At 44.5% G+C, this 69,401-nt stretch overlaps 7 protein-coding genes across 11 annotated transcripts in view; 3 read left to right on the top strand and 4 right to left on the bottom strand.

Moving 5' to 3' along the window:
• The window catches only part of LOC104597900 (COBRA-like protein 4), a 3,217-nt gene extending 2,302 nt beyond the window's left edge, over nt 1-915 (top strand). Inside the window, exon 6 of the mRNA XM_010259677.3 lies at nt 180-915. Within this exon, the coding sequence (XP_010257979.1) occupies nt 180-463 (284 nt within the window). The 3' untranslated portion in view covers nt 464-915. The remainder of the gene's footprint in view (nt 1-179) is intronic.
• A 773-nt stretch (nt 916-1,688) lies between these two features.
• Nucleotides 1,689-6,491, bottom strand: LOC104597901 (protein COBRA-like). Of its 2 annotated transcripts, none has more exons than XM_010259678.3 (6): nt 6,345-6,491; nt 5,031-5,110; nt 4,051-4,507; nt 3,509-3,668; nt 3,045-3,319; nt 1,689-2,355 (listed from the first exon to the last, which is right to left on the bottom strand). In XM_010259678.3, exons 1-6 carry the CDS (start codon nt 6,445-6,447, stop codon nt 2,063-2,065), a joined length of 1,368 nt encoding a protein of 455 aa, XP_010257980.1. In that variant the 5' UTR covers nt 6,448-6,491; the 3' UTR covers nt 1,689-2,062. The 2 variants fall into 2 exon arrangements, with proteins under 2 accessions (XP_010257980.1, XP_010257981.1); XM_010259679.3 differs by having other exon boundaries at nt 3,045-3,151.
• A 1,915-nt stretch (nt 6,492-8,406) lies between these two features.
• LOC104597902 (ESCRT-related protein CHMP1-like) lies at nt 8,407-9,295 on the bottom strand. The gene has a single exon (XM_010259680.3). It carries the CDS (start codon nt 9,157-9,159, stop codon nt 8,548-8,550), a length of 612 nt encoding a protein of 203 aa, XP_010257982.1. The 5' UTR covers nt 9,160-9,295; the 3' UTR covers nt 8,407-8,547.
• Nucleotides 9,296-23,452: 14,157 nt separating this feature from the next.
• LOC104598169 (folate synthesis bifunctional protein, mitochondrial) lies at nt 23,453-29,611 on the bottom strand. Its single transcript, XM_088903229.1, is given in 7 exon segments — nt 23,453-23,940; nt 23,943-24,246; nt 24,248-24,579; nt 24,582-25,086; nt 25,088-25,197; nt 25,833-25,921; nt 29,429-29,611. Coding segments are annotated over 7 exon segments (1,611 nt in total). The 5' UTR covers nt 29,482-29,611; the 3' UTR covers nt 23,453-23,722.
• Nucleotides 29,612-30,075: 464 nt separating this feature from the next.
• On the top strand, nt 30,076-45,741 carry FLN2 (fructokinase-like protein). The gene is made up of 5 exons (XM_010259681.3): nt 30,076-30,243; nt 30,991-31,628; nt 31,747-32,390; nt 44,258-44,729; nt 45,282-45,741. The coding sequence occupies exons 1-5, from the start codon at nt 30,152-30,154 to the stop codon at nt 45,563-45,565; spliced, it is 2,130 nt and encodes a 709-aa protein (XP_010257983.1). The 5' UTR covers nt 30,076-30,151; the 3' UTR covers nt 45,566-45,741.
• LOC148792070 (uncharacterized) lies at nt 34,398-35,837 on the top strand. Its single transcript, XM_088903230.1, has 3 exons — nt 34,398-34,674; nt 34,769-35,196; nt 35,274-35,837. Exons 1-3 carry the CDS (start codon nt 34,398-34,400, stop codon nt 35,835-35,837), a joined length of 1,269 nt encoding a protein of 422 aa, XP_088759356.1.
• Nucleotides 45,742-46,702: 961 nt separating the features above from the next.
• LOC104597905 (putative 6-phosphogluconolactonase 2) lies at nt 46,703-51,224 on the bottom strand. 4 transcript variants are annotated; one of them, XM_010259682.3, is made up of 4 exons: nt 51,057-51,224; nt 49,950-50,162; nt 49,724-49,859; nt 46,703-47,523 (listed from the first exon to the last, which is right to left on the bottom strand). In XM_010259682.3, the coding sequence occupies exons 2-4, from the start codon at nt 50,120-50,122 to the stop codon at nt 47,032-47,034; spliced, it is 801 nt and encodes a 266-aa protein (XP_010257984.1). In that variant the 5' UTR covers nt 50,123-50,162; nt 51,057-51,224; the 3' UTR covers nt 46,703-47,031. The 4 variants fall into 4 exon arrangements, with proteins under 4 accessions (XP_010257984.1, XP_010257985.1, XP_010257987.1 ...); XM_010259683.2 differs by having other exon boundaries at nt 50,930-51,063; XM_010259685.3 differs by lacking the exon at nt 51,057-51,224 and adding an exon at nt 50,853-50,872.
• Nucleotides 51,225-69,401: the final 18,177 nt, after the last annotated feature.

Raw genomic sequence — 69,401 nt, 5'->3', positions numbered from 1 at the left:
TGATTCCAATTCCAGACCCCTATTCCCGTCAACGAAACGGGGCCTCAGTCATTTGCATTCCCATGCTTTACATTTGTACTAGTGTCAAAACTATGATTTTCTGTTGTTTTTGTGTCAAACTACTGAGCAATTAATGCAAAATTACTAATCGTTTGCTGTTGTTAATTGTGTACACACAGATGATACTGGCATGTTTTACGGCATGAAATTCTACAACGACCTACTAATGGAGGCCGGTCCATTTGGCAATGTCCAGTCAGAGGTTCTGCTTCAGAAAAACAAGGAGACGTTCACCCTGAAGCAAGGATGGGCATTTCCTCGGAAAGTCTACTTTAATGGTGACGAGTGCATGCTACCCCCACCAGATACATACCCATTCCTACCAAATTCTGCCCATGCGAATCCACTTGCATTCTCGACATTAATTGTTTCTATGCTCTTCCTCTTAATGACTGTCTGGTGATGGGTTTCCTAGAGAAATGAGTCGGTTCTCAGGAGTTTTGAAGGCATAGAAGTAGTTTAGTCTTGAATGAGTGGCCATCTTTGACACAACTGGAGGGACAGGTATATATACAAACAAAACATCAAATTCTATTCTTTTTAAACTAAAATGGACGAGCTGGGTGTATCTCAGTTAAGTGAAACATTTTCTGTTAAGATATTCATGAAAAAAAAAAATTAAAACAAGCTCCTCTAAAAGAATGGTGCCCATACTGCATTGGTACGCAAGGGTTGTTTGTTTCAATGCACAAGGAGCAAAAAATTCTTCTACCAAAATAGTTTCAGTAGTTATTGTTGCCCATTTTATGGGGAAAACTGAAAACTTTTCCACCCCTCCTCGAAATTTATGTAGATGGAACCTAAACTGATCAATTTTTTTCAAGATACAATGAATAAAGGAGGGTATCTGGGTCTGTTTCTCTGTCTGGTAATGGTTGCTATCACTGTCCATTCGATCACCATGTTTCGCAACTCGATGTAATATTATTTGATTCTCCTGTAGATGGAACCTAAACTGATCAATTTTTTTTCAAGATACAATGAATAAAGGACGGTATCTAGATCTGTTTCTCTGTCTGGTAATGGTTGCTATCACTGTCCATTCGATCACCATGTTTCGCAACTCGATATAATATATATGATTCTCCTGTAGATGGAACCTAAACTGATCAATTTTTTCAAGATACAAAGAATAAAGGATCTGTCTGGTATGGTTGCTATCACTGTCCATTCGATCACCATGTTTCGCAACTCGATCTAATATTATGTGATTCTCCTGTTCCATGGTTTAGCTTTTAGATTGGAAGACTAATAAACCTCAGAGCAGTCTATTTTAATGCTGTGCCATGCCGATGCATTCAAGACAAGAGGTGATCACACAGCCAGTAGCTTACATCAATGAACTGATTACAGCATGTAAGAGTTGGGATCTGTTGCGCTTGTTTTGCGCTCAACTTGGGCAGACTGCATTCAAGGGCATGACAAGTAGAACAGATCCGGACTCTTAATGTAGTGGCCAAAATGTAGTCTTATATGCAACCCGACAGGGATTAGAGGTACCATATCTCGTGCAAAGAAGATTTTCTTTCTTCATCCTCCTGAAGATGTGCCACCTTAAATTACAGTTCATTCCTTGAGTGGGATTTTCAAATGAAAAAATAAAATAAAATTTCATGGGCAGATAAAAATTTGATTAACTCAAAGATCAAATCCATATATTATCTCTAATTTCACTGTGAGATGTCTTTATTACAATGGAGAAAATAACAATTTTAAGTGGAACCCTACAAACAAGATGGTTAATTATAAATTAACATAAAATACAACAGGTAAAATGTAAACAAAATGCCAGTAAATTGATTCAAACAGCCAATACATTACACAAAAAGATAAAATTTTTCACCAGGGATTGTTGTGCACCTGAATCCACTGACAATGCTGGAATCCAAGGCCCCAATGAAAGCAAGATCAAAAATTTCACCACAAGATTCTGGCAGTTTGATCCAGTTGTAAATATTATAAATGGCCCATAATTTGCAATGCTCCCCTGTATCGTTTTCACTTACGCCCAAGCAAACAAGAAGAGCAAAGATGCCAAGAAAGCCACAACTGGACCAAGGAAGGACACCATTGGTCTGGGACTAGCATTTGGCAACCATGGATATGCATCAGGTGGTGGCATGACACAGTTATCACCATTGAAATAGATCCGCCGAGGGAATGCCCATCCCTTTTCAAAAGTAAAAGTTGATTTATCCTTCCGGAAAAGTAACTCTGACTGGACATTCCCTAGGGGGCCAGCTTCCATGAGCAAATCATTGTAGAATTTAACCCCCCATAGCATTGCAGTATCATCTGCGAAACCAATTCCAGAATTTCAATAATGTTTCTGTTAATCTCAGTGCCTTAGCATGTTGAGAAAGGAGAGAAAAAAAAAAAAGAAAACCATGTAAACCTTCCATATGGAAATGATTGTGATCTACACACTGCAATGCTTACTTATTGTTTCTTCAAAAAAAAAATGCTTACTTATTGCAGTGAGAAAACTAAAAACAAGGGAAATACTAACTTATTACAACGATAACCATTTTCTATATATTTAATTGGATCATCCACCAATTAATGACAGCAGCAAGAGAAACGCTAGAAATATGGCCTGTTTCAGGCAGATTGCTTTTAAATCATGACTAAATCAAGCACCTCCTACCCATGTATTAAACAGATACTTGTCTGTATTTTTTATCAAGGGCTAGTTGCTTGTGACATGTTCTGTCACCAACCTGATAGGAGCCCCAAAAAAAAAGAAATTCACTTATCAATTTAGTTCAATTTGTTTGGACTTTTGTGGTGAAAAAAATTCTTTTTGAACAATTGTTTCAATTGTCCAGACCACCTTAATCCTTGCATTTGTTTTTTTTTTTTTGGGAATGCATTTACATATGTTAAATACCCAGTGTCATGATATGGAATCATTATCCACCCGTTTCTACAAGCCCAGTACAGTAAGACAGGAGCATTATTTAATAACCAAAGAGACAACTTACTTAGGCCAGCATAAGGAGTTAATGACTTGTAATTGAAGCTGAAAATCTGCGTGAGATTATCGAAGTTTGGGTGTTGAACGACCAGGTTCCACTGTGTGTAGTTCATCCTGTAATTGAAATTAGTTATTGTGACCTTTACCCTCCAATACTCTTTATAGTTGAGCTTAACATGCCAGTGGACCCGGATAGGGCACATATGGTTGGTACACTGAACTAAAGGCACGTAGCTATTTTTACCAGCTGAAAGAGCTGAAGCTAAATATGGGGAGTTTCCCCTGCATGCCAAACGAAGATAAGTGTAAGAAATACAAACACAATACACCATGTCCACACCAGAAAGAAATCATGTGGAGAAGGAATAATGAAGGTTTCTGAAAGAAAGAGAGAGAGAGAGAGAGAGAGAGAGAGAGAGAACAATACAGGTATTAAGTGTTGCAGGAAAAAAGATATATAACGAGACTTACTCCACACAACTCCCTGGCTGAGTTATGTTGTTTTGGCAGCCACAAGTGCATGTTGGACAGGGAACTATTGTATCATTATAGAATGAGGAGAGTGAAACACAGCAGGTCGGTGTCTTCTGAGACAGGAATTGAGAATATGTACAGGTAACATTCCATGTCACTGCAATAAGATAGCCATGTAAAGTGTAAGCTAATTTTCATCTCTCTTCTCTTCTCTTCTCTTTTGGTAAATAGTAACAACAAACAAGAGAACTTTAATTGGGCCATAGCATTAGTCCAGTTACAGGGAAAACAATGAACAGTATTTTGACCAATTTGTGACTAATAAAGTGGTATTCTTCAAGGTTTGTATGTTTCTCACTAGAGTTATTATATTTAACATTTAGATTTCTTGTATGATAGTTGTATTTTTGGCTAAAACCTAAAAGCACAAACATATGGTGCTACTTTTCTTTCCATACAAGACATGGAAGAGTCAAAAGACCATATTATGATCAGGCTACCAAAGAAAGAAACAAGTTCATCATTTAAAATTAACTTACTCATTGCTTGAGTCGTCCTCCTTTGATCTGCTGTGGTAAATTTAGTTGGTTTAACAATCTTTGCTGGTCCACATGTATATCCAGGTCCAGGTGCTTTCAGTGTGAAGTTCTTTGGAAGTTTAACAGTTTTGTTGGTGGTCCCTGCTGCACCAACACTAACCTGGAACGAGCTTGCTGCATTGGTTGGATCCTGAACCCACGAATTGATCACTCCTCCTTTGCAACAATTTGCAATCTGCTGGTTGTAGGGAGTTCCTGGCAATAAATCTACAACAGTTGGATCTTTCTTGCAGCAATGTGGGATATTCCCTTTGAATCTTGAACAATCCCCCTGCTCTGTGGTTTGGCTTCCCATCATGCTCCAAATCACCTCCTTCTTTGCCCACGTCCATCCCAGTGTCCATCCTGGTGCCTGAATGTGACGGTATTGCTGGAAGTTGTAGATTGTGACAACAGCCTGCCCAGTTCCAGACAGAAGATGGATGACAACTAGGATGATACAGGGGAAGTAAGCAGATAAACTTCCAAAACATGAAACAAGTTTTGACAGAAACAGTGAAGCACTAACTCTGCCTGGAAAGTGAAAGCAACTGAAAAAGAGTGTTTGTGCTGATAATAACATGAGCGAAAGTAACCTTATTAATAAAATAATACAGATTCTGTAAATATGGAACAGAAATGTAACAAGCCATATCAACTAGATCTATATTATAATTCATGCTAAACGGGTAGTTCAGATTATGCTAATGCCAAAATCACTTAACAAGCCATATCAATGTTGAACCGGAAAGCAACCAATGAACAGTAATATAATTTTCTGTAGTATGCAAGTATTGTAAAATATGACATGAGCTTTTTTTTTTTTTTTGAAATGTTTTATCATATCTCGGTTACTCATGCTGACACTCCAACTGCACAAACACACACACCCCAATAAGGGCCATATCTACTTTATGAAAATCCATGTGCTGCATACTTACAACATAGCCATCTGGAGTCCAGCTTATAACGTCCCATTTGATTGTGATATTCCCATTTGGATCAAGTGCATCATAGGCTTCTGAAACACAATCCAAAGTTTTAACTTAGACCCTTAATTGCCAAGAAAGCCAAAACACCAATATCTCATATATTTTTAATTTTTGAGAGCTCTTTTTTTTTTCTTTTGTAGATAATAGACTTCCAATATTTACTTCTATTAAAAAAAAAGAAGTCCAATAATACACCAATATCAGGGCATCATACCAATCATTTAAAATTTGTATATCCTTTACACAACATAATAAGGTGTGAATATTTTTGTTTTTCTTTTCCTTCATGACAAAACACTTGCAATGTAAAAATAAAATTAAGAACATTACAGAAGCGCCTAAAATGAAAATATGGATTTGTGTGAAGGAGCTTTTTTGATGATATGCCACAAGTTAAGTTTGGGTTTTTAAGTGGATTAGTTCCAGTCTGGTGATCCATAATTGGGCAAAACCTGCGCTGACCCTAGTCAAGAAACATCGTTCTCAGGAGAGATTTGCTAAATGTAAACCTTTGAACATAAAAATTCCCAGGTCAGACTGGCAACACAAGTAGATTAAGAAAACTGGTTTATTAGCATAATGGTAAAAAGTGATCACGATCCAAAATCAGAGACAAGAGCAATAGAGGGTAATATTAGAATACTAGTGAATATTTCCTCTCTTTCTTTTCCCATTCTCTATTAGATCCGTACTCGCTAAATCCATGAAGAAAGAGCTAAGCTTTGGTTTTCAGCGAAAGGGAAATGCAAAAATATAGAAGTTGTTATATTTCCTTCTATTAAGAAAAATCAAATGCTACACCGACCACCCAAACCGAACTCCTCTTGTATTTATGATCTTCAATTATAAAATGAACCAAATTTTAATCAACTGAAACAGAGATGCAACTATATTTCTCATAATCTTTCGTACTCTCACAATCCATCTTGGGAAAGAACTCTAAATCTAAAAAACGAAGAATAAATCTGTAGATTTCAACAAAAACTAAATAATGTCCACAAGAAGATAAAAAAAGCATACTTTTAGAAAAACAGAAAAGAGACCATCTCGTCAATTTTTCTATTTTCAGAAACCCAAGGGTCAAATGTCTCAGATTTCACACAATGTGCACTCATCAGTTAACCACAACCAAAATGCTAAATCCACGAAAAAAAAATAACATAACCAATCGAAACCCATGAACATAAGCGAAAAAGAAATCCAGAAAGGATAAATTTGACATTAAGCAAGGGAAGAGAAATGGAAGTGATTTTGAATGTGAACCTGTTGATGTGAAACTGAAGCAGGAAAGCAAAAACATGAACAAAATAGTGCAGCTGGTAAGCTTGGAGATAGATCTGCTCATGGATGAGCAGATAAGCTCCATTTCTGTTGCAGATTTCTCTTGTTTCTCTTCTGTGTAAGCTCAAGATCTGCAACAGTAACAGAGAAGTGGGAGGAGCTCAGACTAAGAGAGAGAGATGAGAGAACAGAGAAGAAGCACGTTGTCGCTGGCCTTTTCTTCACATGACAGGGTGAAGCGAAGAGCTTAAGATCTAAGTGGACTTTGAGTCACTGTAATTACTGCAAGCTTTTCCATTTAATTCCACTTAAGTTCCTAACAAATTTTTGTTAATCGGCATTCTGCCCATACCATTGAATATATTTACATGCGTGCCACTATTTCCTATTACGAAATTACACACATGCCCTCCCTTTTGGAGGAACTGATGTGATCTTCCCCGTTCATTGATTACTTGCATCTTGTCCTCTTCTAGATTCTTATCAAAGAGTTGTTGGAGTCGTGGGCCCCTTTCCAGCTTCACGGTACAGGTCACAGCACAGCCAGGCGCCAGCGTTAAGTTGATTGCTACCGCTACGCACGCGTGGCCACGACGCACACAGCCCATGCCACCTCGTGTACAATATCCAAGTTCAAGTCATACGTGGCTGGGCCGTACCAAAACATACGGCATGCAGTTTTAACCCAGCGCGTATGGCTGGCATCCGAGTTCCCTCCGTAAAACAGCACCGAGATGATCATTGAAATATGGAAGGTTGGAAACACGCAGTTGAACATGAACCAACCGAGATCCATATCACGTCGGGTTTAATAGTTTATTAAACCCACAAACCGAGTCCGGATCTGGTAGGCACATTCGGTTAGCATGCTGAATAAGCATACAATCACTATTTGGCACCTGTCTCATTTTAATCCATCTGTGTGATAAGTCAAACACATTTGCAGGACAGGTGTCATATGTTGATTGTGTAACACCACACCCGGATTCGCTGAAACGGGAATATAGGTGGGTCAGCAGAGCAGGTTACCGGATCAAGAACCGCTAACCCGCTAAACAGGTCTGTCGACTACTGTCGGCAGCTTGCTATTTACTATCGGACTATTCAATTGTCTGTGTCCCCAAAACAAGCTTCTTAATTCTTAAATTTGGAAAAGCACAAAAAGTAAAAAAGCCCATTTAAGTTTAAGTTTACCCATTCCACAAGTTTGCTGTTTGCAGGCGCTGGGCCGGTGGGTCCTTCAATCAAAGAAAGTTTTGGGTGTTGACTGTTTTTAGGGGTATATTTCGAGTTTCAGGAAATGAACAAGGGCAATTTAGTGATACTAATGTCAAATGATTCATTGATTGTTAAGATTCTGCATCCAATGAAATAATGTGGCGTTGGCGTGCCGACAGTAATTGGGCTCCTCCGTGGGCCTCCGTTTCTTATTCCATCCATGTGTCGGTGGGGAGAGACTGTTCTCATTTTTAACGTCTCTCCTTGTCGTTTGCTTGCAAATTTTGTTTCAAATTAAAAAAAAAAAGCAGGAGAAGAACTTTCTAAACTCCCCAACCCAACATGCATCCGGGCCCATTAGCACTTTGTAGGTCACAAGTCCACAACTAAGAACCACACATAACCATCATGGAGACGAACCATTCCTAAAACTGGAAGGGGCCCACAAAAATCGACGTCTCCCTCCAAAGCCCAAGCCCAAGGGACGTGGCCATGTGAACAGTTTAACCCAAAACCAAAGAGTCTATTTCTCCCCCAACTACTGTTTTTAAACATCATCGGTTTGTGAAAACGTCAACTCTGTTTTTTAAACGTTGTGATGAAAGAGGAAGGTCCAACTTTTTGCCTGTTCTTTATTTGGGACTTGTTTGCAATTGCAATTTTAATGCAGCTTCATTTGCACTGGTATGGAAGACAATACTGAAATCCACCACCCTCAACTGAGTCAATCCAATGATCACAACCTTCTCCAATTTTGCAGTTGTTGAGATTTTCCTGTTTTCTTAGCTAGTTCACCACCTAGTTCAATGTTGATCAAACGGGGCCATAACAGAATAAAATTGCTTTATAAAAAAGAATTTTTGATTGCTAATTTGCTAATCCATTCTAAAGATACTAACAAACTTAGAAACAACTCAAACATGGTCATACTCATATTTGATCATTTGATGATAGAGAAAAAGAGAGATTAGCCTTTGGCTTTCAAGTCTGCCAGTCTCCTATTCAGCTCCTCCTCGGAAACTACTGCTCCTTTCTCCTTCAGCACAACTGCTTTATTCCCGGCCTGTGGGAGTTTCAGAGATACCTCCAACCCGTAATCATCAGCTACTTGCTGCATCAAGGACCCCACCTCCTCTTCAGGAGTAGACAGAGTTGTGGTGCCCGCCATTGACTTCTCCATGAAGCTAGCCTGCACCTCCATGTTTACAAAACCCTTTTCAAATCGATCCATGGTCTGAGACATCTTCTCCATGTTCCCAACAGAAAGCGCCCCTTCAAGTGACTTCACTATTCCGCTCATCGACTTCCCAACTGTCTGCAAGTTGCTCTGGCTCCCGAGTCGTGCTACTACAGCGTCGAGGCGGGATGCGAGGCGCAGATAGTTGAGCTGTTCATTGCGCTTTCTGATCGCGTTTTGAGCATAGATCCTTGCGCCATCCATGTTGCCCTTCTCAATCGCTTTCTTTACTTTGGCCTTCTCTGTTTTCTCTTCCTGCTCACACTTCTTCGCTTGCCTAACCAACGATTTCGATGTGAGCTTCAACTGGAATATCTGCTCCATTAGCTTCTCCTTCCCCATTCTAGAAAACCCAGATCAGGAACTCTAATCCTAGTATCAGTATGCTGACAAAGAAGAGGAATTGGTTCTTCCGTTCTTATCGGTTTTGGTTTGATGAAATATTGAGGATTGTGGAGTGGTTTTAGAACCATAGTTTCAGAGAAGGGAACTTCAAAAACTAGCCGTTGGAAACTCTTAACGTCTCGTAAGGAATTTTAGGCATTTTTATGAACTTCCAAAAAAGCCATTCTATATTTTCTCGCAATTGCGGGTTTTTTTGGGTAAATACAAAGACCCCCCCGTACTAGGGGGTCTGTGATAAAGACCCCCCTGTACTTCCAATGAGATAACCATCCCAAGAAGCCCTGGGCTCGTCCCATGAGTATGTATCGGGGATCATCAAAAGACATCCGACCGACATCAAGGGAGAACCTCGGATCAGTATCGCAGGATCTCCGTCCACATTCGTAATCTGCGATTTCCAACTACGTCTCCCTGAACTGCCTACGCGACGGCTTTTCGGCCCGCATTGTGGTTGAGGCACCGTCGCCAGCGCCGCGTTTCTTCATCTTCTTCTTTCTCCTCCACTTCTGCAATTTCTTGCTAAAAACCAGGCGGCCAACCAGAAACTGCCTGCAATCTCCTTCAAATCCCTCCCCGGAGGCTTCTTAGATGGAAGAATGGGCGAAGATGATGGAGACGAACTGGGCTGGGGGTAGCGACTGATTCGGCGCAGAGGGGGGCAGCAACTGGTTCGGCGGTGACAGAGGGCGCGACAACTGTGGGAAGGAGCAGAAATAGAAAAAGAAAACGAATAATAACAGATGGAGAGAGAGGGAGAGAGGCTGGATTCGCCGCCGCTAAGTTCGAATCCGCCGCTGCAATCAGTTGCAGCGGTGGAAGTCGATGACGGGTTTGAAGGTGGAGGCGGCGGTGGAAGTGGAGGAGGGGTTGCTCTTCCGGCGGGTCGCTGGATCCAAACAAGCAAGGTGTTCGCATAAACATGAGGAGCAGAAGCCGGTGACAGGTTGGTCGGGATGACGATCGCAGGTGGAGAGACGATTGGGCTGGGGGGCCAGCAACTGGTTCGGCGGTGATAGAGGGCGCGACAACGAAGGAGCAGAAATAGAAAAAGAAAACGAATAATAAAAGATGGAGAGAGAGAGAGAGAGAGAGGGGGAGAGAGGCCAGTGGTGGATTCGCCGCCGCTGCAATCAGTTGCAGCGGTGGAAGTCGGTGACGGGTTTGAAGGTGGAGGCAGCGGTGGATGTGGTGGAGGAAGGGTTTCTCTTCCGGCGGGTCGCTGGATCCAAACAAGCAAGGCGTTTGCATAAACATGAGGGGCAGAAGCCGGTGGTCAGGATGACGATCGCAGGTGGAGAGACGGTTGGGTTGGGGGAGTTCGAGATTCATAACAGAAGGTGTACAATGCGCACCCAACAAGTTGTAGCTCTGTTCATGTTGCAACCAACCTCTGGTAAGCTGAGATATCATCACAGAAGAGCAGCCGATAAAACTTGGGTCTGCGTTTCTCCGTGAGCTTCGGTTACAAACTTACAACGAATTGAAGAAAGCTTAAGCTCAGCGCGCGAGAGAGAATCAGAGTCCAGAGACTCATAACAGAAGGTGTACAATGCGCACCCAACAAGTTGTAGCTCTGTTCATGTTACAACCAACCTCTGGTAAGCTGAGATATCATCACAGAAGAGCAGCCGATAAAACTTGGGTCTGCGTTTCTCCGTGAGCTTCGGTTACAAACTTACAACGAATTGAAGAAAGCTTAAGCTCAGCGCGCGAGAGAGAATCAGAGTCCAGAGACAATGTGTGCAAGAGACACAGAGTGTGTCAAAAAGCAAATACAAAACCCCTGAAAAACCCTCTTCAACTGATGCGACCCTTCTCTCCTGTGTTGGAATTTCTTTGTTCATTTTTCTCTTTCCTCTATCTATCCTGTCCTCTTCTCTCCCTTTTGTTTCTTTTTTTGGGTAAATTACAAAGGAATGCTGTTCGTGTATCGTGAGGTCGGTGAAGATGAACAGTTTTTCTCCGAATAGTTATTATAAGGGTAGTACGGGGATTAAAAATTATTATAACGGCGGATTTCAGTTAACGGAAGAGGGTCTTTGTTTCACGGTTATAGTACAAAGAGGGTCTTCGTTGCAAAATAAAATATAGGAATATAGGGGGTCTTTGTCACAGGCCCCATAATATAGGGGGTCTTTATAATTTACCCTTTTCTTTTGGTAATAAGATAACTGCGGTTTAGTACCCTTGCACTTTTGCTAATAGCACTATCCCCTGAACTTTCTGACATCGTTGCATCTACACCCCTTCATTATCTCGAACTGACGGAAGCAGTGAAATTACCGAACTACCCATTATTGACCATTTGAATGAATGGTAACTTGACTTCCCAAATCGCCCTCCCTACGATGGGCACCGTTGGGAATACGTTTGAAGTTCAACCTTCTGTTCTAGAGGGAAAACCACCAGTGTCTTGCAACTTCCTGAAACTTTTAACCTCCAACTAAAACCCATTGACTATATGTAACCTGCAGCTAAAAGCATAAATCTGCAACTTGCAGTTGGGCTTTCTGTTATCCATATACTGCTAAAAGCATAGATCTGAAACCTGTAGCCTGTATGTACCTAAAACCCATTGATCATAGATCCTATGTAACCTGAAACGTATTCTTTGTTTCTATACCTAAGATAGGAAGAAGAAGACAATTGCTTCAACATAATGCCGCTATACGTCTCTAACTCCTCTATTTGAAGAAGTCTCCACAGCCTATGTTTGAGGGGGTGTGTTCAGTTGAGCGTTCAAGCAGAGATACAAATGACGGTGTGAAATGAAGAGGGGGTTTGTTTGATTCAAGCAGGATATAAATAATTCTTTTCAGGGGTATCATGGTTAGTGTAAAATCTAATGTTATCCAAGAACAATCTTGACATTTAAAAATGTTTTGAGATGATGACATCACCAATTTCAGTTAACATTCTAACATCAAGAAATAGGAAGGGGTGTAAATGCAATGATGTCAGAAAGTTTGGGAGGACAGTGCTATTAGCATAAAGCAGGGCAATGAACCTCAACTGTCAGAAAGTACAAAGAAGGTTTCAACAATTTACTCAAAATCAAATAATGAATGGACAATGGGGATCAAATGGCAGAAAAACCATGGTCTAGGCTTCAAGCCATATGCTCTGAGGTTTTCTCTTCTTAGGAAGTTAATTTCATTAGTACCTGATGTGCAATTCGGTCGGTCCTATCTGTCGGTTATCTTGCCTCTGACGAAATTGGAGGTGCCTGAAACAAGGAAGGAAATGGAGACTTCCGGGGAAGAACCCGGTTGGAACACTCTGAAACTCAAGTTAGTGCTCTTGAGAAGGCAAGGGGAATGAGGGACTTCAATGCCAGAAAGCACAAGAATCACATACCTCCTTTAGGGGAAGGGGGCCTTTTATAATCACCCTGGTACACTCACTCCCATACCTCTACCAGATTAGGCATCATCACCTCCACCAGATCAGGTGTCATCATCTCTGCCAGACGCCAATTCGGGTGCCATAACCTCTGCCAGTTGCCAGTTCAGGTGTCATAACCTCTGCCAGTTGCCAGTTCGGGTGTCATAACCGCCACTGTCTTCCTTGTCAGGGCCGTCTCTGCCACGTCTGAGATGGCAGTGGCAGGTGGCCGTTGGAGGGCGGCTGTCATGTGTCGGACCACTAATCAGTCAGGCGCGCCGCCTCCGTATACGGGCTTCCTGGGCGTCAGGTACGGTTGTTCAGTCAGGCGACTTGGAGCCAAAGTGGTGTGCGAGGTGAAGTCTTGAATTCGGATAGAAGTGTGGCCCGAACTGCCCCGGGGTGGGTCAGCTCGGGTTTTTGCCCTTTGCGCTCCTTGTAAGGCGCAGGACCTCCAAGGGAGAGCTCGGATTCTTCCTTGGGGAGCTCGGGTCGTGGGTTCCTTTTTTGGGGGAGCTCGGGACTCCTTTTCTCAGAGCTCGGGTTGTGGGTCCGCTGCCGTGCCGATGTGACACTTCTGCCAGCTCACTCTCGGTTGCTTCCACGTGTTGCGTGGCCAAGGGGTCGGGCCAAATCTCCCTCCATCAATTGCCCCCCACTCCCCATGCCCAAGGTCCTGACCTGGCGTGGGGAGTTCATGGGATGACGGGTGAATTTGCCTCGTAACGCTTTGGCCTTGGTTTGGAGCTTCTCCGGTCTGACCTGCTTGTGTTTTTGGCTCAATCAGGGTCAGCTTGGTTCGACTAGGGGTCAATCCCGGGTTGCGTGCAGCTCAAGCGTGGATGCCAAATGATTTTAAATTTTTGAACGTCGAAAATGCGCACTAAAATGGCTTCTCCTCGGGGGCCGCACAGCCGGTTTTGCGGGGAGTCGTTGGATGGTTTTGATCTTGGTCGTTGACGCGCGAGTACAGTGGTTATAAATAGTGGGGGGGCCCTGGTCACTTTCCTTCGCCATTCTTTAGCATTCATTCCTTGAGCTCGCGTCCAAGGCTGTCAGCTTGCGTCATTCTTCGTAGTCCGGTAGCTTTTTCCCCGGTGAGTCCTCAGCCTTCTTTTTGATTCAATGTCTAGCTCGGGTAGTTTACATAGTCTTCTGGGGGGGTCAGATGCTGGTTCTACAAACCGAGCTACCGCCCCTGACAACCTTAGTGAGTCCGAGGCGGGGCCCGAAGTAGAGCTCGAGGAAGAGCTCGAGTTCGAGCCCGTAGGCTGAGTCACCTCGGGTAGCTTGGCATCCACCTCCCATCGAGGTCGGGTGCCAGATAAGTTCGGGCCTTCCACTATGACGTCCGAGAGACTTTGGTCCCTTATCGCTCAGTATAACCTGCCCGGGGAATATACTTACATTTTACCCTCGGGCGACTTCCCTTGGGAGCACGGTTCGGACGAGATCGTGATATTCTGGGAGCAGCTTGTTGTCGGGTTACGCCTTCCTTTCCACCCTCTTATCGTCGAGGTCATGAATCACTTCGGCGTTACTATCGATCAGCTCCACCCGAACTCCATTCGTAACCTTGTTCATCTCCCTTTGTTGCGAACACTGCCTTCCATTGGACTTGGAAATCTTTTCCGCCATTCTTATGCTCAAGTAGCAAGCGGGTCCCCTGCCCGGGCGTAGGCAGGCTTACTACTTGTCTCCTCGTCCGAGGTTCAAGCTTTTGCACGATCTTCCGAATAAGGTCCCGGCATGGAAGCAGGACTACTTCGTGGTTCGAAGTGCTATGGGGTGGCCGTTTCCTACCGAGTGGGGATTGACCGTTCCTGATCCCGGTGCCACGTTAGATGAAGAAACGGTGAAGGGCTTCCAGGACTGGGCCCGGCTTGGGCTCAAATGCGAAGTCTACCTGACGGAGGCCAAGCTTATTCAAGTCAGTCTGAGTTCGGGTAGGTTTCTTGCTCAGAGGCTTGCTTTTGCTTTGTTTTTATTCTCGTCTTTTGACGCCGAGCTCTTTTTGCAAGTGTTATGGAGGCAGAGAAGACTTGAACTGCGAGCTTGTTTGATGGTATGAGGAGGAGGAAGCGAGCTGCTAAGTGGGTTCGTGCCGATCCTTCCTGGGTTGCGGAGCTCGAGGCACCGAGAATGGAGCCTCCTGGGGAGCCCAAGGTGGCCCCTCCAGTTCAGGAAGCGGCAGGGGTCCCCTATGCCGATACTGCTTATACCCGGGCTGTGCCTTCAGGCTCGGGAAGTCAGGATGGGGCTGAGAGCGTGCTGACGCTGAGCTATGCTCTCCGAAAAAGTAAGAAGGCTATTTGCCCTGAGGAGGTCGCGGCGTGGGCCGATCTTCCTCCGCAACACATAGGCGCGCGTGCTGCTACTCACGCCATGGTGGTAAGTCAAAGTAGTTTTTTTTTTTTTTGCCGGGCTGATTTGTTCTCGTTTTGGCAGGTGAACTCTTCTATCCACGCTCTAACAATCGAGGCGGAGAGAGGCTTGAAGCAAGCGCAAGCTGCCGAAAAGGCTTCCTGCGCTGCGCGAGTTGAGCTAACGAGGTCTCGGAGGGACAACAAGGCCTTAGGATTGGTGGTGAAACACATGGCGAACCTGAAGCTAGACCTGGAGCATCAGGTCGGGTACCTTCAGGATGATAGCAGGGAGAAGACTAAGATCTTCTCTCAGGCCATCGAGGAGACGAAGGTGAAGGCCGTTAACGATTACATTGCTTCGCCGTGCTTTAATGACATGATGGTGGGCTCATACAGAAGGGGTTTCAAGTTGAGCCGATGGATGATAAGGAACACGTACCCCGAGCTCGACATTGGTGCCATAACCACTTCGCGCATTACTCCGGAAATGGCTGCTGCAACTTATGATGACGCGGATTCCAAAGATGAAGCGGGACCTTCGGGTATTGTCGAAGTCCCTTCTGAAGGCAAGGAAGATGTACCTCCGGGCCTGTGAGCTCGTTGCCGTTGTTTTTTTGTTTTTTTTTTTTGGAATGAAGTGTAAGCAAGATTATTTTGCAATGAATAGTCCCCCCTTTTTTGGTTAAGTGTTTGGGCAGTCATTTTCTCTTTTTGCTGAGCTGATTATGTTGCTAAACTGCTAGACTTAGGCCCCGAGGCGAGTTAACATAGTAAGGCTATACGCCTGATTTGTTCTCTGCCCGGGTTAGTTAACATAGGCTTAGAATTGGGCCCTGGGCTATGCACCTCAGGATCCATACTCGTGCAGCTTGCTTCGTTGATGAGGTGTCGAGGTCATCTTTAGCTCGGCATTCTGGCCCTTAGGCTCTGGTAGTGGCTCATGGCCTGCTTAGTTTGATAATTTATAGGTAATATCGTCTTAAGTTGACGATGTTCCATGCCTGGGGTATCTGTTTACCCTCTAGGGTCTCGAGCTCGTATGCTCCCCCGAGTGCTCTCCTTACTCGGTAGGGTCCTTTCCAATTCGGCCCGAGTTTGCCAATGCTGGGCTCGGGTACCATGACCTTGCGGAGAACCAGGTCGCCGACGCGGAAGTTTCGTCTCTTAACTCTGGCGTTGTAGTACCGAGCTACCCTTTGCTGGTACGCCGCAATCCTGATGTATGCGAGGTCCCTTACCTCGTCAAGTAGGTCGAGGTTGGTACATAGCTTGTCGTTATTAGTATTATCGATGTATGCTTCCAACCGAAGTGAGGGGATTTCGATTTCGGCTGGGATGACTGCCTCCGTACCATAGGCGAGGTTGAAGGGAGTTTCTCCGGTGGCGGTCTTCTCTGTAGTTCGGTATGCCCATAGGACGCTGGGCAGCTCGTCTGCCCATAACCCTTTAGCTCGGTCTAGCCTGACTTTTAGTCCGCGGAGGATAGCTATGTTCGTGACTTCTGCCTGACCGTTTGCTTGTGGGTGCGCAACCGACGTGAAGTTTTGTCGGATCCCCATGTCTTAGCACCACTCTTGGAATTTGATGTCCTCGAACTGCTTGCCATTGTCGGAGATCAGCACCCGAGATAGCCCGAAGCGACACACTATGTTCTTCCAGAAGAAGTTCTGGACGTTTCGAGCTGTGATAGTTACGAGAGTTTCAGCTTCAACTCACTTGGTGAAGTAGTCTACTGCCACTACTAGGAACTTCCTTCCTCCTGTTGCTAGCGGGAATGGCCCGAGTAGGTCGATACCCCATTATGCGAAGGGCCACGAGCTGGTGAGGTACTTGAGGTCGGCGGCGGGCTGGTGGTGATTATTGGCGTGCTTTTGGCACTTCTCGCACTTCCTGACTAGCCCAATGGCGTCTTCTTTCATTGTTGGCCAATAGTACCCCTGTCGTAGTGCTTTCTGGGCGACGGCCCTGCCCCCCAGGTGTCCGCCACATAGGCCTTCATGAATGTCGTGGAGTACGAGCTCGGCTTCAGGAGGTCGCAAACAGCGCAGGTAGGAAAGCGTGTAGGATCTTCGGTACAGTCGTCCGTCTATCATGACGTACTTGGCTGCCTAGCGCGCTACCCTTCTGGCGGCGTTGCGGTCTGCGGGGAGGGTTCCATGTAGCAGGAAGCTCGCGAGTGGATCAATCCAGCTCGGTTCTGCTTGGGCGACAGGAGCGACCTCCTCTGCCCCCCGGAGAATGCTAGGCCGAGGTAAGTCCTCTATGTACACAGTTCTCATGGTGTTGTCACTGATGCTGGCTAGCCGGGACAGGGCGTCGGCCTCAGCATTCTCTGACCTCGGGATTTGCTTGATGAAGTGTGACTAGAAGCTAAGCAGAGCCTCTTTTACCTTTGCCAAGTAGGCGACCATAGTTGGCTCGCGGGCTTCGTATTCCCTTGTAACTTGGTTGACCACAAGCTGGGAATCGCTGTAGATAACTATGTGTTTTGCCTTTACCTCTTGCGCCAGAGCTAGCTTGGCTATCAACGCCTCGTATTCTGCCTCACTATTGGATGCCGCGAACTCAAAGCGTAGCACGTACTCCAGTTTCGTGCCACTCGGACCGTGGAGAACTACACCAGCTCTGCTGCCCTGCTGATTTGAGGAGCCATCTACGTGAAGGATCCAGGGCTCTTCATCCCAGTTCGCGCTCGGCCTAACCAGAAGAAATACCGAACTGGGTGCGACCTCACAGGGCTCGGACTCAACCAGCCTGGGAGCACCGAGCTCACCCGAACTAGGGGTCTCGTGCTCAACCGGGCTGAGGACCTCGGAACTGAACGTGCATTCAGCAACAAAATCCGCCAAGGCTTGAACTTTGATAGCGGTTTGTGGCTTGTACTAGAGGTCGTACTCACTGAGTTCGATGGCCCACTTCGTCAATCGATCGGAGACCTCGAGCCTGAGTAATACTTGCCTCAAGGGTTTGTCGATGAGGACGATGATGGTATGGGCTTGGAAATACGGACGAGTTTGCGGGCCGCAATGACCGGCGCATAGGCTAGCTTTTCTATCTCCGGATATCTCATTTCTGCTCCCTGCAATATTTTGCTAACATAGTAGATGGGTCGTTGGACCCGATCTGCTTCCTTTACTAGTACCGAACTGACCACTTCGTCGTTTGCCGAGAGGTACAATTCTAAAACATCGCCCTCTTCGGGCCGGGTCAACACTGGGATACTGGCGAGGTATTTCTTGAGTCGTCAAATGCGAGCTGGCATTTCGGGTTCCACTCGAACCCTTTGCCTTTTATTGCCTTGAAGAAGGGTAGGCAACGGTCTACTGACTTAGACATGAAACGACTCAGAGTGGCTATTTTGCCATTTAGCCTCTGAATCTCTTTCACTTTTCGGGGTGGTCCCATATCTAGGATGGCTTTTATCTTGTCTGGGTTGGCCTCAATACCGCGTCGGTTGACGATATACCCTAGGAACTTACCCAAGGTGACACCGAAGACACACTTATTTGGGTTTAGTTTCATGTTAAATTGACGCAGAATTTGAAAGACAGAATGCAGATCTTGTATCAATTGATGCGAAAACTGTGTCTTGGCGACCATGTCGTCTACATAACATTCTATCTTTGTGCCAATTAAGGGTTGAAATAGCTTATTCACAAGCCTTTGAAAAGTTGCCCCAACGTTTTTCAATCCGAAGGGCATAACCTTGTAGCAGTACAGGCCGAACTCGGTTACGAAGGCGGTTTTTTCCTCACCGGTCGGGTCCATCCTGATTTGGTTGTAGCCCGAGTAGGCATCCAGGAAGCTTAGCAACTCGTGTCTCGAGGTCGTGTCCACTAGGCGGTCGATCCTGGGGAGGGGGAAGCAATCTTTTGGGCAAGCTCGGTTCAGGTTGGTGTAGTCAACGCACATGCGCCACTTGCCGTTTGTCTTTTTTACCAGAACAGGGTTGGCCACCCAGCTCGGGTAATGAACTTCCCTTATGAAGTTTGTTGCGAGGACCTTCTCAACCTCTTCATCGACCGCCCTCCAGCATTCTGGGGCTAAGTTGTGTTTCTTCTGTCTAATGGGTCTAACTACAGGATCAGTATTGAGCTTGTGAGTTATGAGCTTAGGGTCTATGCCGGGCATTTCTGCCGCGGACCAAGCAAAAGCATCTAAGTTATTGAGTAAGAAGCGTACCAGTTCGGACCGCAAGGGTTCATCCAGGGATGCTCCGACCTGAAGTAATCTGGCGGGGTCTTTTGCTGAGACAGAGATGGGAACAGTTTCTTCTGTTGGTGCAGCTCGCTCCTCGTTCTGTTCCACAGGTCGCTCCAGTTCGAGGTCGCCAGTTACCTTGGCTTTTCCCTTGAGGGCGGCGACGTAGCACTTACGGGACTCGAGCTGGTCGCCCCGCACTATCCCGATGCCGAAGTCCATTGGGAACTTCATGGCCAAATAGTAAGTAGACACCACGGCCTTTAAAGCATGGGTGATTGGCCGACCTACTATGGCATTGTAGGGGGAAGGGGTCGTGACCACCAAAAAATCATGACTGAGTCTTACCGTACTAGGCCACGTGCCGACTTCCACGGGTACTGTGACCTTTCCCAGGGGTCTGACCTCTTCTCCGCTGAAGCCGACCAGCGGGGTGTTCGCGAGCTTCAAATCAGTCTCTCAGAACTGGAGTTTGTCGAAGGCCGCTTTAAAAAGGATGTCTGTCGAACTACCGGAGTCAACGAGTAAACGCCAGACTTCGAAGTCGTTGATCTTCACCTTTATGACGAGTGCGTCGTCGTGGGGGTAGTGGACCCCGCGCACATCGTCTTCGGTGTTGCCGAGGTGCACCCGGGTGCATCCTGCTACGATCGATCCCGGGTTGATGCCCTATGGAGGATTTTGTTCTTCTATGGTGGCTTCCCGGGTTGATGCCCGAGCTGCTGCCGAGGTGCATCCTGCTACGATCGATCCTCCAACGATCACGTGGATCGTTCCCCGAACTGGTCTTTCCTCCCGGGGCTGCTTCTGCAGTTCGGCTGGCCAGTTGCTGGACTCGGGAGCATCTCTGTTGTGCTCTCCCTGCCAACCTGTCTTATTACTATTATTGTTATTATTATTATGCTAGACTCGTCGTGGAGATTATTACAATGTTCGGTGCTATGACCGTGGTCTCTATGGAAACCACAGTACAAGTTTTTATTCCTCTCGTTCGGGTTTCTCTTCAGACGAGGTGGCCATTTCACGTACGAGGCGTCTTTGATCGTCATTAAGATCTCGGCCCGCTTCGCGTTTAAGGGCGTGTAGTTCGTCTGACCTGCTAAGGGAGATTGGAACAGTAGGCTTGGCTTCGTCTCCCGAGCTGGGTCTTTCTTCCTCCTGTCATCTGGGTTGGAGGGTTTGCCTTCCCTCTTCCTTTTTTCGATCCCGCTTTCAGTCCTTTGGTTGATCTCCTCCTCTGTTCTTATGAATTTGTCTGCGAGCTTGAGGAATTCAGCTACGATCGCGGGCTGGTTGACTACCATGTGCCACCTGAACTCCTTGTGTGTCACACCCCTCTTGGCTGTCGCGAGCTGTACCATGGGGTCTAGGCGCGGTATCTACAAGCACCCGTCATTGAACCGTTTGACATAGCCCCAACTCTCCTTCCCTCTGGACTATTTCGAGGAGGCTCTCCTCGGTTCGGGGGCACCGCTTGCTAGTAACGAAGTGTGCGGTGAAGATTTGCACGAACTGGGTCCAGCTTCTTATCGACCCGGGGGCCAGGTTCCTGTACCAGGTGCGGGCCACTCCCCTGAAGGTGGTAGTGAAGGCCACACACATGCAGGACTCGTTGGCCCTCGCCAGGTGCATTTGGGACTGGAAAGCATCGACATGGTCATTGGGGTCAAAGGACCCATCATACTTGTCTAGAGGAGGGAGTTTGAAATCTTTGGGCATGGGAACTGCAAGGAGTTCTGAGGATAGGGGGGAAGGGACTGAAAGAATAGGGGCAACTTTTACCTCGTCCGAGCTTGTTCCTTCTTTACCTCGGAGCTCGAGTAGGATGCGGGTGGTAGTTCGGCGACTTCGCTGCTGATTAGAAGGCCTGGTATTGGCGCTACTTGCCTCGATGTTGCCGAGATTGATCGGCCCGGACTGTTGGTAGTCCGCAGCCAGGACGCCGAACTGGTTCTCTACGAGCGAGAGCTCGAACTTAGAGTGCCGATGTGCTGACTTGATCGGCAAGGAGGTTCCTGACCCGCCGGCGAGCTGCGAGACGGGGGTAATTGGTCTTTCCCTCCTGCCCGGAGATGATGCCTGGCTCCTGGAGGGGTTCTGAAATTGGAAGGCTTCCCCTCGGTGAAGGTGCCCGCCCTGAGGGGAGGGCTTGACCAGCTTCGGAGCAGGGTGCCGAGGTGGGAGCTGTGGTTGGTTCAGAGGTAGTTGGGAGAACTGCTATTGATAGTGACACTGAGAAATGTAGTGCAGTACTTGCTGCTGATGGAGCTGATGTTGCTGGAACTGCTGCATTTGGGCTTGCATTGCCTGCATGCACTATATCAAGTCATCAAGCTGGTTCTGGCTGGTCGCCAGAGGGACAGCGGTTGGTTCGGCGAAAGTTGTCTCAATAGGGGGGGGGGGGGGGGGAAGGGAGACATTCACAGGTGCCACCGCACTTGGTGCATTGAGGCTAGGGATTCCGTTCGTCGAGAGGGGGACGGTGAACTGTCCGATACATACAGTGGCGGGCTGAGGGTGTTCCCCTACCGCATTGAAGTTGGCGTTGTGCCTGTTGCTGCTGGAGGAAGCCATGGAAGCTAAGGTTTCTTTGAGAGAGAGAGAGAGAGAGTTAAAGGTTAGGGGAGGCTTTTTGAAGTCTTCCCACAGACGGCGCCAAATGATGATGCGCAATCCGGTCGGTCCTACCTGTCAGTTACCTTGCTTCTGACGAAATTGGAGGTGCCTGAAATAAGGAAGGAAATGGAGACTTTCCGAGAGGAACCCGGTTGGAACACTCCGAAGTTCAAGTTAGTGCTCTTGAGAAGGCAAGGGGAATGAGGGACTTCAAGACCAGAAAGCACAAGAATCACATACCTCCTTCTTTGGGGGAAGGGGGCCTTTTATAATCACCCTGCTACACTCACTCCCATACCTCTGCCAGATCGGGCATCATCACCTCCGCCAGATCGGGTGTCATCATCTCTGCCAGACGCCAGTTCAGGTGTCATAACCTCTGCCAGTTGCCAGTTCGGGTGTCATAACCTCTGCCAGTTGCCAGTTCGGGTGTCATAACCACCACTGTCTTCCTTGTCAGGGTCGTCTTTGCCACGTCTGAGATGGCGGTGGCGGGTGGCTGTTGGAGGGCGGCTGTCATGTGTCGGACCCCTAATCAGTCAGGCGCGCCACCTCCGTATACGGGCTTCCTGGGCGTCAGGTATGGTTGTTCAGTTAGGCGACTTGGAGCCGAAGTGGTGCGCGAGGTGAAGTCTTGAGTTCGGATAAAAGTGTGGCCCGAACTGCCCCGGGGTGGGTCAGCTCGGGTTTTTGCCCTTTGCACTCCTTGTAAGGCTCAGGACCTCCAAGGGAGAGCTCGGGTTCTTCCTTGGGGAGCTCGGGTCGTGGGTTCCTTTTTTGGGGGAGCTCGAGACTCCTTTTCTCGGAGCTCGGGTTGTGGGTCCGCTGCCGTGCCGAGCTGGCGCTTCTTCTAGGTCACTCTCGGTTGCTTCCACGTGTTGCGTGGCCAAAGGGTCGGGCCAAATCTCCCTCCATCAGTACCGAATAAAAAAGGCTTCACAGCTATCAAAGAACTCATATCGGTTAAAAATAAACAAAGGAATGTTTTCAGGAGAAATATAGAGCCACTGAAGATAAAATGAGATACCTTTGCCAAAATAGAAAATAAGATGCGATCCCTCTATTCTTATTACGGCTCAGTTTGGGAAGAGTACAACTACAAATAATACAGTACAAATACATACAAAATGCAAGGTTTCGCACTCTACTACATATTTGTATTTGTACTCTTTCCGAACTGAGCTATATGAAAAGGGTAAAGAGAAAAATTGATTCCTCCATGGATCTAAATTCTGATTGGGAATAATACTATCGTTGGAACACAAAAAGATAACAAAACTACTTGATGGCCCCATCAACTTGATAGTTGAAACAAACAGTAAGGTTTTGTTTACCCACTTTTTTCTCATGCTAAAAGAAGGAAGAGGTAGTAGAGGTTAACCCCCTGAAGCTTGAATCAACCATTCGTAGGTACTACAACTTAAATTTCAAAAATTCAAACATAGTCACTTAATCACAAGCAAAGATGCACTCAGTAGTCATACATAGAAATTGCTTTTACAGGTGTTATAAGTGCACAAAAAATCATAATCTTGAAGAAGCGAGTGTAATAGAGTACCAGGGAAAAAAAGACCAATATCATCAAGAGAAGCATGTGCTCAAGGAACAGAACCGGATACTGAAAAAGGTAAGCAGATTGGGTTCAACTGGTTTGGTACAAAAAATTGTAAGAGAAAGAAACCAAATTGCAATAATTTCCATTTCTTGTTTCAGGTTCAGTGAATTATCAAAAGTAATTTCAAATGCACTGTTGTCTGCAATAAATCAACATATTTTACATCTCCTGGCTTGGTTTCTACATGCCATCAAAACCAAGGCTGTCTCATTAACAAAGGATTGAATAACAATGGGTGGTAGATACATAATCATGGTAAAAAAAATGACAGTTATCTAGATGGAGATGATGGCAGCTCAGCTAGCTCAATAAACCAATATTATACAACATCTACATGCATGGCCCTTTTCTGCTTCAACAAGGCACCACAGAGCCTTGCAGCCTCCAAGTTATCCCTAACATTGTGTACTCTTATAAAGTTTGCACCACCCAAAATCCCAGCAGTGACAGCAGCAACAGTTGCAGGGTCTCTATCAGAGGCATCTGGACGATTGCAATTCTCACCTAAAAACCTCTTTCTGGAAGGTCCAATCAAGATGGAACATGAGAAATGGCCAAACTCCTCATTGCAATCTCTCCTCGAATGGTTTGTAGACCCATGAGAATTTCTAAATTGTGTTCATTTTTCCTTGAGAATCCAATTCCAGGGTCAATAATAATCCTCCAAGTTGGCACACCTAATTCTGCTTCTCTAGCCTGAAAAGATAACTCAGAATCAACTTGCTTACAAAGGTCTTCATATTATGGATGTTCACTATTCTCCATTGTACATGGATCCCCTCTCATACGCATTACAACATAAGGAACTCCTAGAATTGCAGCAACCTTAAGCGTGCTGGAGTCTTAACTGCCCAGCAGACACATCCTTGATAAGATGAGCACCTTTATTGACTGCTTCAGATGCAACTTTTGAGTAAAAAGTATCCACAGATAAGAACTTCCCTTCTAGCTCTGGTATTTCCAGAACAGCTTCTAGTACAGGTATTAATCTATCTAGTTCTTCTTCTGCTGAAATCCTAGAAGCAAATGGGCGTGTGTATTGTGCACCAATATCAATAATATCTGCCCCTTCTGAGAGCATCAGGCATACCTGAGAAACTGCAGTCTCTACAGACTGAAACTTTCCCCCATCACTGAAACTATCCGGAGTCAGGTTAAGAACATCCATGACATGATTTTCCCTGACCAGTTCCACAACTGATTTCCAATGGGTAAAACTCACCTTAATCCTTCCTTTCCAATAAGAAAGTCACCACCAAGTTTCTTCCATAATTCAAAAAGTCTTCCAGTTTGTTTTGAAAAAGAATGCCAGCTTGCAACTGTATCACTGTCTATGGCAGAACCAAGTAGATCTATTAGTGGGGCCACTACAAAGGGTCTTTCCCAAATTCTTTCATGTGGAACATTAAGAATCTCAGAATTGACATTGAACTTCCCATAAAACAATGTATCTAAGTCAATTGGCCTTGGGCCATACCTTATCCCGTCTGTTCTGCCCATATCCTTCTCAATTTGCTTAAGCACACCCAGTAGTTCATGGGGCCCAAGTTTTGTTACTCCTCTAACTGCAGAGTTGAGAAAGAGTGGCTGATCGGTCACATATGCAGGCTCTGTTTCATATAAACACCCATGTCTTATGATCTGAATCCCTGACTTCTTCATCAACCATATAGCTTCATTAAAATTTAAAATTATGAAGTTGATCACCCACATTGCTTCCCAAAGCAATTACTACTTCTGGAGCATGGACTTCCACTGCAGTATCTGAAGACAAATGGAGGAATGGAGATATTGCTGCAAAATGGAAGAAAATAAAAACCTAATGAGAATAGCTTGGAGAATCTCTGTTTTTGCTTTCTAAGATTGCTTTATTTCAATATTTTTACTAACTGTTAATGATCTTCTTCGTCTTATATTATCATGTAGTGTTTTCTATAAACAGAAAACTGGAGTGAAAATTCCACTGCATATGCCTCATCACTTCATTTGCCTTGTGTCAATAAATCAACAAGCACTTCTGATGGCTATATGCATATTATGTTATCATGCAGTAAAATCTATAGACAACATTGGAATCAAAATTTCATTTCACATACCTCACCATTTGATGGGTCCCTCCCATCTGCAGATCTCTTATAACAAAATCTACCACCTTCAGATAACTCATGACTATACCATCTAATGATATGGAACCCAACAACTGGTGTGTCCTGCACATCTGACTATTGCCTCAGAAATGATTTGCAATCAGTAAAATGGCACCTTGCAATCAAGTAGGCTTGCTGCTAAAAATTCCATATTGTATTGACTCAGTGTAATAAGATAATATAGATGCATTAGAGTCGCTTTCCAAGGTCTAGGTGTCTGATACCATCACATTTTAATTTACATTAATATACACCCAATCATTAAAATAGAATGGAGATTACCCCTGGAACACTTGATGATTCCTTTAAACCCATGTTTAATGGGATTTATTTGCTTGAAAATATTCATGCTGCTAGTGGTTCTCTGAGTCCTGAAACAAAAGTAATAGGAGTTTAAAATTCAAGTTTTTTGAGTAAGGGTGAAATATAATTTCATAAACAAAAAACAAAAACATGTACAACAAGCTGCTGTATATAGGGGTATACACAGCCAAATGCCCATACAATCCTATAAATTGTTTGAAATTCAAAGTTGGCTCAGTACTGCTATTTTCTCTTTGGAAATAATGCATTTAACTCAAACATTAACTAATTTTCTTCTGATACAATTAATAACATGTATTAAAGATCATGTAATACCCAACTTGAGGATGCAAAAACAAAGGAGTTAACCAAAGAAAAAAAAAGAACTTTATTCACAGACACAGATGGCTTGCTAACTGCACCACCTTCCAGAAAATCAGAGATAATTAAAACATATTTAAGCAGAACATGAAGACTTTAGGTGTTTTAGATTGTATTGGTAAGATGAGGAACGTGAAAATACTGATGATCTGTTCGGTTGGATGGAAACAAAGAAAAGAAATGATTTTCTGTAAATGGCTTTCTGGAAAATAGAAATCCATTTAATAGAAAAATTATCATTTGTTGTTCGGTTGATCCTATGGAAAAATGATTAGTAAAACATTTTCAGTTATATGTATTTGAGAGATACAAATTAAGTAACCTAATGTGTAAATAACCTAATTTTTTTTGTCAGACTCATGTAGTTGGGCTTTTAATTTTAAGTCCAGCCTATTCATTGGAGAGGCCTACATTTGGAGTGAAAAATCCTGCTCATTAAAAAGCTAAACTAAAATCATGATAAAAAGAGCATAAAATTAACAACTGCTTACTGCTTTAATTGGATGTAACCTGAAGAAGGCACCAAGAGGGTCGCCATAAGCATCAATCAATCATCTTTCATAAGTTTTCCATTTAACTTCCTGGGTATTTTTTCAGATCACAAGGATTGCAAGACCTCTTTAATAGCTGGAAACTTAAGAGTTTAAATAAGAGAGTAAAACTCTTTGATCTATGATTCCATTTGCTGCTTTTTTGGACATGTCAAGAAAGAGATTCACATATATGAAAACAAGGTTAGCCCTGAAAAAGGTGGTTCTCCAAAGAGTTGTAGGGAAGTTAAGATCTTGCTTGTCCATGCAAAGGAGTTTTGAGGAAGTCTCCCACTTGTCTTTTTTCAAGTTTTATCCTTTCTTATTGTAAGAAACTGATTATATATTATATATATATATATTTATTTATTTATATATTTCTTTTGTATAATCTGCTCTTCTATACAGAGCCTTTGTTTATATGGGTCCTGATGTATATAGTTACAGAAGTTTTTTCTATATATTAGTGAAATACTTTACCATTTAAAAAAGTCTACACAAAACCATCGAAAAAGATAAAGGAGCTAATAATCCAACATGGATATTCCTACATCTAGCACTCATAGGAGTCTAATAATAGTCACGGGTTAAAAAAAAAAAACCTATAACTCTTATCACCATGATCTGAAAACACTGACAATCAACACCTTCACATTTTATCATTTTGAAACTCGAGCTCATACGAGCGTCTCCTTTGCACTCAAAATATCAACTTCCTAATGAAGCAAGTTCAATCGAATAATTGCTCTCCATTACCTTGACATTGAATTTCTCAGTGAAATCAATTTTTCATAATTGTAGGGTTGTTCCTCCTGAGTTCAAGCTGTTCCTGCTGGGTTAAAGTCCAACTCTCTTGGATTATGGAGAAAATAAAGTACCGATGTACATCTTTCAGGATTACAAATAGCTATAAGCCTATAACCTGTCAATTTTACTCAAATACCTTTAACCCAAATCCAAATGTCATTGCAAGTACATTTTCTGGTAATGCTATGGTACCATGTAATGTCATTAGTGATTGTTCAGTTGGAAATCTTAAAAATTATGATGGCTGTGCTGAGTTTAAGATCTCAATAATGAAAAAAAAAAGATCAACTATAAGGTATCCACTGTTTCCCATAAATTGTTGGGGAGTTTAAGAAGAGAGTAACATTTTTCTCTTCTCTTTTCTAATTTAGACAGCATAAGAATACCAATCAAAAAAAAAAGAAAAACATAAGTTCTTTCACCAGAAAAGTTGCAATCTTTCCAATGATTACCTGCAACTGTGATACTTGAGTTCTAGCAATTCGTATCAGTAAATGAAGATTACCAACATCCCCAACACTAACTATGCATGGTCTGAAGTGATCAAAAATGATTTAAAGACTTAATGGAAAAGCATAGCTCTTGATAAAGCACAATGGTGCGACAGTATTCATCTAGCTGACCCCAAATGGTAGGCATTAAGGCTGAGCTTATCTAAGCTGAGTTGAGAATTTAATGCTAAAATGACATATAGTGTTGCAATTTATTATGGATTTCGTATGTCAATAAAAACAACATTCTATATGTCAATATTCTCCAAACCTAATACTGATTTCTGCTCTAATCATAAATTCAATTTAGCATCTGCAACAAAATTTGACATCCTCTAGCACCTTATAGCTAATGTTGTTTCATTGATATACATATTGATATCTTCACATGGAGATGATTGGTTTGGCAGTAGAACTACAAAATTTCTAACCTGAAATTGATGCAGTGCACAAAACCTTTGAAATTATCATCACTCAATAATGCCTTCTAAGCCAAATGTTAGATTATCTGTCCCTTCAGTTTGAGCCCCTGCAAACATAAACCTTCTAACTTCCCTTGTATTTATGTAACCTATAAGATGAAGAAGTCTCTAAAGAGAGCTCCAAGGTTCAACCAGTGATAACTTCCACTTATGTTCCCTCAACTAATAATGAATCCAAGCATTAGACAAGCCAGGCCGTTGAGGAATCACATTGCCACAGAAACAAGATATGGGGCTGCTTATTACCACTAAGTTCTCCTTTTCAGTTATTCAATTTATTTCTTCTCCTTTTTGTCTACTACATTCATCCACCTTCTAAGCTACAACAAAGAATTCAGCAACCTCAATAACAAATTAAAAGTCCATTAGAAATAACCGTTCCCCTATATTGTAGTTTAGTAAACTCTCACTGATCTCGAGCAGGTTTAAAAACCTTATAAAGTTATAGCAGCATAGAAAATTAGAAATATCCCCAATTTGGAAACCCGCCTCTCTATGAAACAAAAACAAGCCCAACCACACACACACACACAAAATTCTCTCAACATATTTAACTAAAATTTAGTATAATCCTACAGGACTATTTACTAATTACTATTCTGTGGAATCATATATTGAATGAGAGATCCTAACAGAAATGCATAATAACTATATTGTCAACAATTAGAAATAAAATTAGCAACGAAATTTAAATCTATAAACTTTACCCAATTTCCCAACATCAACTACAAGCTCTCAATTAAAAAAACAGCAATTCTGCAGCTGCTACATTGACCAATGCCAACAAATCCATCGATCTACAAATATGCACACAGAGAGGAACAATACCATACCAACCAACAAAAGAGAAAAACCTAAGTAAACCAAGAAGCTGTCATGTTTACCATAATAAAACAACAGTACGAATAACCCAGCTTAAGAAGACGATGTTCCTCATCAAAGAGAACAATGAATCAAATAACAATCTCAAAACAAAAAAGAAAAAAAAAAAAGAAAAAGAAAAGAGCCCTTAGACACCAAAGAATAAAAAATGGGGAAGAACAAGAGAAAAAGATGAGAAGAGAACCCCCTACCTACAGCTTCAGTGTGCGAAATCTCCATTGCTAAATCATCAGTCTAAACATGTTAGTTGCAAGAAATGCAATTACGGGTTTAGGCCTTTAGACCATTCCTTCACGTGAAGTCTTTTAGAATTGCCCCACGTTTTCCCGTTATTTGCAACAGATAAGGTTTTGAATATTTTTCATGTATTAATCAAATTTTTATGCAATTACCCATATCCCTCCATTTGGAAAAACAGATATTCAGTTTTTTGGTCAGATAAAAGTTATTTCTTAAATCTTAATGTGCGGTAGTAGTTAATTAGTTGAAGCTTAATTTGATTCAACTCTAAAAGAAGCTAATAACAAGATTTTTTTTTTTGATAAATTACTAATAACAAGTTATTAACTATCTCTGAAACGTAAAAGCTAATTATAATGATATTTAGTAATTTTATATAAAAAACAGTGGTATTTCAGGCATATGGAATTTGTTAAAACTTAGAAGAGTATTTTGAGTTCATAAAGCCTGCCATCTTCGCTTGCCCACTGCACACTGACCCGCTAATGGCTAAGATAAACTTCAATCTCTGTAGTTGCAGAGCGAGTTCTCCTTCAATGGCGTCCCTCTCTTTTACGCGCTCTCTTCCGTTGCCCAGGTCTTCTCTTCTCCAACTCATTTATCCTACAATTCTTTTCTAAGTTTTGGTATTTGATTTACTGTTGTTGCTGCATATCTTTTTGAAGCAGCAGAAAAATTCCACCTTTTCATGTTGAAGTCTTCTCGTTGAAGGAATAAATTGATGGGTTCCATGTGTTTATCTTTTTATTCTGAAAGCGGAGAAGCTTTCTCCATTGTCATGTTTCAATGACTTTTATTTGGGGTATAATACAATGACAGTTTTTTTTTTCTCCTTTTGTTGTTAATATTTGAACTACGAGTAATAAGAATATCAGGGGCATACCTTATAATCTTCCGGAATTATCCCGTAACAGAATTGAAGTTCAACCTCTAACCATCCCTAACCTTCTCCCCAAGAAAAAAAAAAGAAAGAATTTGGAATTTATATTCCCGTTTGTCTCTGTTGATTACAGTCCAGTTGTTAACTGAACATATATATGGATTTACGCTGGAATGTTCGAACGATGGAATTTTGGGCATGAGGTTTGTGTGGATACCCCCCGCTGGGGGAGGCTGGGGGGATCAGGAGGGTGAGGGGTTTAAACAAGAGGGTTAGTAGTTTTTATTTGTCTTTGCTTTCTTGCTCAATTGCGATTGAAAAGGGGTTTCAAGTTCCTATTTGGTTTAGAAGATAAAAGTCTGAAAATCCATGCAAAAAATGTTCAGTGTTCAAGGAATTTCATATACATTCATCTCATATGGTCTTATTTTTTATATTTTGCAGGTGGCTTCCAAATTTTCCTGTTCTCTCTCCACCAAACTCTGTTCAACTTCCAGGTTTTAGATTGCAGAAAAAAAGGTGGGATCTTAGAGCTCTATCCAAGAAAAAAGCTGCTGAATCTACAGTGCAAGAAGCATTAAGTGGAGTAGGTGATGCTGTTGAAAACCCATTAAAGACTTCTAAACGAGCTCCTAGACGAAGTAGAAAGAAAACAATATCAGAGGTTCCAGAAGAGAACTCTACGTCAGTGGCTAGTAATGTTACAGAAGAAGAAAGCACTGCCACTCCGTCTCCTAAACGAAGTAGAAAGAAAACAACATCAGAGGTTCCAGAAAAGAACTCTACGTCAATGGCTAGTAATGTTACAGAAGAGGAAAGCACTGCTACTCCATCTAGACGAAATAGAAAGAAAAAAACAACTAAGACTCCAATGGAAAACTCCTTATCAGCAGCTAGCGATGTTACAGAGAAGAAAAGCACCACAACACTATCTCCTCGACGAAGTAGAAAGAAAAAAACATCAGAGGTTCCAAAAGAGAACTCTTTATCGGTGGCTAGTGATGTTACCGAAGAAATCACCACTACTCCATCTACACCCATTGAAGATTCTAACAGGACCCCAAGAAGAACCCGAAAGAAAGGTAATCCCTTGTCTATCTTCAGTTTAGATCCTTCTAAACATTTGTTTTGTCTATTCCCTTACTGTAGTATTTCAACTGTAAAAGATACAACTGATTACCAATTGTATTTGGCATACAGCTGCTTATGTTGATACTAGCCCAGAGGGAGAAAACATTGATAAGAAAGTGAGTAGGCGAAGCAAGGCTAAGAAGAAGGTCAATGAAACAGAGGACCAAGACAGTGAATCAGAACCCGATGATCATGAGGGACCAACTTTCAATGAAATTCCCGTGAGTGAAAAGGAGGATGACATAGAATTTGGAAAAGAGGGGGAGGATGATATTAGCTTCACATATGACTGGCCCCCTCTTGTTTGCTGCTTTGGAGCTGCTCAACATGCATTCGTACCTTCTGGAAGGCCATCCAACAGATTAATAGACCATGAGATCCATGAAAGTATGAATGATGCATTGTGGGCCCCCAAAAAATTTGTAAGAGCACCTGGAGGGTCTTCAAGCAATGTTGCAGTGGCTCTTGCAAGCTTGGGTGGCCGGGTCACATTCATGGGTAAGCTTGGGGATGATGACTATGGGCAAACCATGTTATATTATTTGAACATGAACAATGTCCAAACCCGCTCAATTAGAGTAGATAGTAGACAATTTACGGCAGTATCACAAATGAAGATTAATAGGCAGGGTGGCTTGAGAACAACTTGTATCAAACCATGTGCTGAGGATTCTCTGATGAAGTCTGAAATCAACATTGATGTGCTGAAAGAAGTAAGGCATCTCATCTCCAAAGAAAAGATAGTTTTTTTCAGCAATTTATTCATTTTAGTCATTGTTTTCATGGTTAAACTACATGAAGGTTTGGTCTACTGCAACCTGTCAATTCATATTCAAAGCATCTCTGTTACTCTATGTATCTAATAGAGTCATATATTATTGATGCGGCGCGAATCCGGGCACTCCTAGCTGGCGGTTGACAGGCTCCTTGCTGGCAACGAGCGGCACCTGAGAAGACGAAAGGAAGGATTCCCGGGGGTTTGCCCGGTGGGAATACTCCGATGCTTAAGTTAGTACTGTGTATGGAAGTAAATAGGGCAAAATGAAAGCTAAGAGTGGAGGTTGCGCTTATCACTATATTCGAGAAGTTGGAGGTCTCGAGAGAGGTTTCTCCTCTGCCCTGGGGGCTTTTATAGGAGCGCTCTTGCGAGATCGGGCATAACCGCCACTGGGCTCCTGCTGCAGCCGTTACCTGCCAGGTTTGCGCAGGTGATTGTTACAGTGTACTATCCGCTTGGTCGAGTGACACGTCCCAAAGGGGCAGGCACGCCTCCATCTGTCGAGAGACGTGGGCACAGACTATCGAAAGAACAAGGACTGCGCCGCCAGTCGAGAGACGCAGCGTAGTCTGTTTGGTACGGTCTTGTCAGATGGAAGCTTCCTGAGAGTGTCGCATCACTCAGTCGCAAGTTACCTCGTAGCGAGCTATCCTTGGCGCAAGCTACTTTGCAGCAAGTTCTTTGGGGTACTTCGAGGTGACCCTCATCAAGGTTGGTCTTTGGGGCAGTCTTCTGCCCAGGTGCTAGAGCGAGCTGGTTTCCCTAGCTCGCGAGCTGAAATATTCTTGGAGTATTCCCTTATTGGTAGCTCGGGGAACCTGGAGCTCGCGTTGTAGCGAGCCTCTCCTTTACCTTGCCACCGCGTAGCGGGCTGCTTTATGAGCCTATCACTTAGCCGTACCGGAATACGATGTTGAGTTGTCGCTTACGCTGAATCAACGTCCACGTGTCGCCGTTTCATAGGTCGGGTCAAATCATCCTTCATTAATTGCCCCCCACTCCTCGGGCTAAGAGTGTCACCTTAGCGCGGGGAGTTTATGAAGCGCGATGGACTGATTTGACCGAAATTCAAACTTGATTGACCGTAATAAATGTATTGGCGGGAATCAAGAGATCTTCTGACTCCTCCGACTTCTCGGATTTCGAAAACGTGCTGAGGTGGCCTTTAATTCCGAATGTCATGCGGCTACGACTACCTTAATCGTGGAAGATGTGCCGCCAATCGCTTTCTGTTTTCAGAAGGCATGCGGTCAGGGCACTCGCAGGCCGCTGGATCTGTTTCGATCCGGGCCGTCGGTTTGAGAGGGCGAGGGCTATAAATGGTGAGCCCCCCTCGGCCCTACCTCCGTCCACGCCATCTTGCTTTGGATTCTGAGGTTGCATACTTCGCCTGGTTTACTCGAGTTTCTCAGTCCGCCCCGTTCCGTCTACAATGGTGAGTCCCGATCGCCGTCAGTCATGTCTGGGTACCCACGCCATACCTAGCACAGGGGCGATGGTCATGATGATGATGATGCTCCCTCGAGCTCGGGGGGAGCCTGGGAGCACATCTCGGAGGCTCGGGAGGCCTCTGGCGACATGGCGTCCACTTCTAGGGAGAGGGAGCCTGATACCTTTGGCCCTTCCTTGATGACAGCGAAGAGGCTCAGGTCTCTGATCCGCTACTTTCGCCTTCCCGGGGACCTGGTTTATAGCTTCCCCACTGGCAACTTCCCTTGGGAGCATGGTCCCAATGAGATAGTGATCTTTCAGGAACAGCTCAAGGCTGGCCTGCATCTTCCCCTGCACCCCTTGATAGTGGAGGTGCTGAGCCACTTCAACGTTACTATAGACCAGCTTCACCCCAACGCTGTTCGAAACATGGTTAGGACTATATCCTCATGTCACGAGTACTGCCTCCCTTTAGACCTTGACATTTTCGCCTCTATCCTTTGTATAAAGAATGCTGCTCCTGGGGTTCCTCCGGAGAGGTGCTTTTACTACCTCTCTCCCCGTCGCGGCTACAAGCTCTTGTACGAGCTGCCGAATAGGATCCCCGCCTGGAAGCGGGACTACTTTGTGGTCCGTAACCCTGAGGGGTGGCCCTTTCCCACCGCTTGGAGGGGCGCCATCCAGGACCCCTGAGACTCGGAAAACGATGTTGTCTTGGGTGTCGGTAGGCTTCCTTTGCTTTGACTACTTGGCCGAGGAGAAGCTCGTGCAGGCAGGCTTGAGCCCGGGTAGGTTGGCCTTTTAGGTCGCGTAACGTCTTGTGACTTGTGTACACATGCATTTTGCTTCCTGTTGGACTAATATCTTGTGGTCTTTTGGCAGCCATCTTGTCTAGTGCCGATTCGCGCCGCCTTCTCTCGGGCAACCAAAGACGCCAGGTGAAGAGGACGCGCCCCGACCGGACCCCTCCTTCGGGAAGCACTGAGTTCGGGTCTGTTGAGTCAGTCCTGCCCTCTCCTCCGCCCGAGGTTCCGATGCCCCCTCTGCCTGAGGTTCCAATACCCCCTCCTGAGGGGACTAGCGGGGTCAACCCTGGGGGAAGCGAGCCCTCTCTGCTGGGGGAGGCCCCCTTTAACCCCCTTCAGCCCCGTCCTTACCCCCGGTTCCCAGTGAAAAACTGGGAAGGGGTAAACGATTATCTGGTAGCTTGCCGGAGGAGTTGGAAGGCGATCAGTAATGACGAGATAGCTCAGTGGGGAAACATGGAGCCCGGGGATCTCTCTGCGTTCGCTTCTGCCCACTGCATGGTGGTGAGTGACCTTTTTCCCTCTTCCTCTCTTGTTTTGCCCTTTTCCGCTGTCTTCTGATCTTTCTTTTTCGCCGATAGGTAAATTCTGTCATCCATGCCATGGCTCTCCAGACGCGCATCCATCGCGTCGACGCCCTCGACCAGCGTGCTGCCAACCAAAAGCTCCAAGTCGAGCTCGACCGGATCCGGGGCGAGCTCCATCACACCCGCAAGGGGAGCGAGTCTCAGGAGCTGCTCGTCCACGACCAAGAGGCTCAAATTGCTCGGCTTACTGAAGAGAGCGCACGCTATAGGGAGGAATCGTCGAGGATGGCGGGGGAGAGGGAGCTCCTCAGGCAACAGATGTGGGACCTGGAGTGCACTCTTTTGAACCGGACCCGAAACTTTGACCAGATGGTGGAGGCTAAGCGAGAGAGAGCAGTCTGGGATTTTAAGGACTCCCAGGAATTTCATGACCTCCAGGCGAAGTATGGCTCGGGTTCGTACCGCTCTGAGTTCAAGCTTTTCCGGTGGCTGGTTCAGAAGAAGTTCTCCGGGCTTAACCTCGACGGCATTAATATGAAGGGCCTGTCCCCCGAGATAGCAGACCAAGCGAATGAAGAGGAGCCCGACTCTCCGGAGGACGAGGAGGCGGATCCTTGAGGTGGCATTTCTCTGGGCTTCTGTGGCTTTCGGGTGCCGTAAACCCAGTCTTTCACCAGTTTTTTCGGTTTGGCGGTTGTGCCCCATGATGATCAAACCTTTCCCGAGCTGTTTAGCTTGGTTGCTGCATTTGTTATTTTCCTTTACCGCATTTGTTTGTTTTTTTTTTTTTTGACAATGAAAGTCTCTCCCCTCTTCTGAGTATGATGAACTCCTTTTATTTTGCTAAAGCGATCTCATCATTTGGGTTATTGAGGTTACCTACCCAAAGTAGGGCTCTTCGGTAGGCGTTCTCCCTATTGGTCACGTTTAGGGCCTCCGCGGCATACCACGAAGTGATTACTACGTACACCCGAGCTAAGCATTGGTTGGTTATCCCTTAGGTCGACCGACGTATCAAGACGAGCTATGCTTCGTGGGGTTTAAACCTGAGCTGCTTACGCCTTTAATATTTCATACTTTGCCTTCGCTATTGAGGTAGCTGTCTTTCTTCACGCTGGGGTCTTTGTTAGCCCGGTGTTTTGGCCCTTAGGCTTAGGGAGGGACCCGTAGTCCGCTCTCGGATTCTCCCAAGCTGAAGTGGCGATTGGGGTCTTCTTGCGCCGAGGTCATGTTATCTCGGTATTCTGGCCCTTAGGCTTTGGGAGTAGCACATGGCCTACTTCGCTTCTTACAGATAATATTGCCTCAAATTGACAATATTCCATGCTCGAGGTACTTGTTTCCCTTCGAGGGTCTCGAGCTCGTATGTTCCTTCCCCGAGCACTCATTTCACTCAGTAAGGACCTTCCCAATTGGACCCGAGTTTGCCAGTGCCGGGTTCAGGTACCATAACTTTACGAAGGGCCAGGTCGCCAACGCGGAGGTTCTGCTTCTTGACCCTGGCGTTGTAGTACCAAGCTACTCTCTGCTGGTAGGCTGCGGTCCTAATGTACGCGAGATCCCTTACTTTGTCAAGTAGGTCGAGGTTGGTGCGTAGCTCATCTTCGTTTGTTTGATCACTGTATGCTTCTAGGCGCAACGTAGGTACTTCGATCTCTGCGGGGATCACTGCTTCGGTGCCGTAGGTGAGATTGAAGGGTGTTTCTCCCGTGGCGGTTTTCTCCGTGGTCCGGTAGGCCCATAGGACACTGGGTAGTTCATCTGCCCACAATCCTTTAGCTCGATCCAGCCGTGCCTTTAGTCCGCGGAGGATGGCTCTATTCGTGACTTCTGCCTGACCATTTGCCTGAGGGTGCGCGACTGAAGTAAAGTTCTGTTGGATCCCCATGTCTTGGCACCAGTCTTGAAATTCGATGTCCTCGAACTGTTTGCCATTGTCGGAGATCAATACTCGAGGTAATCCGAAGCAGCATATGATGTTCTTCCAAAAGAAGTTTTGGACATTTCGGGCTGTTATTGTTACGAGGGGTTCGGCTTCTACCCACTTGGTAAAATAGTCCACTGCTACCACTAAGAACTTCCTTTCACCCATTGCTGGTGGGAATGGTCCAAGTAGATCAATGCCCCACTGTGCAAAGGGCCACGGACTGGTGAGGCATTTGAGGTCGGCAGCGGGTTGGTGGTGAACATTGGCATGTCTCTGGCACTTATCACATTTTCTAACGAGTTCGATGGCATCTGCCTTCATCGTTGGCCAATAGTACCCTTGTCGAAGCGCTTTCTGGGCGAGGGCCCTGTCCCCCAAGTGTCCGCCACACAGACCCTCATGGGTGTCGCGGAGTACAAGTTCGGCTTCGGAAGGTCGCAAGCAACGAAGGTAAGGGAGTGTGTAGGATCTCCTGTATAGCCGCTCGTCTATCATGACGTATTTAGCTGCTTGACGTTGCACCCTTCTGGCTGCATTGCGCTCTGCAGGGAGGGTCCCATGTAACAAGAAGCTCATGAGTGGGTCAATCCAGCTCGGCTCTACTTGAATGACGGGAGCAACCTCTTCTGCCCCCCCGAGAATGCTAGGTCGAGACAGGTCCTCTATGTACACGGTTCTCATGGTGATGTCGCTAGTGCTGGCTAACTTGGACAGGGCATCGGCCTCGGCGTTCTCCGACCTAGGGATCTGTCTGATGAAGTGTGATTGGAAGTTGAGCATGGCCTCTTTGACTTTGGCTAAATAGGCGACCATGGTTGGCTCGCGAGCTTCATACTCGCCCGTGACCTGGTTGACCACGAGCTGGGAGTCGCTGCAGATAACGATGTGCTTGGCTTTTACTTCTCTGGCTAAGGCTAGTCCGGCTATCAACGCCTCGTATTCTGCTTCATTGTTAGACGCCTCGAACTCAAAGCGTAGCGCGTATTCCAGTTTCATCCCGCTCGAGCCGTGCAAAACTATTCCGGCACCGCTGCCCTGTTGGTTCGAGGAGCCATCTACGTGAAGGATCCAGGGCTCCTCATCCCAGCTCGCGACTGGCCGAGCTAGGAGAGGTGCCACACTGGCTACTACTTCACGGGGTTCTGACTCGACCGACCTGGGAGCTTCGGGCTCACCCAAGGTGGGAGCCTCACGCTCAACTTGCCTGGGAACTTCGGAGCTGAATGTGCATTCGGCTATGAAATCTGCCAGGGCTTGGGCCTTAATGGCAGTTCGTGGCTTGTACTGGAGGTCGTACTCGCTGAGCTCAATGGCCCACTTCATCAACCGACCGGAGACCTCGGGCTTAAGCAATACTTGCCTCAGAGGTTTGTCGGTAAGAACGATAACAGTATGAGCTTGGAAGTATGGGCGGAGCTTCCGAGCTGCAATTATCAATGCGTATGCCAGCTTTTCCATCTCTGGGTATCTCGTTTCTGCTCCCTGCAATACTTTACTAACATAATAGATGGGTCGTTGGACCCGATCTATTTCCTTTATTAGTATCGAACTGACAACCTCATCGCTTGCCGAGAGGTAGAGTTCTAAAACATCGCCCTCATCGGGCCGGGTTAGGGTCGGCACGCTAGTAAGGTATTCCTTGAGCTCGTCGAACGCGAGCTGGCAATCTTGGGTCCATTCGAACCCTTTGCTCTTTATTGCCTTAAAGAACGGCAAACAGCGGTCTACCGACTTAGACATGAAACGGCTTAGGGCGGCTATGCGGCCATTCAACCTGTGAACCTCCTTCGGCTTCCGGGGCGGTTTCATGTCTAAGATGGCCTTAACCTCATCCGGGTTGGCTTCAATGCCTCGTCGGTTAACGATGTATCCTAGGAACTTACCCGAGGTTACACCAAACACACACTTGTTTGGATTCAATTTCATATTGAACTTACGCAAAATTCCAAAAACAGAATGCAAGTCTTGTATTAATTCATGTAAGAATTGAGTTTTGACGACCATATCATCTACATAGCATTCTACTTTTCTGCCGATTAACGGTGCAAACAATTTATTTACAAGCCTTTGAAAGGTTGCCCCTGCGTTTTTCAACCCGAAGGGCATAACCTTGTAACAGTACAGACCGAATTCAGTGATGAAGGCAGTCTTTTCTTCGTCTGTCGGGTCCATCTTGATCTGGTTATAGCCTGAGTAGGCATCCAAGAAACTTAGCAACTCATGCCCTGAGGTCGCGTCCACCAAACGGTCGATTCTGGGGAGCGGGAAGCAGTCTTTTGGGCAAGCCTGGTTCAAGTCGGTGTAGTCGACGCACATGCGCCACTTGCCGTTGGCCTTCTTTACCAGGACAGGGTTGGCTACCCAGCTTGGGTAATGGACTTCTCTTATGAAGTCCGCTGCGAGGAGCTTCTCGACTTCCTCATCGACCGCTTTCCACTGTTCCGGGGCTAGGTTGCGTTTCTTCTGTCTAACAGGCCTAACAGTTCGGATTATAGGGGCTCCTGGACGGAGATGCCGATCTGGAGCGTCCGAGCTAGGTCTGCTGTTGAGGTCGGGACCGCAACTGTTTCTTCCGTGGGCGTGGCTCGTTCTTCTCCTTGCTCCGTGGGTCGTTCCAGTTCAAGGTAATCGGTCACCTTGGTTTTCCCCTTTAGGGCGGCAGCGTAGCACTTGCGGGACTCGAGCTGGTCGCCTCGCGCCACTCCCACACCGAAGTCTATTGGGAACTTCATAGCCAAGTGGTAAGTGGAGACCACCGCCCGTAAGACATGGGTGATCGGCCGACCTACTATGGCATTGTAGGGAGAGGGGGTCGCTACTACTAGAAAGTTGTGTTCGAATCTGACTACACAAGGCCATGTGCCGATCTCTATAGGTACTGTTATTTTCCCAAGGGGCCGGACTTCCTTTCCGCTGAAGCCTCCCAAAGGAGTGTCTGCGGGCTTCAGGTCGCTTTTCTGCAACTGGAGCTGGTCAAACGCGGCTTTGAAGAGTATGTCGGTTGAGCTGCCTGAGTCGACGAGTATGCGCCTAACCTCGAAGTCATTGATTCTCAGCTTTATTACGAGCGCGTCGTCGTGGGGGTAATGGACCCCTCGCGCATCGTCTTCTATGAAGAAAATTGGCTCTTCCGTTCTTGGCCGCTTTGGGGGGTTCTACTCCTCCCGGACGACCTCACGAATCGACGTCCGAGCTGCCGCTGAGGTGCACCCTGCAACGATCGAACCTCCCACTATCATGTGGATGGTTCCGCGAACTGGCCTCTCCTTTGGAGGCTGTCTCTGTGGTTATTCGGCCGGCCTGCTACTGGACTCGGGAGCGTCTTTACCGTGCTCCCCTTGCCGACCTGTTCTGTTACTATTATTATTGTTATTATTATTTTGTACAAAGTTTCTCAAATATCCGCGACGGATGAGCTCTTCTATCTCGTCGCGGAGGTTTTTACAACTCTCGGTGCTGTGCCCGTGGTCTTTATGAAAACTGCAATACAGACTCTTATTTCTTTCACTGTGATTCCCCCTCAGACGGGGAGGCCACTTCACGTACGGGGCGTCCTTGATTGCCATCAGAATTTCGGCCCGCTTTGCGTTCAGTGGGGTGTAGTCAGCTCGGTCTGGTGCGGGAGATCGGAACAACTGACCCGGCTTTGCTCCCCGAACTACCTCTGTTTTTCTTCGGATATCCTCTTGACTGGAAGGTTCCCCTTCTCTCTTTCTTTTTTTCGGGTGCGCCCTCACCCTTCTGGTTGATCTCCTCTTCAGTGGCTATGAACTTATCCGCGAGCTTTAGAAACTCGGTTATGGTCGCGGGTTGGTTGACGACCATGTGCCACTTGAACTCTTTGTGCTTTACGCCCTTCGTGGCCGCTGCTAGGCGTACGGCGGGGTCCAGACGCGGTATCTGCATACAAGCGTCGTTGAACCACTTGATATAACTTCGGATGGACTCTCCCTCTCTTTGGGCTACGTTGAAGATGCTTTCTTCAGTCCGCGGGCACCGCTTGCTGGTGACAAAGTGGGACGTGAAGGCTTGTGCGAACTGCGCCCAACTTCTTATCGACCCGGGTGCTAGGTTCCGGTACAACGTGCGGGCTGCTCCCCTGAAAGTAGTGGAGAAGGCCACACACATGCATGACTCACTGGCTTGCGCCAGGTGCATCTGTTACTGAAAGGCATCTACATGATCATTCGGGTCAAACGACCCAGCATACTTGTCAAGAGGGGGAAGCTTGAAATCCTTGGGCATCGGGACTGCCAAGAGTTCGGAAGACAGGGGGGACGGAACTGAGAGGAGGGGAGCCTTAGCTTCGGCCGAGCCTACCTCTTCTTTGCCCATGGGCTCAAGCAAATCGTGGGTGACAGATCGGCGAGCTCGGCGGCGGCGTCTCTGCTTCTTGGTGGGCTCGGCGTTCGTGCTGCTCACCTCCGCGCTGTCTAGAATGGTTTGGGCCGGGAGTAGCCCGGTCTGCTGGTGATGGCTGCGGACAGAAGGGACCTGCCTGGAGTTTGTTGCCAAGATCTCGAACCGGTTTTCAAGGATCGGGGTTTCGAACTTCGACTGTCAAGGCGACGTTGACCAGTCGGGCCGAGGCCCTCCCGACCTGTCCACCCGCGGTGAGATCGGGGTAGCCGGTTTCTCCCGTCTGCCATGGGGGGAGGCCTGGTTTTTCCGAAGATTTTGGGGGGCCTCTCCTCGGCCGGAGTGCTCGCTCTGGCGGCGAGATTTGGCTTGCTGCGAAGCCAGGTGCTAAGGCTGGAGCTGAGGCTGTTGAAGCTGGGGTTGGGGCAGCTGGGGGAACTGCTGCTGATACTGGTACTGGGAGACCTGGTGCAGCACGTGTTGTTGATAGAGCTGAAGTTGTTGGAACTGTTGCATTTGGGCCTGCATGGCCTTCATGCACTGCATCAGATCTTCCAGCTGGTTCGGGCTGGCCGCTGGGGGCACGACCGAGGGTTCGGTGAACATCGTTCCGACTGTAGTGGGGAGTGGGGCGATGACAGGTGCCATTGTGAGAGGCACGTTCAAGCTGGGGATTCCGTCCGCTGAGAGGGGGACGATGAACTGTCCGATACAGACAGTAGGAGACTGGGGCTGTTCCCTGGAGTTATCCATTTTCGTGCTTCGTCCGACGTTGCTAGAAGAAGCCATGAGCGTTGGACTGTTTCAAGGAAGAAGAAAGAACTGATAGAGTTTGGAGGGAAAGGCTTTTTGAAGCGTTTCCCACAGACGGCGCCAAATGATGCGGCGTGAATCCGGGCACTTCTAGCTGGCGGCTGATAGGCTCCTTGCTGGCAACGAGCGGCACCTGAGAAGACGAAAGGAAGGATTCCCGGGGATTTGCCCGGTGGGAATACTCCGATGCTTAAGTTAGTACTATGTATGGAAGTAAAGAGGGCAAAATGAAAGCTAAGAGTGGAGGTCGCGCTTATCACTATATTCGAGAGGTTGGAGGTCTCGAGAGAGGTTTCTCCTCTGCCCTGGGGGCTTTTATAGGAGCGCTCTTGCGAGATCGGGCATAACCGCCACTGGGCTCCTGCCGCAGCCATTACCTGCCAGGTCTGCGCAGGTGATTGTTACAGTGTACTATCTGCTTGGTCGAGTGACACGTCCCAAAGGGGCAGGCACGCCTCCATCTGTCGAGAGACGTGGGCACAGACTATCGAAAGAACAAGGACTACGCCGCCAGTCGAGAGACGCAGCGTAGTCTGTTTGGTACGGTCTTGTCAGATGGAAGCTTCCTGAGAGTGTCGCATCACTCAGTCGCAAGTTACCTCGTAGCGAGCTATCCTTGGCGCGAGCTACTTTGCAGCAAGCTCTTTGGGGTACTTCGAGGTGACCCTCATCAAGGTTGGTCTTTGGGGCAGTCTTCTGCCCAGGTGCTAGAGCGAGCTGGTTTCCCTAGCTCGCGAGCTGAAATATTCTTGGAGTATTCCCTTATTGGTAGCTCGGGGAACCTGGAGCTCGCGTTGTAGCGAGCCTCTCCTTTACCTTGCCACCGCATAGCGGGCTGCTTTATGAGCCTATCACTTAGTCGTACCGGAATACGATGTTGAGCTGTCACTTACGCTGAGTCAGCATCCATGTGTCGCCGTTTCATAGGTCGGGTCAAATCATCCTTCATCAATTATATACCAGCAAATTGTTATTTAGGAGTCTTAATTCTTGTAGAGATGTGAAAAAATGAAATAACTAAGAAATACTCCAATCTCTAGTTATTATTGAAGATGGTATTCAATCAAGTAGAAATTCCCCTTGTGCATTGGATTTGGATGTCCAGTAAGGACCACCTACCTACGCCACACCACTAGACCTGGTGCACTTTGTAGGTTGTGAACTTAGTTGCTTGATATCTGCTACTGAAGACATGCCAAAATCCACTTCTATGATTTTGATAAGTTGTTATATACACTTTATCTAAACCATTTCTAAGAAGAATGAAATATATCTACACAAGTCAGATACAAATACAAAATCTCAAGACATGCCTACCCTAGTAAATGCAAAATTCCAAGGTCCATATAATTTGATAGATTCTGTTGATTCCATATTTAAGATAACTTGGTTGATAGAAATGTGCAAAATAGGAAGAGTGTCTTCTAATAAGCTTATCACACATGCTAACCAATGATACCCAGCTATGCAAGGACACAGGTGGACAAGGTGTTGGATACAGAATTTAAACTCAAAACTGTCTCAAACCAAACAGAATTCGTGTACAAGTATCTGGGTATCATATCTGTTAACCATATAATTGGCATATAAAAGATAGATGGAAAGAAAAATGTAATAAACTGTTTTTTTTTCAAATAGAAGCATTGGCTTTATCTCTGAACCAATCGAATTTCAGAAAATAAAAGCATCCATCTTATAGAAATGCATTGCAACTTGCAACTATCCATTCTGATGTGTTGCATGTATCTCTTGCTATTTTTGAGTAGGCTAACCTTAAGCAATCTACCTTTACTTACAGAACATTTATTTATTTATTTATTTAATGGAAGTTCCTTGGGACAGGCACCATATTTAAATTTAGAGAAATTTAACAGTGTTCTTTTAATTTCAGGAAGTTATTTCATAGTATATGTTGCTTGATTTTGCATCTCTCTTGCAGGCCAAGATGTTTTACTTCAACTCATTCTCATTGCTAGACCCAAACATGAGGTCAACTACTCTGCAGGCCATTAAGATTTCAAAGAAACTAGGAGGGATCATCTTCTTTGATTTAAACCTTCCATTGCCTCTTTGGCAGTCTGGGGAAGAAACCAACATGTTTGTACAAGAAGCATGGACTCTTGCTGATGTTATTGAAGTAACAAAGCAAGAACTTGAGTTTCTCTGCGGGATCAAACCCTCCGAGAGTTTTGATACAAAAGATAATGACAAGTCCAAGTTTATTCATTACAAACCAGAAGTAATCAGACCACTTTGGCATCAAAATCTCAAAGTTTTATTTGTGACCAATGGAACCTCTAAGATACACTACTATACAGAGCAGCATAATGGATCAGTTCGTGGAATGGAGGATCCACCTATTACTCCCTTCACCTGTGACATGTCAGCATCAGGAGATGGAATTGTTGCAGGTACAGTTCTAGAAACAGTACTATGATCAACATTCTCTCTTTCTTCCTCACAAATTGCTAACCAGATTTCCCATTGTCAATGTCTGACAAAGCTTATATGAGCTCAACAACAGTATTCTCTATGGATACTAAGGCATAAAATCTAAGTCTCCAAGCACTATCTTCCATAGCCACATATTGATTGATGAGGTGCTGGGATTTTCCATTTGTTTCATATGTTGCCAGTTGCACATAGCCACATAAAGCCCCTTAGATTGACAGTTGCACACAATTTTTAAGTATGCAATATTATTTGCTTAGATTTTGAACTTCTCAGTAGATAGCTCTTGTACTGAAATTATATTAGTGCATCTTTCTATGCAGAAGAAGCAAGTTAGCATCAATGATTTATCTGACAAAATGCACATGACCTAGGGTGATTTTGTAGTCTGATAGTTACAACTATAGACTTTAATGATGAATCATTTTGTGATTATTTTAGCCTTTTCTATTCAATGAGCTAAAATTAGTATGTATCCCTCGTGGTAACTTATGTTGGCTCTGTGTTTTCAGCTCTCTTGAGAATGTTGACAGTGCAACCACATCTCATTACTGACAAAGGGTACTTGGAACACACAATCAAGTATGCTATAAATTGTGGGGTTATTGATCAATGGCTGGTTGGGCGGACACGAGGCTTCCCTCCTAAGGAAGGGATGGAAGAAGAGATTGTTCCTGATCCCAATGGTATAAAATCAATTACAGAAATGGAATACCGCACGTTGGGACCTTCTGATCTAAATGGTATACTGCCAATTAGAGAAATGGAATACCAAAAATTGGAGCCTGTAAGTTGAATGAGACGTTTACTCTGGTTTATGTTGTTTGTCATGTTGAACACATTTCAGAGGCTGGGATCAATCACTGTAAAGAGTTTTTTTTTTTTTTTCCTGCTCTTACAAATTGTTGAGGTTTAAGCTTGTAAAACTGTAGTTTAAATCACATGGTCCATCACATGAGACCAATTTTGAAATGCATGGATGTATATGTGCTCTCATCCTGAATCTGGCTGTCTCCATCCAATGTAATATTGGACTTTTAGTTCAATTTGAATACTCCAATGGGCTCCTGTAATATAAAAGCTTGAGCCTTTCCCTTTCAAAGTGAACCACAAAAAATGCTCATGAATGCAACATGCAGGCACACAGGTGCCACTGTAAATAGGATGGTACTGATAATTTTTAGAGCAATTGACAACGCCAATGAAGAGGGTAGGTGGATAAATCATCTATGCTTTATTTCACAAGCGATTGTCATTTGTCAATACTAAAATAAGGGAGAAAAGCAACTTTTGTGAGTCTACATCCGATAGGTACAACAGAGTGGGCAACCTCTGTTACAGATGTTTCACCTTTTACAGAATTAGGTAATGGGGAATGAATGGGTTATCAAGTATAAGAAGCTTTAAGATCCGAAGTTGATATCCACCTTGACCTAATGACAAAAGTAAAGCATACTTCCAGCATTGAATCATAGATCTACCCCATTGGCATTGATTGGACCAGCCGGTTTTGGCAACTGTTGAGGCTTGCCCACGTTGGAGTGAAACTTCCGAGGCAATCTCTGTATATTGATCATATTGGCCGGCTGGTCAAATTATGCTACAGTCCAGAGTCCACCCTTTGATCCATTGCTAACAAATAACATGTACGTAGGCTAAAAGTGCAAAGAGTCGACCATATGACGACACACACAGAGAGGTTGCAGTTGCAGATGGGAGCCGGAAGATCCAAAGGCCACATCTTAATGCGATGCTTCTTCAACTAATATAATACACAAGAATTCACAATGTGGGGGACGACTGTAATGAAGTGCACATGTTCTTTCTTTGTACCGTCCATCACATTTTTTTACCTCATCATGTGAAAAGGGAGTGATGAATGACCATGTCGTATGAGATTGCGATGGTTTATCCAGTAAATGTAATCGATGCATGAACAAAGAAAAATCCTAGTGTTAATTTGATGATAATATTTTCCAGTAAATATGAACAAATAGCTAAATTTCCCCTTCCCAAACCAACTGGGTTCCCCACAAAGACTGACTGCCCATCCTTACAACCTTTCTGAAGCAGACCCACACAGAGGCGGCCTTTGTTTTGAACCTGACTTATTTATCTATTCTTACAAAAAGACAACCATACTGCCCCACCCTTTAAAGAGGAAAAGCAAAAGTAAAGGAGAAGGGAAAAAAAAGACAAAGGACCAGCCACTGTCAAATTCCTCTACAACATACACACATAAACTAAGCAAAAAATAGAATTTTACTTTGCAAACTCGGGAGCCTCAAGTTTTGAGGCGGCTAGCCTGTCTAAAAACCAAACCAGCTTCCCATTGGTGGGGCATACCATCCTTGCTGGCAGCTGTGGACAATCAGGTCCCATGTCATCAATTGCCAAGTGTACAGCCTCTGCTTTGCTTCCTCCTGTCACCACCATTGCCACATTGGATGCCGAATTGATTACAGGCAAAGTGAAGGTAATCCTCTCAGGTGGGGGCTTGGGGGAATCAGTTATAAAAGTCACCCACTCATCTTTCTCATCAAGTGCAGAGTGGTTTGGAAAGAGTGAAGCAATGTGACCATCTGGGCCCATCCCAAGAAGGATCAGGTCAAACTTGGGGCAGTCACTGCACTCAGACACACCAACAATGCGGGTCTTCACCAGCTGCCGGAGGACAAACTCATACTCAGTGGCGGCTTCCTCTGCTGACATGGAATCATTGATAGAGTAAACATGACCAGGGACCACCGGTACCTGTCAATTTTAGATACGTTTAAGGATAACTATGAGAATGTACAGAAATTTCATGGCCCAAATATTGTTCAGAGTGTTATATGATGATAATGAATGCTGATGTTATTTGCTAAATGAACAAAAAGACTTTTTGTCGGATTCTAGATTCTTTGTAAAAGACCTTAGTAATAAACATAAAATTAAGTTTGTAAAAATTTGCATGTGCTGTTTGTATCATTCTATTATGCAACTCGAGATTCCTTCATATCAGTGGATAAGATGGACCTTGAACATGTGATTTTTAGGTTGCATTTGTCAACCAACGGAATTGAAAGTTGAATATTTTATATTTGATAAGGAAAATTTTCAGTGTTAAAATTTTGCCGATCAAGTTCCTGTGATAAACATGTAACATAGAATAGATACATAATTACTGAAGTTCTTATTCATATAAAAACATTTGTAGGCAAATGACCCTTGCTCTATCCACAAAAGAAAAATAAGAGAAAAGAAAAGAGTATCCTGTATTATATGTTGTTGTTGCTGTTGTGAAAGTTGTTATTACATTTCATATAAATTTTTAACTACAGAAATATACCCCCATAAAAAAATAAAAAATATGTAATATTAAAATCAATGCCTCAAGAGGAAGACATTCTAAATAATCATATTTACGTAGAGAGTCTACCTAGAGCTGATGCAAAAGCACTACAAAGAACAGAACAGGTCTACTACTAGTGTGCTTTAACTACTATCCTCTTCAGTAAAAGACACAAAACAGGTTTACTACCCACTACCCTGATGGATGAAATATAGGAAGAAAACTTTCAGTTATAATTCTCTTGATTTTCCAACCAAAATTTGCAAATGTTTTCTAAATACAATGCTATTAACCCATGGACATGTCTGAAGTTTGCAATGCAGACAGACCTAGATAGACAAACAAAATTGTGGCATGGTATGTACATCACCTCAAATATTATCTTATTGTATCTTTACTAGTTGACAAATCTAGCAGAGTATGTGGAACAGGAAGTATGAGCTCTTTAACCTAGGTGAGGGAGAAGCAAATAAAATAAAAACTGAAGGACTTAATGGTGGTGAAGTAGGCAGGGACTGAAATTTATCTACAAAAATCAGGCAATGAAGCAAGTGTAGAGTACTCACTCAACACAAATATCTGCAACTTATTTTTGCAGAAGATTGAATAAAACATTGGATAAAATTAAATGAATAATGCAGAACTCTACCAATAGATGATTCAAATAAATGTGGAAGCTTTCAATAAGAAAATCTGAAGCTTCTTAATTACCTGTACTTGCCAAGACACCCAGATTTGTATAAGGACGGAAACTAAAACTCCCAATATCCAGGATATGGATAAGCTTTTATCAGTGGGTACTGGTCAGTTTTCTTTAACTATATCATTCTTTAGCATTTTGACCACTGTTAATTTAGAAAACTACTAGTGTTCAATGAGTTATTAAGGTAAGATCAATTTGAGACATTTCCATTTTATATTGCCTTAGAGTTTAAAAATGTCCAATTTTGTTAATGTTACTTTCTGAAAATCTAGAAGATATTTTAATTTAAAACCTAAACACAGTAGACATTTGCAAGGCTTTGCTGTTTCCATCAGTTAAGTCCAGGAAAGCTGATTATTTTCTAAGGGGGCCACCAGCCCACTTTAATGTACCACACTACATGCACCTCCTATGGTGTGGGAAGTTTTGAATTAATAGAATACTCCCCACAGATGGGTAGTACCGTAGTATCACATCCAGGACCAATTTAAAATAGAAAGCAATTTTATAAGATTTGAGCAGTTCAAGCTACAAACTTTAGCTCTTCTGTTAATGCAAGAACTACAGAGTAATATTACATGGAGAGTGAATGTTACAAGGGGCTAGAGATCTAGTATTAAGTAAAGAAAAATTTTATAATGGAGTTAGAAGTTTGGATAGAGACAAGCATACAAAATATACTCTCGAGGATCAAATAGACATTCTGGGTTCAAGTTCCTTTTACCTACCTTTATCCAGACATGTTTTCCTCATCAAGCTGGCAGCATATATAACAACCAAGAATTCAACATGCTACCTTAATGGAAGACCCGAACTATGTAGACAACAAGAAGAAGATGGCCAAAACAGGGAGCAAAAGCTTCTTATGTATTTGACAGGGAGAAAAAGAAGATAACAGATGAGTTTAGACTTCATACCTTGGACAAAAGCCCATCTTTTGCTAGCTTATAGTTACTATCTACATGGTTCTTTGCTACAACACGCTCATCAGCCCAAAGTATATACCATTTGGCCCAATCGATAGTTTTGTTATAGGGAGCTTCACATAACTTTCTGTTCCCAACCAGAAATTTCAGACACCCAAAACCAGAATTACTAAACTAAACAAGAAACTAAGAAATATGAAAAAAGAGAAACTCATACCCCATCAAGCTAATGAGAGAACCACCAGATATGGCAATGGCAAAGAATCCCCTTTCCTTCACTGACACCTCTGACAATTCAGCAATGTAATCTGCCAAATCAGTGGCAAGCTCATCCACAGTGTCGTAAATTCTTAGTTCACCTCCATCTTTAAGACCCCCAGAAAGCGACATTTTTTCTCACGGGGCTACAATTCAAAAAGTGACACTGCAGCTGCAGAAAAGAAGAAAACCAAAATGCCATTAAGATAGTCATACAAACGATTCACAATATTAGGAAAAAAGTAAAACTCGAATAGAAATCCAAAAACTAAAGCAAAACCAATCTTGAAGCAGATAGAATTGGTTTCGAACATCAATATTTGTTAAAAAAGCCTGGGAAACGAAGATCCCAAAACTATTGGCTTTGTATTACATAAAAGAAAACTATCTGAACATCTAACAATCATAGAATTAGCAGAAGAAGAAGAAAAAAAAAAAAAGAAAAACTCTGCCAATTGAGAATAGACATATCGTCTACACCAACAGCTTGAAAACCCAGATCATAAAAGCATCCGGATATTCAACACCACGGAATAACAGAAAATGAAACAAAAAACAACTCCCTGCAATTTCGGATTCACGTAGCAGAACTAGAAAGAAAATCCCAGAAGTAAGTGCAAAATAAGTATCTCACTCCAACGTTGTAAGAAATAAAGTAATGATCCTAAAACAAGGCCTACCAATTTCACTGAAGAGGAAAGAATAAATATAATGATAAAAAAAAAGTCACAAATCAACTCCGTATTTGTCAAAAACATGGATTTTACTACCCAAGGAGAGAAACTCAATCGGGCAGTAACAGAACAATCTCAAAACGACCCATTACAGACAAGGAAAATAAGAACACAAAAACCCGAAAAACCTTCTAAATCTCTTGAAAGCTAGGATTCCATCAACCCAAAAATTAAAAAACAAAAAGAAAAGAAAATAAAGGCTTACAAGAACTGAGACTGGTGGCAGGGGAAGCCGAAACTGACGAAAATGGAAGGTGGGCATCAACAAATATAATATACTCTAATCCATTTAATGATTAAAATAAGCTTACAAGAAGAAGAGAAGAATTTACCTTCCACGTGCATCCCACGATGGTGACGAAACAAAACGCAGAGAAGAAAACAACCCCCCACCCCTCTCACCTCACTCACTTCACTTTTCTCTCTCCTCAAGGTACACTGATAAAAAACCTACTAAATACCCATTTGGCCATTTCACTACTTGCTCTTTTTTTCTGAAAAAGAATTCCATCCCTCCTAGACTCTTCTTTAAATAATTAAATTCTCTTCAATCAGATGTAGAGCGAGAAAGAGAGGGAGAGAGAAAATAAATGAAAAAATAATAAAATAAAACAAAGCAAAACAGGGAGAAAGGAAAAAAGAAAAAAACAAACCAAATGCAGCAAAGCCCAATTTTTCTAAACAACTGTCTTTCAATAATAGCCCAACACCTGTACAAATCATTTGCAGACAAATGTGAGAATGTGCTTCCGTCTTTCATACTTATAACCAGACAGACTATTAGATTCCCAGGTGGCCTTGTGGAGGATTAGTTCTTACACTTGTACAAATTGCAAAATTATCGACAATCTGCAGTTAAAATCTTCTTTCCTCATTCAGTTTCTCTTCAAAACCAAGGACGCTACATTACATCTATACACACGAAAATCTATGGTTGCCGGCCGTTGGACACGTGTAAAGCTCTCTAATATATGAGCTGGCGTAGACGATAAATTTTGCCAGGTGGCATGTGAGAGTCCACATTCCGAAGCCGAGTCGTCTCTAGTTAGATGGACTATTTGCATGAAAACCCACATCGTAACAAAATATTACAGCTCACAGCTGTGTCTGAACTCCGGAGGTCTGAAGTCTGAACACGTCAACTTTCTTGTATTACAGTACAAGGCAAACGATACTCACACGCCTTCTTTTTACATTGCAAATGTAAGATTCTGTTTTGATGGACCTAGAAGTCTGTTGAATGGCATTTAATCAAAAGGACACCTTTGAATTGGTAATGTTTTTTTGTCCCAGTACAATGCATGTAGATAATTCCCCAAGTGTAATCTGATTTGTCTTTTTATGTTAGAATGTTTGGACAAAAGGAAGAGAGAGAGAGTAAGAGTTAGTTATCAAAAAAGAAAATGAAAGTAATAAAAAAATAATTTTATTACCCATTATCTAATGATGGATATTACACTGAAAATGGAATGGTGAAACAGGATTTATGTAAATGACCCCACATCATTGGGACAACAAAATTTAGAGGATTATTGGTTTGTATTTCAGAGGCAGATTTTTCAGTTGAAATATCCAATATAGATGGTGTGGCAAGGAGGGATCCCGAGGGACTAATGAGTCCTTAACAAGGGTTAGATGCCCTAAACCCTTCACGTGTATAGCCTACACAGGAACGACCATTGAATGAATCCAACTACTTTCCTTAGATGTACCCCATGTAGATTTATGTACATGAAAGGAAGATATATATGTGAAATGAACCAAAGCCATATAATGCATGAGATGAGAGACATGGAAGCTTCTCAGTGCACACATGATCGACAAACTCTGTGCAATAATTTGGCTGGCCCATCTTTCATTCCGTGGACACACACAGCCCCAAATATCTGAGGCATCCTAATTTATGATGGGCAAAAGGCATATAGAAGATAACAAGTTCTGAAAAAAGAAAATGAAAGGAAAGAGAAATTGAAGAAAAGACCGAGACCCCAAAAACTGTAATTCTCCTGTTCTATGTTCCAAATACTTTTGAGTTTAGATTAATGAACCCAAACTTTCTTTTTCAATCTTCTTTATCACTCCATGATAATGTTTATGTCATTTTCCTTTGTCTCCCCTAAACCAACTAAGTCCAACTTTTACATTTTTTTTATATAATTTTCTAATTCCCATCTACTTGATACCTCTATGTTATCCTCCACTCATCAGAGGAGTTGTTATGTGTAATGTCCCCACTTTAAAACTAAATCTATGAATCCTTGGATGCCCCACGATCAAATCACTTGCTTATGGGCCCACCATATGTCCAAATCATACTATATATATTGTAGCTTTCAACTTTTCCCATCTCATACATTGCTATGAAATACTACCTACCAAATGTCTTAACAGAAAATTAAAATCTCTAGAATACTAGATGATAATTGTAATCCCTTAATCATGAAGGTGATATCTTTTGTGATACTCTTATATATCTTGATCAAGTTAATAATGTGTTTATGGGTTTTTTTTTCTGCTTGAAGCATATTATCATAATCTTCCTTTGATTATGACTATCCAACTACATAATGACAAATATAATATATTTAAGTACCTTCTATATGTGGTTCATTTTATTCTTGATGATTAATTGCTTGTTTAATTATGCCAGTTCAATATCTGCCTAAGAATTGCAGCCTCCATGAACCAACTTTATACCTTTTTTAATTTTTTAATTTATTGTTTTTTTTTTGTCAAGTTGTCTTGTCACCCATCATTTTCTAAAATTTGGCCAACCTCCACCACTGGATGAAATGGTGATCACATCACGGGAACTATGGAATCTCAGGATCAGTCAACAGTGTAAAGGAGGGGTAAAGTGAAATATAGACCAATGAATCAGTGCCCCACATCACTAGAAATCAAACTCTTGCTACCCCATTTTCAGGAATCTAGCTTAGCATTGTCAAATTTCTGACAGAGGTGTTGGGGGCTCAAATGATGTTATCCCTTTTAGGAGGGACATGAACTAGGAATGCTTTCCAAACTGAAACCTCCTCCCTTGATACTAACTTTGACAAAAAAGATCATTTGACTCTAATATCAAATCTCACTCCCAAATTCAACAACTTGATGAGAACACTTTCTCTTAATTTTAGTGCACCAATTTCATTATTATATTAGGACCACTTGCACATATATAATATATATAAAAAAACACTTTGCACCAAAGGATTTAACTAATGTAAGCACTCCCTACATGATTCCCTGCAGCCAACCACCAGAGGGCATCAGAGAAATGGGCTCAACTCAAATAAAGCTTTCTTTACCTTAAATGGTAGTTTATGGTTGCTCATAAGACTCTCTCTCTCTCTCTGTGGAATCAGATCTAGAATTTGGTAAAGGATACAAGCCATGAGAATGCCTATTCAAGCACATGTGTGGACCCAGACAAGCCTGAGACATCTATATCCTATAATAGAAGGCTTGGTGGGAAGATTTTCTGATTAAAAAATGTCATATTCTGATTTGGGAAGCTTTGGTCTTTATAATAAGCATGAGAATAGCACTTAGGCTCTGTTTGTTCGCAATGCACATAAAATTTACATTGATGTAAATGAATAGTGTGTAAATCGGATTGAATGTAAGTTCTTCACTTTTTCTTCGGGCTTGCCTTTGTTTTGTTTGTTTGTGAGTAAAATAATAAATAAAATTGTTGCAGTCCCTTCCTTATATGAAAGAAAGAGAATAAAAGTAGGAGAAAGGGTGTTAGGAGATTCTTTTTTTTTTTTTTTTGGTGGGGGAAGGTAAAATGATGTGATTTTCACTTTATATATGCATGAAAAGAAGTTAAGGTGAAAATCCTAGCTAAAAATGAAGTCCAGATTTAGCATCAGTCTTTGGAATACAAAATTTGAATTGTTAATAGATGCAAACGAGACAAAAAAAAAATACAAATTTTGCATCAGGTAAGAATGCAAATAATAGTTGAAAACAACTATGCACAAATTGAACCAGCAGGCAGGTGCAAAAAAATTTTTTCTGGTCATTGTCATGTTTCTTGGGCATGTATTGTGCCTATAAAAACAATAATAGGACAAGGAATATATAATAATAGAAGCAATAACGTTGATGGTGATGACGGTGATGAAGGCTATGACGATGATAATCCCTAAGCTATTAACTAGTTTTGTATTTAACCAAAAATTGGAAGGTTATAATCCTATTTGAGTATAGAAGCTTTTAATTGATTGTTTTTAGTGATCTGAATTGTTTGGATCTTGTTTTTATCAATGGGAGAGTGTCCAAAATTTTGAACATTCATATGTCAAATAACCACTTATCTAATTTACATTATTAATTGGCATATTTCTACTCAATTTTCCTAATAAATTGGTTTGTTTCAAATGTTTTATGAAGTGGGAAGAAGCTTCATAATGTAGACAGAGTAATACATGGGAAGTGCAGCAAGACATCAAAAGAAAATCTGAGCAAGAAGGTTTTCCAAAGCTAAACCGCCAACAAAGAGGATTGGCCTTGGTAGCTGGATGAATCAGGTTCTTTCATTCATTAATGGTCTTAAGTTAGCCAGTTAGGGTTCTCCATTCAGGTTCAACTCTCACTTGGTAGGCTCACTCTCATTGGTTATCTCATCACAGGTTTTCCCACCTAGTACCTACCCTCTCTCTCTCTCTCTCTCGATCTCTGTCTCTCTCTGTCTTAGGCAACTAATGCTGCAATGTAATTGATAGTTCAATGGAGTGATGAAGGCTTTAAAATTGTGTGTCAGGGCTCAGGTGTGATGAAGCATTGACTGTAGGTCTGTAGCAAGCAAATGGATAACCCTCCATGTATTAATGGGCTGAGTGCAATCCTTAATAGGGCCCTGCCTCCCTTACTGCCTTGCAGGTACAGAGGTGGGCCTGGCCAATTAGTAATTACATGGGCGTATCAGTTTTGCTATCAGTCTATAAAGTAGATCAGAACGCTACTACCCGCCCGATGCTTATTGCTGGGTTGTTTCCTAGGTTAGGCTGACACATGTGCATCTGCTTGAAGAACTGGCCTCTCTCTATGGGTCAACATCATTTGCAGAAATGCAACCAAAGCAGCTAACCCAGTTCATATGAGAGTTGCAGTAGCTCAGAGCCTCAGACTGAGTTGAATTCTGGGTTATGACTTATGAGTCATCATAGGCAATGCAAACACTGAAGGATGTGAAATTGGAGAAGGAACCCATATCTTCATTAATATATGTCCTTTTAACTCAGTTTGGAAAGAGTAAAATACAAATACGTATAGTATAAATACATACAAAATTATATAAAATGTCATGATTTTTAAAACTGGACCAGAAAAATTGGGAACCAGTCAGGTGATTGGTTCCCTTTTTCCCAAAACCGAAATTTTGCCAAAAAACGTGGATTTGGTCAGCAAATCATTGACCCAAGTGGTTGAATCGTTAGAATTGTTTAATGGTTTTGATCGTTTTTAAATTTTTAATATTTTTTATTTTTTGTTAGAATAAATCATCCGTTCGATTTGAACTGTCGAACTGTTTGACCCAGAAACCAGATCTCTGACCGGTTCATTGTCCAATTTAATTTTAAAAACCTTGTAAAATACAACATTTTATACTCTATAAATTTATATTTATACTCCTTCGAAGCTGAGCCTTTCTTAAACAAATCTAGACGATTATTATTTATTAATCATTCATGCCCTTCACCAGCCGACAGAGATAATAGCATAGTGGAATGGTCGAATAGGGCCATTAATGAAAAAATAAAATATCAACTTCCTTGTGTGGATGATTAGGAAGAATAGGAAACGAGATTATATGTTCCATGCAACAAAAATACTTGAGAAAGCATTGGAGATGCTCAAAGAATATAAAATTATGAATACAGTGGACAAATGAGTGACTCAGAAACTCTTAAAAAAGCTAACTCTGGATTCAGTGGAAACCTTCCACGTCAGAATGAATTGAAGATCAATTTTGATGCATCAAGAAGCAATGAAGGAAATACAGTGGCAAGGAGATTGAAGCAGTGGGGTCCCCGATGGAAGACAAGATTTGGAGCAAGACATAATCCACAAAATTTTGGGTACAGAAGCAGAGTCTAGATCCAACAGGTGTTTTAGCAGTGTTTTGTTTTCCAGTCATTCTTCATTTTCTTTTTCTTTCAATTTTTCCGTCGTTGTCATTTTAGAACTTGACGACCATCACATGAATCTGAATTGGTGTACTTAACAAACTAAAAGTACATGCGCATCTATGGACAAACACTTGCTCGTGTAGTGGCCGTTGATGAATCCAGTCCAGTCCGGATCTTAGTAATTAATAAATAATAAATGCGTTTTGAGCATTATATATACAATATGAAAAATGTTGATATATGATTCCAAACCAAAAACACAAAGAACATAGAAAAAAATTGGTCTCAACTATAATGCACAATAGATAAAAAATTAATATATATAGACCTTACATAGTCTATTTAATTTGAATTGGTAATTCACACTTCACAAAATATACCCACAAATCACATTAAAGACATCAACAATATTGAAGATGTCACTTGTGGGCATAGTTGTGTCAAGGCAACGCTTAGGCAACAAAGCGCTTTTTGAGGCTCGCCTCGCCTCATCGACAAATAGTTTTTTACTTCTTATTATAAAATATTTGTTTTGTTTTTTTTATATTATAATTATAAAATAGATATTATTAAATTAGAATAGTCATTTTTCTGTTTATATACTAATTTTTTTTTATTGTTTTCTTATTTATTAAGGTTTAATCAATACAAACATTATTAAATGTTGTATTGAACCCTCAAGGACTTCAAGAAACCTAAACCAATAAGTAAGGAAGAACTTAAAATTTTATCTAGTCAGCCCATTTTATTCTTCCATATATTCTTCTTCTTCTTCTACCATTACTTTTTCTTTTCTTCTTTTCCTATAATAAAAATAAGGGTTCATCCACTATATTTTTTTAATTTTATTTTCCTTTTTTTTCTTCTCATGAATATGTTGATTTTCTATACTTTAATATGAACTTTATAATTTTCTTATAAAACTTATGAATAATTATTAAGGAAATATGGTTATAGTACCTAGGGAACTACCCTATGACCTATGTTTTCAACATATAAAATCCATTGCCAAGGCGCCTCGCCTTGGCACCTTGAAAAATATGCTTGTGGGGTCACGTTCTATCACTGAATTACTTTTTCTTTTTACGGTAAATCTTTTGCCAAGTAAATTTCACAATATAATATGATAAAAATTGATCAAATACCTACATGCAAAGTTCAAGTATCGAAAACGCAAAGTGTTACAAGTTTTATATGATTGTAAATAAGTCATTTAAATGTAAAAAAACATAATTTAATGTTTATATAAAATGGGACATATCAAGATATAATTAATAACCATTGAAAAATGATGGAATAATTAAAATGGGAAAAAAGCAAAAAAACTAAAATGTGAATGTACATACATCAATTTTCAAATAACCAATATAATTTATCTTAATATTTATTAGTATATAAATTTTAATAATTAATTTCAGCATATTGATAAGCACCACTAAGAAAAAATGAAATTTACTTAAAGCTAAAAATGTATATAATTGTAACAAACAAATTGGAGTGGGTTAGTGGCGAAGTTATGGGCATTAAAATTTAGTAATCAAGGTTCAAGTCTTGCTATTGTTAACACTTGTAGTTTTTATAAAACCAAAACGAAATTAATGAGAAAGAGGATCATTAATTAATCGAATTAATGAGAGAATTGGAATTAGGCGCTAAAATTCAAATTTGAATTTAAATTTGGTTTAAATATAGGACTAATTAATGAAGAAGTAAGAAATTACATTAATGAGAGATTGGGTATTAAATATAAATTAACCAAATTAATGGAATAAGGGGAACCGAAACGATTCGATTTGTATTGGCTTGTTTTGGCTCGTATTGTCCGGTACATATCTGAAACAGCCCGATACGGGTCTATATCGGCCCATACATACGAAAAGAAACAGAACAAATGATTTATACGCATTCCGTGTATCGTGTTCTTATCAAACGGTACATACAGTCGATACGGCCTAATATATTACGATATTTTAAACCTTACCTACATGTAATACATTTTCATCTAAGAATATTGAGTGGAATCCAGCATATACTTTTGTATCAAAAAACGTGTATAATAACCAAGGGTAGCTCAATTGGTATGCTTAGGAATGGCAACGGGCCTGGGCATCCCTTCCCTGTTCCCATCTACCAAAATCCCTTGCCCCGTCCCTAGTGACGAGGTGGATTTGGGGCGGGGTGCCCCTTCCTCGTTCCCACCCCGTAGCCAAATCCCTTGCCCCGTCCTTAGTGGTGGGGCGGGTTTAGGGCAAAGAACCTCTTCTTTATCGGGGACGAAGAATCCTTGAATTTTCCCTGCCTCGAGTCAATACGTAAAAATACATCATATTTGGGGTATTTTGGAAATTATGTTATAGGAACTTAGGGGTATTTTAAACATTAAATTATTAGATCTTAAAGGTTATAGGAATTTGGAGAAATTTGAAAGATATTTTAGAAATTAATGTTAAACATAGGCATATCTTAATAATTTATCACCGGGTTCAAGGAATTATATGCAAAACCCATTCCTGCCCTGTCCCCGATTAGTGGCAAAATTATTTTTCCCCATCCCATCCCTGTTTAAGATCAGGAAAACCCGCCCAATTCAGGGTTTTACAAGAAAAGTTGCTATCTCTAGGTGTAATGCTCGGAATGGCCGAGGACAACAAGGGAATTTTGCTCCCGAGCTTCGGTGGGGATGGCCGAGGGCTTCGAAGGTCCGAAGGAGGGGAGGTCGAGGCTGAGGACTATTGTCCGAGGTGGAAGGTCTTCTTCGGGTGTTGTAGGAGCCGAAGGCTGGCACCGAATGCTACGTGTGAGAGGTCCAAAGGAGGTCCTGCAAGGACAGAGGTGTCAGAGGCCTCGGGTGGGTACCCAAGGTGAGGACTCTGACGATCAAGTTAGTACGAGCGTAAGGAGAGTCCGAAGTCTGGAGCCGAAGGGTCCAAACGAGGACTGAAATAACACTTAAGTTCTCCAAAGGGCAGTAGCATTTGGAGGTTACTCAAGCTCTAGAGGGAGTTCAGAGAGTGTAGCCCCTTACCTTGTGGGGGTGCTTCATATTTATAGTCGGAGTCGCCTGGGAGTAGTTGGGCCTAGATGGTCCAGATACAAGCCATATGAGGGCCTGGCGAGATCGTCTACCAGAGCCACGCGACGCCCTTGGGTTGGGTCCGTCCGGTCTGCGCCTGAGTCCCGAGTGTCCTTATTGTACGCTCAGGCTGGCGCCCTCTAGTTGGACACACGTCAGCCCCTTACTGGCCAGCCAAATGCGCCTACATCACTTGCCCCCCACTCTCGAGGTCGAGGTGGGGGTAAGGCTTCAGCTTCGGCCGAAGGGAGTGTCAATATCAGTAGGTGCCCTTGGCCCTTGCTCAGTGGAGTGTACCCTGTAGTGGCATTGCCTTCATCTCGCTTCTGCACCCTCTCGCCTGTTAATTCATGGAGAAGGGAAGCTGTGGATGCCTCGGCTTCGCCAAGTAGCCTAAGGCAAAGGGGGCTTGGCGGAACCAACCCCGTACTTTCTACTTGTGCAATGACAATCTAGGGCCATGTGCAGCACAGGATCGTGTTTGATACGAGCTTGGTGTGAGGAGAGTATTCCGTATGGGGGACAGTCGCCATCAAGTAAACCGGTTCGTGCACCCGCCTGGCCCGTTCACATGGACCGGTGGGTCACGACGAGCAAACCTACTAGGTCGCCCAGCGTCGTTTCATCTCCTTGAGGTTGGGCATCAGTTGTCAGACGTCACTTCGTCTTCCCAAGGCTAAGCATCAGTCAAGTGTCATTTCGTCTTCCGAGGTCGAGCGACAAGTGTCACGTCCTGGATGGGCTACGGAGGCGGAAGACTTGTAGCCATCAGATTGGGTAAGATCTGAGCCATCTGTTTTTCTATAAATAGGGGGCTTAGTCGCATTCCTCCCGTCATTTGTCTCTAGGCGCCCTGGTTATCGAGTGAACAGCTCCCAGACCTTCAATCCTTCAACAACTTCATCCTCCTCCTTTCCTCTCTCCACTTTTAGGTAATTCTTTGCACTGTCTTTCTCAGACTCTAGTCCCAAGTGCTATGAACTTTCAAAAGGTTCAGAGGGGAGCTCTCCTCGGATCCCTTCCCCTCTCTCTTCCTTGGGTCACCTAGCCGTTGTTCCCTTTTGGCAAGAGGTAACGGTGTTGAGGGAAAGAGTAGCCTCCTAGGGTGCCCAGGGTAGCCACCGAGGCGATGACTCTCCCCGTGAGTGTTGCGTTAGTATCATTGAGGGAGCCCAAGGGGTCCCCTCATGCTGAGGGGGAGGGGGTCCTGGAGACCGTCCTAGGGCTCGTAGATAGGAGCGCTACCTGAAGGGTGGCTGCAGCTAAAATCCCCCGCTCGGAGTTCGACGGCTCCTTAGAAATGGACCAGGTTAGGTCTTTACCCAAGAGGTTCCACATACCTCGGTCGTACACACTTAGGGTTCATGGCATCGATGAGCGGCCGTGGACCCCCGACAAGGGGGAAATCTACGTATACCAGCATTTTTTTTGGAGTCTGGTCTTAGGTTTCCACTTCATTCTTTGATCTTTGAGTTGCTGGAGTGGTATGGCATCACTATCAGCCAGCTCGTCCCCAACGCCCTTAGGACCATGATAGCTATGATGGTGTGGGCTTGGCTTCGGGATGTGGAGTTGACCTCGAAGAAGTTTTGTGCCATGTTCGTGCCGAGGAAGCATGCTTCCGAGGCTAACATGTACTACTTCCAACCTCGGAGGGGAAAACCTGTGCAAAACCCTTTGTCTATCCACGGTTGGAAGGAGAAGTTCTTCTATGTCTCTTGCCCCGAAGGATGGAGGTTCAGGTCGAGTTGGGGAGAGGCCAACGTAGTTGTCGATAGGTGTCCACCTCCGCTCCGAGACGAGGAGGCCGCTGACGTAGCCCACCTGCTCATGATGGGGACAATCCGAGCCAAGCCATTGGTGGAGGAGGAGGTTTCGTTAGTGTTCGTGGGGCTCAACCCTACCCCCCTTGGTAGGAGAGACCCTACAGTTTCTTAACACGTTTTCCTCGTCCTCATTTTGTGATACTTATCCACATTCTTTTGCTTGCAGAGGTGCCGGTGGATACAAAGAAGACGTTGATAGAGCGTGCTCACACCATGTAGAAGGGGCGAGCGAACCAGAAGGCAGCCACCGAAGATGGACGAGGGGGCCCTGAAGCCCAAGCGAAGGGGCTGGACGAGGGGGCCTTGAAGCCGAAGGAGCCCGCCAAGGGGGCCGAAGCGGGTAAGAAAAGGCCTACCGAGAAGGCCCTCCGAGGACAGCCACCGAAGATGGTGGCCCCAGGTGAGCATCTTGCCAGGGACACCGTGACGAGGGAGCCTCCCACCAAGGAACACCACATGGGGCCCTCATCTACCCCCACCTCTACGGTCTTCCACCCCCGGTGGTCGGTCCGTGAGGGGGACTCGATCACAGAAGAAGGGGTCGGTCAGGCCCTGGTGAGTGGGGCGATTTTCTCAAGGGATCGTTTCTGAATGATGAATAGCTCACCGCGAGCGGTCTATGACGAGGGGCTACAGCACTTGGCCGAGGTAAGTTTCTGCATTGACTGTGGCATTCTTTTGTTGTTGTTTTTCTTTTTTTTTCTTTTGTAACGTTTGTTGACGATCATTGCTACAGGCCTACCTTCACTTTGTCGGATTGGGCGACAGGATGAGCCTCAACTTGGCCTGTCTGGAAAAACTTGACAAGGAGAAAGAGACACTGAAGGAGGAGAAGGAGAAGCTCCAGAAGACTACCGTCGTTGCTGAGGAGAAGCTCACCAAGTTCAGGGCGGGCCACAAGGATGAGTAGGTGCTTCGGCTAAAAGTCGAGAAGCTAAAGGAGGCGTAGAGGGACCTCTTCAAGGAACAAGAGGAGAGAGTTCGCCTCGAGAGCATCGTCTCTAAGGTCCAGTAGCGGGTGGCCAAGGCAGAGAGAAGGGCAGTCGAGGCGACAAAGTGGGCTGCTGAAGCTGAGGGGAAGACTGTTGAGGCGCTCAAGCAGGCAGCCGAGGCCGAGAAGAAGGTGGCTGAGGCTGAAGGGAAGACTGTTAAGGCGCTATGGAGGGTCGAGGCGGCGGAGGAGCTCGCCGACTATGCATCTGGGATGTAACTGGACGTGATTGAGGACACCAAGAAGGTCCTCAAGGAGATGTTGCCGAACTTTGACATCGAGTCGCTAAAGGTGATCCCGGATACACCCGAGGAGGCTAACGAGGTCCCTCCCTCGGCAGGTGGAAAGACTTAATTTAGTTTTCTTCCTTTTTTCTTTTTGCTTTGATGTACATGTGATCGGCCTGGGGGGCCACCAAACTTTTTGTAAAGGCTAAAATTTTGACGAAGTGTAATGACAAAACCAAGCATTTTTTTTGCGTACTGTGCCTCTTTTTGTTTTTTTTTTTTTTGCAATGTGTTATTTTCTTTCTTCCTTCTTTTTCTCTCTCTTTTTTTTTGTCGAGGGGTCCCTACCCCTTCCAACGACGAGACCACAGTGCACACACAGACAGACACACACAAAAACTAGCTTGTATTGGCTCGCTACACACACGCCCTAAGTTGTTAGGAGGGAAAGGCCGGGGTAGAGCTGCACGACCGAAGTACTGCTTGCATGGCCTAGTTCCTTCTAAGTGTTCACTTAGGCAAGGCCGAGGTGGCCTACTGGAATGCGGGGGAGAGACCGAAGCTCACCTGTCTCCCTTTCTCCCATGATTGTTTAGGTAAGGCCAAGGTGGCTTGTTGAGCTGTGGGGGAGGAGCCAAAGCCTGCCTGGTTCCTCTCCAAGTGGTTACGTCAACGAAGCCGAGGTGACGCTCTGAAGAGGTTAGGGTCTTGGGCTGAGGCGAACCGCCGAGCACGTCGGGGTTTCCACCTTTAGTTGATTGCGCTAAGTGTATGGGACCAAGAGACCATCGGCCGCCGAGGCAGGCCGTGAGGCTCGCGAGGCCTCAGCCGTCCTACACAATTTTGGCTAGGCGGGGTGTTAGGGTGTTCGCCATTATTAATATGCCTCGATGACGGTCCGGAAAGAGGGAGCGGTCCTCGGGAGAGGCCATGCGCCTCGACCAGTCACGAAACCGAGGGGTCTTAGAGACCTGGTAGGAACACACGCTAAGTATTGAGCCGAAGAGGAACTTTGCTTTATTCATTCATTACTTCATCAAAAAATTACATTCATCTATAGTGCACTCGAAGGTTCTCCAAGTTCCACATCCGAGGGATGGGTATTCCATTTAAATTTTCCAAGCGAAAGATGTTGGGGCCGACGACTTGCATGATCTTGTAGATGCCTTCCCAGTTAGGACCCAGCTTTCCTACTCCAGGTTTGGGGACCGTGACCTTCCTGAGGACGAGGTCTCCTTCTTAATAATGTCTTTCTTTCACCTTGGAGCTGTAGCGGGCCACTCATTGCTGGTAGGTGGCCACCCTGATTTGCGCTTTCTCTCAGGCTTCTTCTAGCAGGTCTAAGTTTGCTCTAAGTGCTTCACTATTCTTGGCCTCGTCATACGCTTTGATCCGAAGTGTTGGCTGGCCGATTTCTGCTAGAATTACTACTTCCGTACCATAGGTTAGGCCAAAAGGGGTCTCTCCCGTGGCCGTCCCAGGTGTGGTTCGGTATGCCTAGAGAACGCTGTGTAGCTCATCAGCCCACAAGCCTTTGGCTCGGTCCAACCTAGTGTTCAGTCCGTCTAGGATGGTTTTGTTTGTGACCTCGGCTAAGTTGTTCGTCTGAGGATAGCCCACCGAGGTGTACTGCTATCTGATGCCGAGGAAGGCACACCATTCTCGAAACTTAGCATCAACAAATTGCTTCCCATTGTCGGTGACAAGCATGTGGGGGAGGCTAAAGAGACAAATGATGTTTTTCCAAAAGAAGCTCTGGATTGCTCGGGCTATAATGGTGGCTAATGGTTCGACCTCTACCTACTTGGTGAAGTAGTCCACAGCGACGACGAGGTATTTCCTACCTCCCATTCCTTAAGGGAAATGGCCGAGGAGGTCCATTCCCCATTTGGCGAAGGGCTAGGGACTATTGAGAGCCGAGAGGGTTATGGCTGGTTGATGGAAAAGGTTAGCATGTCTCTAACATTGATCTTACCTTCGTACCAACTCAACTGCATCCTTGTGAAGAGTTGGCCAAAAGTATCACTACCTTAGTGTTTTTTGGGCTGGGGCTCGGCCGCCGAGGTGGTTACTGCAAATGTCTTCATGAATTTCTCGGAGCACGTATTCGCCCTCCTCCTGACGTAGGCATCGGAGGTAGGGCAAGGTGAAGGATCTCCTGTACAACTTTCTCTCCAGCAAAGTGTAGTGTGTTCCCTGACGTTCGAATCGTCTAGCTTCGTTCCTGTCTTTAGGCAGTCGTCCTATCAGTAAGAAGTCGATGATGGGGTCCATCCAAGATGGTTCGGCCTCTAGTAGGAGTATTTGGGCTTCTTCTATAGAGGGCCGAGGTGGCTTCTCCACGCGGATAGTGCAGCCGAGGGCTGCGTCCGAGGTACTTGCCAGCTTGGCGAGAGCGTCGGTTCTTGTGTTCTCGACTCGCGGAACTTGTTGTATGGAGAAGCATTGGAAGTGGTGTGCTAGCTCTTGAACTTTGGTGAGGTACTTGGCCATGCTTTGTTCTCTAGCCTCATACTCACCATTGACTTGATTCACCACCAACTGCAAATCGCTGAAAACTTCGATATGCTTAGAGCCAAGGTCCCTGGCGAGTTGTAACCCTGCGAGGAGGGCCTCGTACTTGGCTTCGTTGTTGGATGCTGGGAAGTCGAATCTCAGCGCATATTCTATGATGGCGTCGCCGGGGGTGAGGAGGATGAGGCCTGCTCCGCTTCCTTTGACGTTATATGAACCATCGACAAAGTGTCTCCATGTTGGATGGGATTCCTTGGTTGGGCGCGCCTTTTCTGGTTCATCCTCGAGGGGTCTATTGAAGGTGCACTCAGTTACAAAATCAGCTAAGGCTTGCACTTTGATTGGGGCCTAGGCTGGTACTGGATGTCGAACTCAAACATCTCGACTGCCCACCTGAGCAAGCGTTCTGAGGTCTCAGGCATGGCAACGACGACTTTAAGGGGCGGGTTTGTCAAAACCACGATGGTGTGAGCTTGAAAATATGGCATGAGCTTCCTAGCCGAGATAATGAGGGTGAAGACTAACTTTTCCACTTTGGGGTACCTGGTCTCGACGTCGCAGAGGACCTTGCTGACATAGTATATCAATCTCTGGCCTCCGTCATATTTTATCAGGACCGAGTTGATGGTCTCGTCCCCCGCTGACAAGTATAAGTACAGGGTTTCCCCTAAGGCTGGTCGGGCGAGGAGGGGAGGTGAGGCGAGCTATAGCTTTAATTCGTCGAAGGCACATTGGCATTCCTTCATTCACTAGAAATCTTTCATCTTTTTTATGACGCAGAAGAAGGGAAGGCAACGACCATCTGACTTCGACATGAAGCGGTTGAGTGCAGCTATTTTACTAGTGAGCCTCTAAGTCTCCTTCATCAACCGAGGAGGTGTCATGTCCAGTATGGCCTGTATCTTGTCTGGGTTGGCTTCAATGCCTCTTTGGGTGACGACGAAGCCCAAGAATTTGCCCGAGGTGACGCCGAAGGCACATTTGCTTGTGTTTAGCTTCATGTTGAACCTACACAGAGTGTCAAAGGTCTCGGCCAGGTCTGAGGTGTGGGATTCAGCATTCAGGCTCTTCACTACCATGTCATCTACATATGCTTTGACGTTCCACCCAATCTGGTTCTTGAACACCTTGTTGACAAGACATTGGTAGGTGGCCCCCACATTCTTGAGGCCGAATGGCATCACTTTGTAGTAGTACGTGCCGTGCTCAGTGATGAACGAGGTCTTTTCTTCGTCTTCAGGGTGCATTTTTATTTGATTGTATTCAAAGAAGGCATCCATAAAGCTAAGTAGTTCATACCTTGTAGTGGCGTCGACGAGGTGGTCTATCATCGGTAAAGGAAAACTGCCCTTCGGGCAGGCTCAGTTAAGGTCTATGAAGTCAATACAGTTCTGCCATTTCTAATTAGATTTCTTCACCAAAACCAAATTTCACAACCAGTTAGGGTAGTGTACCTCTCGGATAAAGTCGGCGTTGAGTAGTTTGTCAACTTCCTCTCCTATAGCCTTCCATCGCTCCGGTGCAAAGTTCCTCTTCTTTTGCCAAACTGGCCTAGAGTTCGGGTCCACGCTCAACCTGTGAGTAATGACCGAGGGGTCAATTCCGGGCATATTAGCGGCGAACCAAGCAAAGACGTCGACGTTAGTTCGGAGGAAACTTACCAGTTCAGACAAGCGTTCTGAGGGAAGGTTGGACCCGACGTGAACTGTTTTCTTAGGGTCTACCTCGTCTAGGGGGACTGAGATGAGGTCCTCGGACGGTTGGCCTCGGTTTGCTGGCTCCTCAGCACTGCCACATAGCATTGGCGGGCAATCTGATGGTTCCCATGAACAACTCCGACGCCGTGCTCGGTGGGGAACTTGAGGGCCAGGTGGTAGGAAGACATGGCTACCCTCAACGCGTGAAGGGTAGGCCTGCCCATTATGGCATTGTAGGGGGAGCCAACCTTCACCACCAGGAACTCATGCATCCAAGTCGCCTGGTTTGGTTCAGTCCCTACTATGATGGGAAAGGTGATCTTTCCCTCTGGTCTGATGACACTACTAGAGAAGTTGACGAGAGGAACATCAGTTGGCTAGAGCCACTCGGGCACGAGCTTCATCCTTTCGAAGGAAGAGGATGTTGGCCGAGGAGCTACTATCCACTAGGATCTTCTTCACCATGTAGTTGGTGATGATTACTGCAACCACGAGGGCATCATCGTGAGGGACTGTGACCCCCTTAAGATCCTCGTCCGTGAAGGCGAGGGCCTTCTGACAGCTCGGTTCCTTTGGAGCTAGCCCCTGGATGTTCAACTGTCTGGCATAGGCCTTGCGGGTCAAGGCTGAAGCCCCACCCGAGGCCATGCCCCTAGAGATGACGTTAATGGCGCTTGCCACTTGTTGGTGCTGCTGCTACTAGGAGGACGAGGCGCCATCCTTTCCTCCCACGAACTGCTTAAGGTGCCCGCGGCGGATGAGGGACTCTATCTCATTCTTGATATCGTAGCAACCCTCTGTATCATGCCCAGTGCCGTGGTGGTACTTGCAGTACTTTTTGGGATTTCCCCTCTTAGGGTTCCTTTTTACCTTTTCAAGCCACTTTACATACTTCTCTTCCCCGATTTGCATAAATATCTGGGCATGGGTGGAGTTAAGTGGCGTGTACTCCTTGTAAGCCAGGAACGAAGCCAGTGGCTTCTTGTTATCCTTGTCACTATGGTTGTTGGGATGGTGGTGGTCCTCGCCCTTCCTCTTATTCTCCGGGGGCCGTTGTGGCACTCGGTTGCACTCTCCTAATTGTCCCCGGCAGAAGCCTCTTCGAACGCGATATACTTCTGGGCCTTTTTGAGGAATTCCAGTTTTGTCTTCGGCGGGGTCTTGGCTACCAAGCACTTGAGGGCCGAGCCGGGGAGGAGCCCGTTGATGGTGGCATGTAAGGAGACCATGGGGTCAAGGTCTCGGACGTCGAGCTCTTCTTTCTTAAAGCGGTCGATGTAAGACTGGAGACTCTCCCAGTTTTTGTTTGATTGACATCAGTGAGACTACGCTTTTCTGGCATCGTTTGCTGCTAATGAAGCAAGCAAGGAATAAGCTAGTAAGCTGATCCCATGAGTTGATCAACCGAGGTGGGAGGATGGAGAACCAACAACAAGTTGCCCCCCTAAAGATGGCCTGGAAGGTTTGGCACGTCAAGGCGTCGGAATACCCATAGTGTATCATGAGCGCTTTGAAACCTTCCAGGTGGTCATCGAAGTCATAGCTCCCATCGTACATCTCCAGCGTGGAGGCTTTGAAGTGCTGGGGAAGAGGCTCTGAGATGATGTCCGGGGTGAAGGCGTCCATCCTCCCTCCCCATCTGACTACTTTGGTCGGCCGAGGCGTCGGCTCGGCTTTCACGAACTTGTCAGAGCTCGTCTTTGACGACCCCGAGCTCGGCTCGCAGCTCCGCGATGTGAGGGTCAACAGGAGCCTGTGCCCCTCTTGTCTTTGCGATCTTGGTGAGGGTCGGCTCGGACTTCGAAGTGCTCCGAGGCGGGACCACGCGCCCCCCGTCTGGCGCAACGGTCATTCAAGACGTCGCGAAGGTCGAAAACTGGAGGGGGAGAGGCGTGGCGTTGGCCCTCGGCCCTGGAATGGGCGTTGCGGCGGCCGAATCACTCGTCGTCGTCCCGGGTATCGTGCCTTCTTCGAATGCCGCTGGTTCTTCCTCCCTCTGGCTAGGAGGCCTTTCGCTCCTCCGAGGTGGATTGAAGGATTGGCTGCTACCTGACTCAAAGGGCTCAGCCCGCCGAGTATTGGCTTGGCCGAGGACTGGTAGTTCGATCGGCCCATACCGATCTTGGTGTTCAGACACCCCAGCGGGGCGGTCGCCTCAGGAGGGACCTCCTGCCTAGGGGCATTCTTGTTCCACGCGCTGTGTCAGGTATTC

The sequence above is a fragment of the Nelumbo nucifera genome, chromosome 4 (genome assembly GCF_055504915.1).
Source record: "Nelumbo nucifera cultivar China Antique chromosome 4, China Antique-T2T, whole genome shotgun sequence".
In the NCBI taxonomy this organism is placed as follows: Eukaryota; Viridiplantae; Streptophyta; class Magnoliopsida; order Proteales; family Nelumbonaceae; genus Nelumbo; species Nelumbo nucifera.
This window is presented reverse-complemented; position numbering and strand designations above follow the sequence as displayed.

Excerpts from the sequence above, each read along its gene's own strand:
- FLN2 (XM_010259681.3), top strand. The coding sequence starts at position 30,152 with ATGGCTAAGATAAACTTCAATCTCTGTAGTTGCAGAGCGAGTTCTCCT. Across the intron at positions 30,244-30,990 it reads CGCTCTCTTCCGTTGCCCAG|GTGGCTTCCAAATTTTCCTG; the intron begins GTCTTCTCTTCT and ends TATATTTTGCAG. Across the intron at positions 44,730-45,281 it reads AGGAGATGGAATTGTTGCAG|CTCTCTTGAGAATGTTGACA; the intron begins GTACAGTTCTAG and ends CTGTGTTTTCAG.
- LOC104597901 (XM_010259678.3), bottom strand. The coding sequence starts at position 6,447 with ATGGAGCTTATCTGCTCATCCATGAGCAGATCTATCTCCAAGCTTACC. Across the intron at positions 3,669-4,050 it reads GAGGACGACTCAAGCAATGA|TGACATGGAATGTTACCTGT; the intron begins GTAAGTTAATTT and ends ATCTTATTGCAG. Across the intron at positions 2,356-3,044 it reads AACTCCTTATGCTGGCCTAA|ATGATACTGCAATGCTATGG; the intron begins GTAAGTTGTCTC and ends TTGGTTTCGCAG.
- LOC104597905 (XM_010259682.3), bottom strand. The coding sequence starts at position 50,122 with ATGTCGCTTTCTGGGGGTCTTAAAGATGGAGGTGAACTAAGAATTTAC. Across the intron at positions 49,860-49,949 it reads TCTCTCATTAGCTTGATGGG|AAAGTTATGTGAAGCTCCCT; the intron begins GTATGAGTTTCT and ends GGTTGGGAACAG. Across the intron at positions 47,524-49,723 it reads AAGATGGGCTTTTGTCCAAG|GTACCGGTGGTCCCTGGTCA; the intron begins GTATGAAGTCTA and ends TAAAATTGACAG.
- LOC148792070 (XM_088903230.1), top strand. The coding sequence starts at position 34,398 with ATGCTGCTCCTGGGGTTCCTCCGGAGAGGTGCTTTTACTACCTCTCTC. Across the intron at positions 34,675-34,768 it reads GCAGGCAGGCTTGAGCCCGG|CCATCTTGTCTAGTGCCGAT; the intron begins GTAGGTTGGCCT and ends GTCTTTTGGCAG. Across the intron at positions 35,197-35,273 it reads CTTCTGCCCACTGCATGGTG|GTAAATTCTGTCATCCATGC; the intron begins GTGAGTGACCTT and ends TTTCGCCGATAG.
- LOC104597902 (XM_010259680.3), bottom strand. The coding sequence starts at position 9,159 with ATGGGGAAGGAGAAGCTAATGGAGCAGATATTCCAGTTGAAGCTCACA.